The 72,089-nt window shown below is 41.0% G+C and overlaps 1 protein-coding gene and 1 long non-coding RNA gene across 2 annotated transcripts in view; both read right to left on the bottom strand.

The window, feature by feature from the left end:
• The window catches only part of LOC120433330, a 3,079-nt gene extending 821 nt beyond the window's left edge, over window positions 1–2,258 (bottom strand). Inside the window, exons 1-4 of the mRNA XM_039599439.1 lie at window positions 2,136–2,258; window positions 1,786–1,889; window positions 657–1,398; window positions 119–337 (exon numbers count right to left, since the gene is read on the bottom strand). Of these exons, the coding sequence (XP_039455373.1) occupies window positions 119–337; window positions 657–1,398; window positions 1,786–1,882 (1,058 nt within the window). The 5' untranslated portion in view covers window positions 1,883–1,889; window positions 2,136–2,258. The remainder of the gene's footprint in view (window positions 1–118; window positions 338–656; window positions 1,399–1,785; window positions 1,890–2,135) is intronic.
• Window positions 2,259–54,976: 52,718 nt separating this feature from the next.
• LOC120433078 lies at window positions 54,977–55,543 on the bottom strand. The gene is made up of 3 exons (XR_005608302.1): window positions 55,386–55,543; window positions 55,124–55,313; window positions 54,977–55,044 (listed from the first exon to the last, which is right to left on the bottom strand). It is a non-coding gene; the product is annotated as an uncharacterized LOC120433078 (long non-coding RNA).
• Between the last annotated feature and the right edge of the window lie 16,546 nt (window positions 55,544–72,089).

Below are 72,089 nucleotides of genomic sequence, written 5' to 3'. Positions count from 1 at the left end.
TATATGATCAAGTGCATAGATTAAAAGGTGCTAAAAAAAAAAATTCATTTATCTTATTTCTACTGAAATTACAGAACTTTGATTTTTCACATTTGTAATTGACAAGAGTGATACAAACCTATGAGGCAGGTAATACATCACATCCGGTTTACCAGATGGACAGCGTGACTGGCTAACTGGACGGATCAGGTGCGTGTTCCACTTTCTTTTGCATTCCTCCAGATCCCTCTGAAGCACAGCCATGAAAATGAAGCGCACCAAGCACATGTGTTCATGACTTCCATTAAATAGGTGCATTTCCTTCATGTCACTGAAAAGGTCCATCCAGAACTGTGTTCTAAAAGAGACAAAAACATACCATCAGTTCACAAATCACCAGCCTTCAAAGCCTCACTATTTCTTACGTTTATGAAATTGCTTCTTGAGTTGATGTAAAGTGCGTGCATTTTGGATTTCTATTCATCTTACTTTCTTTATTGACTATTACAGTTTATATTTTCTATCTTATACTTGTATGTAACATAATGGCTACACATTGAAGCTATAAAGGAAAGATAATGTGATACACAGCAAGGCTTCTGCATCACCGACTATATATTACAGCCACATTTTTATCTGGTTAATATAGTTGTTTCTTGAAAAATTTTAAAACCTACCGCTGTTTTCTGAAGTACGACCACCAGCTTTCAATTCTTTGATTTGTTGTTGAAGATCCATACATATGACTGGCAGCTCCCGCAAAAAAATCCTGATGAGATGACCGTAAGGCACATTGCATTGCTGCCATCGTCCCATTTTCAGTGCCGCAGTCTGTGCGAAGTCGCACTGGTATGACTCCAAACTCTGAAGCACACTGCACGTAGTGTTGAGCTATGACTTCTGGGTTGCTGTTAGTTGCTCCACAAACCAACCATAATACCTTCCGCGAATAGCCATCAATACAACCACTGATAGCCAAACCATATGGCTTTAATTTGTCATATCCATCAACATGCCAAGTGTGGTTTGGTCCAGGTGAATCGTAAACTCTTCTTACAAACTTTCTCCTTGAGCGTTTTTGGACTCCAGATGGGTCGAGCTCTGCCATCATCACCATGACATCATGCCTTTTCACAGAAAGATGGTGTTTCTGACGCAGTGTCTGCCACATTGAACGGTATCCATAATGTTGACCAGGTCCCTTCAGCTCTTCTATTATTGCAGCACGAATCAAGGCCTGAGCTGAGTAATGTTTTTTGCGGGACAGTGATAAACTTCTTAATTTACATTTAAGTGTGGTCAGACTGATCTTCTGTTTATGTTTTAAGGCCAAAATGTCCAATATTTCATTATAGGAGTAACCGTCTCTGAAATATTTCTGAATGAGGTCTTCGATGGAAATGTTTTCCTGAATTGATCCTGATTAAAAAAAATAAGATGGGAAATGGTAAAAGAGATCATCAGACAAGAAATGTGCAGTTTTAAATAACAATGACATTTTAAAACCACTGTATTGTCTCATTATTAAACTAAATTAATATGTTGCTTCTTTGGGCCTCAGTAAATTCAAGACAAATAAGGTCTACAACTATAACCCTAACCCGGACGACTAAGAATCTTCACAGATTCACACCTTACTGGTTTAAATGATTGCAAAATCACGTGTATGCAATTTATATAACATAAAACAATATAGTAAATAAGACTGCATTCAACTGTAAATAAACTGTAAACAGCCAAATTGCAGCTTGGTGAACTGGTTGAGACAACCCTTTTTTTTTAATATGTTATTTGTGAAATACTTACCGTTGTCGACAAACGCCAAAAACTCAATGTGTTTGCCACATGAACCACAGAACTTGACAACTTCTCCCACGTTATGGCCACAATATGGACAAAACATTCTTACCCTGAAACAAACAGCATTTTTCTTTTAAAATGGAGTATTAAAACGGCAAAGGGCAGACCTAAGCTAAAGTGTATATACACAGACACATTTCCAACACAACAGCTACGTTGCTAGCGTAAAAATGAACTTCCAAAACACAACTACCCAGATAACTTAAATTACACAATTGAGAGCACATGTGTATTGGTTGTTGATTATAAACAAACACTAATATATATTTAAATAATTGAAAAAAAGGATCATTTACCTTTTACTGCCACACACCAAATCCGGTCATTAGGAACTTCCTGGCTTATGTAGCAACTAGGTCACAAAAACTCAACACTGCCCCTAGCGTCCTGGAGCACTTCCGTTGTGCTTTGGAGTTTGCAAGTGCTTTGGAGTTTGCAAGTGCTTTGGAGTTTGCAAGTGTTTTGGAATTTGCAAGTGCTTTGGAGTTTGCAAGTGTTTTGGAATTTGCAAGTGCTTTGGAGTTTGCAAGTGTTTTGGAATTTGCAAGTGCTTTGGAGTTTGCAAGTGCTTTGGAGTTTGCAAGTGTTTTGGAATTTGCAAGTGCTTTGGAGTTTGCAAGTGTTTTGAATTTGCAAGTGCTTTGGAGTTTGCAAGTGCTTTGGAGTTTGCAAGTGTTTTGGAATTTGCAAGTGCTTTGGAGTTTGCAAGTGTTTTGGAATTTGCAAGTGCTTTGGAGTTTGCGTGTGTTTTGGAGTTTGTACGTGCTTTGCCTCTAGGGGCCACCGTACTGAGGGACATTTCAGACACTGAGATTCACCCTATAGCTGTCAGCGATCATGCTCCTGTATCTTTAGCACTAATGCACAAGAATAATACTACGCCAAGTAAAAACTGGAGATTTAATACATCACTGCTTAAAGATGAAGACTTCATTACATATTTTAAAAAAGAGTGGACTTCATATGTAGACTTTAATGACACTCCCGGAACATCAGCTTCTGTTCTATGGGAAGCAGGGAAAGCTGTGATGAGAGGTAAAATAATTTCTTTCTCATCACGTAAAAAGAAAAAAGAAAATAAAAATATTCAGGAATTAGAAAAAACCATCAAATCACTAGAAGAAGCCTACGCGTCCCACCAAGATCAGGAAACATTGAACAAAACACGCAAAACAAAACTAGAATTAAATGAGATAATTGATAAAAAAAAAACAAAATTCTTAGTACAAAGACTACGCTTACAAAATTATGAACATAGTAATAAATCCGGTCAATTTCTAGCAAACCAGCTAAAAATAAATAACGAAAAAACAACTATATGTGCTGTTCAAGATTCATCTGGGAACACAATATATGACCCTGAAAGAATAAACAACATTTTTAGGGATTTCTATAAAACGTTGTATTCACCACAAATAAACCCATCTAAAAAGGAAATTGATCAGTTTTTAGACAACATAACTCTCCCAAAATTATTAGACTCTCAAGCAATGGCACTGGATTCACCACTGACATCAGGTGAACTCCAGGAAGCCCTGATAAGTATGCCCAATAATAAGGCTCCAGGTCCAGATGGCTTTCCTGCAGAATTCTACAAAGAATTCTGGACGATTCTAGCACCAGTTTTTTACAGAACGTTGTTGGAAATGGCAGACTTCCATCAAATATGAATTCTGCAAACATTAATCTCCTGCTAAAACCAGGCAAAGACCCTGTATATCCCTCAAGCTATCCTCCAATATCCCTTATAAATGTAGACCTTAAAATAATCTGCAAAGCTCTCTCGAAGAGACTAGAGAAAATAACACCCTCTTAATTCATCCTGACTAAACTGGTTTCATAAAAGGTAGACACTCATCAACAAATACACGTAGATTACTTAATTTGATAGACTACTCATACAGTAAAAACATTGAAACTACAATATTTTCTTTAGATGCAGAAAAAGCGTTTGACAGAGTTAACTGGAAATTTCTATTTGCAACTTTACACAAATTTGGTTTTGGATCTTCTTTCATCAACTGGTTAAAAATATTATATAATTCCCCAACAGCTTGTGTCAGAACAAATGACCAGACATCCTCCAGCTTCTGTCTCCTCAGGGGCACCAGGCAGGGATGCCCACTCTCCCCTTCACTGTTTGCAATGTTTATTGAACCACTAGCAGCAGCAATTAGACAGAATTCAGTAATTAAGGGCATAAAATGCAAGAACGTGGACCATAAAATCAGCCTTTATGCGGATGATGTGTTACTCTTTCTCCAAAATTCACAAACCAATATCTCTGGGGTGATTGAATTGATAAACTCTTTTGCAAGAATATCAGATTACTCAATTAACTGGTCAAAATCTACAGTCCTTCCGATTAATTGCTCCTTCCATAATTCCTCTTCTACTCCACTGCAATCGGGAAATATAAAATATTTACGTATTAATGTTTCTCCCAAGCTTGCAGATCTAACTAAATTAAACCATATCCCACTTTTAAAGAAAGTAGAAGGTGATCTGGCTAGGTGGAAATGTCTACCCATATCACTCATGGGAAGGGTTGCCGCTATAAAAATGATGGTATTACCAAAAATAAATTATTTACTCTCAATGATCCCAACTAAACCGCCACAAGATTGGTTCAGATCTCTAGATTCATATATGTCCAAATTCCTTTGGAAAAATAAGCCCCCATGTATAAGCTTAAAAACACTACAAAAGACCAAGGATAAAGGAGGATTAGAACTTCCTAACTTTCAGCACTACTTCTTAGCCAACAGGCTTCAGTTTATCTCAGGATGGCTAAAACATACCCTCTTAGATGAACCTTGGCTAGATGTAGAACATGCACTTTGCAATAATCTAGAGATTTCAGATCTACCATTTATCAGCTCAAACATCCAACGACATGAATGCTTCAAAAGCGTCAACATTAGCTCTTCTCTGACAGCATGGTGGGAGTTTCCGAAGTTGACAGTCTTCATTAATCCCATGCAAACGTACACCTATCTGGAACAACCCTGACATATTACAAAACAATAATATGATAAACTTTTCAGATTGGAGTGGTAAAGGAATCAAATATTTAGAACATATACTAGAAGGAACAGAATTTATTTCATTTGACAGACTAGTTACACAATATGGGATCAACAAGAAAAGATTTTAGAATATCAACAAATTAAATCCATAGTAAAAAGAAATTTAAACCGGGTCAAGTTGAACTACAAACACCACCAAGTGTGGTTCAATTTCTTACTCTTAAAACCCCCAAATTACTTTCCAAAATTTACAGAATGCTTTCTAAAACAGATGAATCAATATCACTTCCTACTGCAAAATGGGAAGCGGATTTATCAGTTAACTTAGACCAAAACTTCTGGTCTCAGATGTGCTTAAAAACCTTTCATCTAATTAGAAATCCCAGTCTTCAATTAATTCAATACAAAATACTACATAGAGTGCACTATACAGGTCATCGGATGTTCAAGATGGGCTTTACATCTACCAACAACTGCTCACACTGCCAAACCAATTCACCGGACAATTATATCCATGCTCTTTGGTTCTGTCCACCAGTTCAGAAGTTTTGGCTGAGATATGTGAAGACTTATTGAAGTGTCTGAAATGTAACATTCCAACTTCCCCTTTAGTGTGTTTGTTGGGCAGCTTAGATAATGTCACTTAAGAAAAGAATATAGCCTCCTAGGACCTGGCGTCCACATATGTGGACATCACATTTTGGGTTGTCTAGACCTAAAAACACTAATTTTCCTCTACAAGGGCTTGATATCCACTTACAAGGACATTCTACTGCCACTGTTCTATCAAAATTTAAAATGAATATCCTCATATGTGGATCTCATTTTTGTCAGAAACAAAAATAAGGTAAAAAAAAAAAATCTGGCAATTCTTTGTTTTTACATTCATGAGGTCCCAATCAGCCCAAATATCAAAGAGAAATTAAAAATGCATGCCATGGAAGAGTTCGGGTCTTAGGAGGTTAACCCATATGGTTTTCACTGCCCTATGCATAGCCAAGAAAACAGTCCTCATGAACTGGAAAAATAAAAATAATCTTAATTCTAACCAACATTGAAATTATCTATTAGATTACATTAGTCTTGATACAGCCTCTGCCACCACATCAGATCAATTGCTCTGGGCTCCTTTGATCAGCTCCATCACCTAGTGGGGGTGGGGGGTCATAGTTTGTTCCCACCTTCACTGTTGTGATTGGTGTGGGGGTAGGGACAGGCTTAGGGTGTCGGGGGGTTCCCCGGGAGCATCTTCCTTGGGGGGCTCAACCCGGGGTAGCGGTCATGGCCAATTAAGGGCTCTGTTGGCTCTTAGGTGACGGTTTCCTCATGGCTGCGTGCAGCGGGGCTAGGGGAGGGTCTGTGCTGACGGACGTGGGTTACTGACCTAGTAGCCTGGCTGCCCCTGGGTGGGTCCGAGATGGGCGTGAGGTTCTGGGGGCGCTCCGTCTCTGGGCTGGGGCCCTGGCCGGGCCTCGGGGGCTTGGGTCCTGGTTGGTGTGTTGCCAGGGTTGTGGGCGGGTGGGTGTATGGGGGCCCAGCCCTGGCGCAGGGTGCCGCCAGTGCATCGAGCCACCTGGGGGGCTCTTCAACTGGTGGGGGAGGTTGTCACATCTTGCAGGAGCTTTCCTCTCTTCAGGAACACTCTCTGCAGGAGGGGAAGATACAGGAGAGGTGGAGGAAGATCTCAGCCTGGGCGTCTATTGTCTTGTGTAGTCTGGAAGATGAGTGGATGATGGGGTGGGTGCAGTTTTCTCTGTGGTGGGGTCGGGTGGGCTGTCCCGGGCTCTGTGGGGCTGGGCGGCGCTGCTGCACTGGGCCCCGGTCCGGATGGGCCTTCCTGCTCCACCACAATCACCCACACATGCAGGGCCTTGGGGTAAGGGTGTGTCACCAGGGTGCAGAGGAGGCATCCCCCCCCTCTGTCCCATTCTGGCTGCCTCTGCCTCAATTTTATCTCACAACTTAGACATTCACATTACTCACACTCTCATAACACATACATATAGGATCTTGGGGGTGGGCACGCTACACAGACTCCAAATTACCATCAGGGTGTACACCTCACCCCTGGCGTCGTTGCCCACCTCTCAATTTTAAATACACGTAGACATTGAGGGCTAGCAGGAGGGGCTATGCGCTTACCTGCTGCTCTCTGGCAGGTAGCTCCATGTCCTCCTGGGTTTTAAATGCACCTTAGAACACACATACATCAACACTACATATGAGCGGGTGGAGGGAGGTTTGGAGTCTTCTCACACCCCCGTTCTCTGCGGTCTGCTGGAGCGGGGGGGCTAGGAGGAGGAGTTGGCCGTCCGACTGGGGTCTGGAATGTGGGGCCTCCCTGCTGCTGCGGAGTCGGGGCAGTCTGCTTCTCTCCACCGCAGGGAAAAGGGTAACACCACCTGGGTCTGGGTGCAGTTTCCCCCTCCAGGGGCAAGGGTATCTAGACCCGGTTCTTAGAGTACGCTTGGGGAGTGTGATTGTGTGTACAGCGTCTCTTTATGTCTGTCTCCACGTTGGTTGAGTGTGGAGTATTTGCTTATGAGAGCATGAGGGTGGGAATGGATGTTTGTATCTGTGTGTGCCTGTATGTCTCTGTCTATATGTCAGGTTGGGTATCAGACGCCACCTCTCTGGGGACATCTCAGGCCCTCCAAGGTTTGGAGGCCTATCTCCCCCCACCACTTCCCCTGCCGGTGGCGGACGCCCTCAGACATCGGTGCATTGGTGGTTCTTTGTGTCCGGGGATGGGCGTCCAGGTACACACCGGCTCACTCCTTGGTGGCTGCTTGCCGGGGCCTGGAGCCTGGGGTTCGCTCGGGCCACTTCGGGGGTGGGGTGCCCTCGGCCTGGGGCTCGGTCACTCAGGCACAGCTGGCTGCCGGCGGAGCTCACGGGCACGTCACTGCAACCCCCCCTGGCTTCTGCTCCGCGGCTGCTGAGTGACCCCTCATCTGGGACTCTCCTCAGCTCTTTCTGGGATAGTGGCGCGGCTGCCCCTCTGTTGGTCTTCCTTGCTCTCTTGTGTTCTGGGGGCCTCTGGATGTCTGGAGTTTTGATCTCCTCCATACCTGCTTCATGCCCTGGAGGACAGGGCAGTGGCCCCCCACACCCTCTAGCAGATCATTACATGAAGGAACCTTTTAAAAAAAAGCGCGTCCATGCTCACAGGTGTACACACAGGTGATCACACACACAAACTACACCCTTTTTGGCTCCTACCTCAAAGCACACTGTGCGCTGTCAATCTTACGTGCTGCACAATAATGTTTAATATTTAGTATTTACTGTCATATTCTCATATATCATTGTGATGTTGTTTATTCTATTACTCTCGTTTTCTTCTGCCTTTCTCAACAGGTGATTCAGGTGATCGATATATGTATTTTTTGTCTGCTTATTCTGTTGGTTTTGTTTTTTGCCCTTTTCCCCGTCCCTCTTCTCAGCTGTTTTTCTTTTCCTCTTTCTTTCTCCCTTTCTTTCCCCAGTCAAATTCAGCAATTGAAAATAAAATAAACAATAAAAGGTGAATCAAATAGACCATTAAGGCAAGGTTGGGATGGTCCATTTGGTAAAGTAAATCCGTTGGGCATCTTTCTTCGCCTTTAGACAATAATTCTGTTGGGAAAAGAGCCAAACGGGACAGGCAAAAAAAAAAAAAAAAAAAAAAGATTAAAAATTATTCTGAAAGATTGCACGTGGTAAAAAAGAATGCATCTCAACCAGTTCACTGAAGAAGTCTCATGAGACGAGTTGCTTACAAGACATGAACACAGCTCTAGCCACCATCCCAATATCACTAAAAAGAATGAGATCACATATGCCTCTTCCCCAGTAATCTTAGAAACAATGCATACTCAGAAACAGTATGAGCTCCCAGAACAAGAACCAGTCAACTTGACAAAAGCAGGTGTCCGACCACTATTCTCTGGAATTAAGTGCTGGACAGGGGCAAGAAGTGACATGATCCACACCTATGGAAGAAGAAACTAATGGCACTCCATGAATGACTGGCAGCACAAATAGAGCAACTGGTAATAGGAGGTACTCACCCAGATTGGCTCACAGTGTTACTGGAGCGCAAGTATCTGGTTAGGCACCATGTTTCTAGGAGTTTTAGGGCAAGGTACAATAAAAGATTTTTTCTAAATTTAGAATCAGGAAATGTCTTTAAGACATTTCTGAAGTTTAACTAATTGGTTAAACTGCAGGATTGGTAAAAAATGGTTTAAAAATAATATGGTCAACAGTATTAAATGCTGCACTGAGGTCTAGCAAGACAAGTACAGAGATTAGTCCAATGTTAGAGGCCTTAAAAACCTTATTTGTGACTTTTTCCAATGTTGTTTCTGTACTGTGGTGAGTTCTGTAGCTGCAGCTTCCAATTAATCATATTTAAGATTGAAGCATTAATTAACGGTATGACTCAAACAGTCTTGTAGGAATGGCGTCTAAAAGAAATGTGATGGTTTGGAGAAAGTGATAACAGAAGTTAACTCATAAAGATGAATCAGAGAAAGACTCAGAATAAAGTAGCTATGTGGGAAACTGACATTTCAAAGTGACAAGTATTATTCGCTTTTTCCTCTACTTATTTCCAGTTAAGTCCTTTCTAGATTTTGATCCAAAAACACACATTATAAATATGTATAAAGAGTAGAGAGTCTGCTTGTATACCTGTCTGCATTATCTCAGGTGCATTTTGCTGCAGGAGCACATCCTGCTGCAAACTGCAGCAGCAGCAGAAGCTGCATAGACTGACCCACTTTTAGAACTGAGTGGGAGTGCAGTGTTTGCTTCTCATCTGGATGGGAAGAAGGGGCGCTGAGTGCTGGATAAAGGAACAAATGTGGTCTGTAGTTCACCAACATCCCCTCAGGTCACATCCACACACATGTGCACCCACATCTGAGCTCGGCATGGAAAACGTCGGGGTGTCAGATAGTCTGACAGACGCACTGCTGGGCCCAGCAGTGTACTCTCTGAAGGCCTGTCACTGTCATAGCTCTTCTCACCGTTACTGTGCTAATCACTTAGCCTGTCCACCACCTAGCACTCCACTATGCTGTTCATCAGCTTTCCATCCCTCTACATTCTTTTCTACTTTGTTTTCCTTTTTCAGCAAGACATCAAATAGTTTTATCCACAAATGTGAATCATGATAATTAATGGCACACGATGTTTCTCATTTAAAATCTAATCTAAAAGAGGTGGACACAAATTATCCAACCTAATTGAAAAGCTAAAAGCAATAAAACAGCCTTCCTCTACCTTAATGTGATTCTTGAATGGGTGTGGAATGAAGTACTGTGCTTGGAGGTGGGTAGTATCAGTGGTGGTGAGGTAGCTTCAATAACTTTGGTACTGCTTTCTTACACTAAGTTCTGAAACACCGTCAGTGGGCACATTTTCAGGGAGCAAAATTACAAGAGAGCTATTTGCATTAAAATTAAAATTGCTGTCCATATTTCTGCTGAGGATGGCTTAAAAAACTGGATAATGCACATCTGTCTCAATAATTCATAATTCTTTATGATCCCTTTTACTGCCACTTTTCAGCTACGAGAGGGACTGAGCTTATGAGGCATTCAGAACACAAGAGAAATATTTGAAATTATTTTTATTTTACCCAAAAGGATGAAAAAACTATTTACAAAAGGTAAAAATAAAGTATGTTAGGGGCAGCAAGATAGTGCACTGGTTAGCAGTATCAAATCAAAGCAAGAAGGTCGAAGGAGGTCGGGAGATATGAATGTGAGCATGAATGATTATCTGTCTCTGTGTGTTGGCCAAGTGATAGACTGGTGACCTGTCCATAGTGTATCCTTCTTCTTGACCTATGACAAGAATAGACTCCAGCTAAGATAAGAAAAGAGGTTAGCTTAAGCTTAGTGTGATCAAATATATCACAGTAACTGTAACATCACAAACTAACGATTCAAACTGTATGTATATTTGTATGTGTTAACCAAAACTGGTTCACAAAACTGGCCCACTAACAAGAAAAGAGGGGAAGCTTTGGCTGACCAGAGCAAGATAGAAACACAAGGGTAAGGCAAGGTAAATGGATTAGTTCTTATATTGCACATTTCTATTCTACTTGAACACTCTTTAAAACTTGCCTCATTTTATATAAGCTCTTTTTTTTCTAAGCCTAAATGCAGTCTAATGTTCACACTCTACTGACCTCATCAGAGAGCAACTGGGGGAACAGTATATTGCCCAAAGATACTTTGGCACGCACACTGGAGCAGCCAGGAATCGAACCTCAAACCTTCCAATTAGTACATGAAGTTCATGTACTTCAAACACCCCCCCTCCCCGCCCCAACCTCAGGTACATAACAACAACAAAAAAAAACCCACTAACTAGAAAGAAACAAAAGCATCCTTTTAGTTAAAACAAACTAAACATTGTTAAAGATAAGCTTTTGTGGATAGTATTTCTCTTCATAACAACTTTTTATCATTATTTTTACTTTTTAAAATTTATATAGTAATTTGTTTAGTAAGGAGCCTTGCAAGGGATCACTGTTTAATGTGGAAGAAGTGATAAAAAAGGTGGTGCTGAAAAGCTAAAAAAGAAAAAGAAACAAAAAATCAATGCAGAAAAATGTGTCAAATTAACCAACATGTTAGCTGTCAAGGCTGCTGATGCTGCACCGTCAACAGTAGTACCAACAACAAATAGTTACAACTCCTCATAGTCACAGCAGGCTGCAGCTTCAATAGCAATAATCAAAGAAAATTCAATACATTTATTCATTTATTTGATCAATCATGGTTGGTTGTCTGGACCAAAAACGTCAAGCCCAAGGCCATTTTTTGTCCTAGTACAACCCTCGAAACAACCATAGCTCACCTGTGGGAGAGATTCATAGATTTTTATTTTGAGCTTGGCCTGAATTATGAAGACACTGAAACAATGTTTTGCAGTGGAAATGGTTTTTATATAAGTGACAGACATCAGAAGAGCATTCTTGGTGTAAGGAGACACACTCATGGAAGGTGTACACTGACATGGTGGTTTTGGTTGAATTCAGTGACAACCAGCTGCAGTACCCTGGACAGCTTCACGGGTTCAGATGGAAGTATGATAAATGCAGGGGAAAAAAATCTTTCTCAGGATCTGGCAAAACTTTTCCAGGATTGCTCCAAAGTACTTCTTTTTTTCCCCAATGTCCATTGTAAGGATCTGTAATTTAGGAATGGGAAGGAACGTGAAATATTTTAATTGAATTATCTGACTAATATTGTGGCTTCTGTTGTGGCCAATACCATTAAAGAATTGTATCTAGCGAAATTCTAGTATTTTTTCAGCACTAATATGTATGTATGTATGTATATTTGTATATGTTTGTGTGTGTAGCCAGAGACAGAGTAATAGAGTTGTGATGACTCCACACCACTCCACACCTGCCACAGGCAGATGTGGATGGAAAGAGGGGGGGAAAAAAGCCACTGTGAAGTCTCCCACAGGGCCCAGGGCTGTCCACGGGCAAGAGTGCAGCTGACAGATAAAGCATTTGACAGTGACACATTGCTATGCGATGACAACAAAAATGACTAGAATTTTAAAACACACTTTGTCTATTCCCACTATTATCCCCTCCCTCTCGCGCTTATCCTCACCAGCTCCTTTGAGTCACTTTGCTCTCACTTGATTTTACATGAATAAGTGGAGAAGAAAGGAAATCACATAAGGATGGAATAATTCACACAGACAGACCCTTAATGTCAGTGCCTTTATTTCCTCTCACAGACATAATTTGCCTGATTTTCTTTCAGGGAAAACTACTTTTCACTCATTCACCCTTCATAAATTCTCCAATTATTGATCATTACATTATCCAAATGCTCTTTATTGAGGTTATATTCCACTCTTTGAAATAATCTCACCACTAGACATGACTAGAAGTAAAGTAACACTGCAAATTAAAGACTCACATTACCTGGGTTCTTCTATTTAAGACAACAGTCACAATGAGGGTTGGGAAGGTTACTTCCAAAGTGTCATCTGCTACACAGCACTGAGTATCTGCTTCAAATGATGCTTGGTAATGGAATAGAGAGAAGAACTAGACTAAATACTAGTGCAATCTCCCTGTCTCTTTTAGATAGCCTGCCTTTCCAAAAACATATAATTGTGAATTTAATGAAACATGAAATTCTAATTTACAGGCCTTATTTTGTTGCATATTAACAAACTGCAACCACAATTAACTATGGGTAAACTTGCACTGGAACTTACCAAATTAAGACATTTTATATCATCACTAGGCAAAGACACAGTACCAAACAACGACACTGAACCAACAATTTACAAGTGCAAATAAATTCTATAGTATGTGTATATTATATATATTATGTATATTAACTTATGCGGTGTTATAAGGAATTTGCTCACATTAAAAAACAGGAACTTCTAAGTTTACCATTACTGGAGACATTTGCAGGTAACAGTCCCCATTCCCAGTCTAACTGAAAATGTTGATCATCCTCATACCCTACCCTTAACACTGGGCTCTGTTTGCTCTGTTTGAGTAACTAGTAGACTGATTGTCAGAACGTCTCTACTATACAAAAGATCACTTATTATTATTACTTGCAATCCACTAAAGGTGTATGATTTTAGAACTTTTTCAGGTTGTAGAAGTTAGATTCAACTCTGGGTGAAATTGTCTCAATGTGGAGTCTATGGGTCAAACAAATGGGACCAGGAGGAGGGACACTAATGAGTTAAGTGGACGGTTGGCATTTTGGAGTCCAGTATCTATTTGTTGTCGGTGAAGGTTCTCTGTCATCCAGGTCATCGTAGTCTAAGGAGTCTGGATTTCTTTAACTTTCTTGAAGATGTTTCACCTCTCATCTGTAAAGCTTCTTCAGTTCTAAAAGTGCCACAGACCGGTTTATGTCCGACAATATTTTCACGGACCAGCCTTTAAGGTGTCGCGGATAAATACAACAAAATACAACCAGTACCGGTACCAAAAAAAAGAAGATTAATTCATAACACACAGGAAAAGACCCAGGGAAACCGAGTTAATGATAAAAACGCTAAAAAAAATAATGATTAAAACCCCTGAAAACCATAAATTTCACAACCGAGCCTCAACTCTCATGGCCCAGTACCAAACCGGTACTGGTCCGTGGCCTGGGGGTTGGGAACCACTGTGATAGATCATACTGTGTGTTATGATCCTTTTTGATTCTGTAAATGAATATCATGTTGCATTCACACAGAGATTACACTAGCAATCATGAACTCATCCAGGAAGTCTTTTCAGCGGTGTGAGGGTGCTGGGGAGCATCTCCCTCACTAAATGAGGTACGCACTCACAGTGGGCGTTTCTCAATATGCGTACTTGTGCGTACTTGCGTTCTCGTGTACTCGTGATACGTCATCAGTCGGAGACCAAGTACTGTTCCATTTCGAAGTACGCATCAAGCCGAGAACGCGAAAAAGTCCCAGATGTGTTCTCGCTCCGCCCGTTTTATTGAGCATGCATCGGTGTGGACTTGGTACAGCTAAATATCCCAGAATGCATTTCGTCCAAAACTCAAAAGCGGACTCCCGGCACATCGTTTTCAACCACCCCCCCCGCTCGCGGTCTTCTCACTACTCAGGTTAAAGAAACCCCAGCAGCTGTCTATAGTATTGAGTGTCCACTAAAATAGAAATAAAAGCGTTCTAACATCTTACCTGCTTGTTTTTATTAAGGTATGTACACGTATGTACATGTACACTATTTTTATTAATAGAGGTTTCACTACTGAGGTTAAAAATGATATATAAGTCACTTAGATCACTTCTAAATGTTAATGTTTGGTTTATTTCAGTGTTTTATTTGTTCCTGAGTAAACCGGTTTGGCTGTGATTAAAGTTAAGCTTCATAACATGTTACTCACAGTTAAATTAAGAGGGGACGGCAGTAAGAACTCCGGACCTGTGACATCATCACGTACGCTGGTGTTCCAATTGTACATATCGCGAGTCCGTGCTCGCGTTCTCGGCGGGTACGTACTCCCGTGCGTTCTCGGCGAGTACGTACTCACCGAGAACGCGAGTACGTACTCGCGTACTTGAGAATTGAGAAACGGCCACTGTCTGATAGGAAGTTTTGATTTTGTTATGCTTTTGTTTGAAGTCCATTAACCTCTCTCTCTTTCTCTCTCTCTCTCTCTCTCTCCCTTGAAGTCAACTTCCTGAAGGCCTTAGTCATGGAGTGCACACATGATTATGGCCTAATGATGTTCACCTGAAAGGAGTTTTCCAATCACCCACTGATAGTGGGTTGAACCATCTGATGAGAGCTGAGGGGGTAGTGGGTTGAATTTTCAGTTTGATTTGATTTAGTTAGTTGGGGTATTGTTTAGCTGGGGGTGTTTTGTAATCAGATGTTTGTGAGGTGTGTCAAAATAACTGCAATGTTTCACTGTATAGGTTTTTGTAGTTGGGCTGTGTCGGGGTGGGAAGACCTTTTTACATTTTATTGGTGATGGTATGACCAGCATCTATTTAAGGAGGGGTTTGTTGAGAGGCTCAGGTTAGTTACTTCTAGATGTGTTGCTGGTGAGCATGACAAAACCTCTGTACCACAAAAAAGAGAAAATATATTCAAAGCTTTGAAAACAATTGAAGGCTTGTGTGGTTGCTTTTTCCATTTGGTCCCCTTCACATTGCCGTGCCACCGTTACAAGCGGTCACAGAGCAAGGGAGCCGAGACACGAAATGACTTATTTTTCCTGCCACAGAAGTTCACCCTCTCTGGCTAGTAGGAAAAAATGTTTGCCTTTGCTAAATGACTAAAATTACTAAATGATTTTCGTACTCATTTAGTACTGTACAATGATTTTAGTAGTCTTTGTACATTTGAGCATTATATGCTATTTTACAGATACAACATACAGTTACTTACCTTTGCTGGAATGGCTACTTGCTCTCTTCTTGGATTGACCTCGGGTGGTAAAGTCCTCCATTTCTCAAAATGATTTTTGGCAATACCCACAGGGTCTCCCTTTAATCTAGGAGCATAATAAGTTAAACCAGCTGAACAGTCAAAGAAAAGAGAATAGTATTTGGAAGTGTTAAACAAAAAACATTATAAAAGACATCAATCCTAATTTGGTGTTTGTGAGAGCAGCACAATGCCTTGTGGAGAGTTTTCCTTTAGCTCCAGCAGAATGTAAGTATCTGTGTGAAAAAGAGGTCAGTTGTTGGATAAAGTTTTAATTCCATTTCAGCCCTGTCAAATAAACTCTGTGTGACCAATCAGTCAACAGTTGCATGACAGAGTTAGTTCAACTTGGCATCAACAGAACACGAGTTTTCGGTGAAAAAGTTTCTCTTGCCAAAATGTAATCAGTTTGGAATTTATTTAATCCCGGATTCATAGGGCGAATAGTAATATGTCTTTTCCTTAATCATTGTGTCTCCAGCAGAGTTCAATAGCAAGCTGCATTCCTCCTCCCCACATCTCAGCCTGTGTGCACAGAAAAGCCTTTCATACCCTGTCACATCACTCTGACAACAGTATAAAATGCATGGAACATCTAAGTACAGCCCAGCAGTCCTACACAGTGTTGGTTCAGCCCCAACAATAATCCACCTCAGATCCTCCTAATTCTGTTAAAACAACAGATCAGGGCAGCCACGTCTGACGGGAAGATTTCAGAAGCTTATCTTCCACCTTTCCAGCAATAGAAAAAATATATTCTTCTCTATACGGGATTGTTTGATTATGTATGTCTGTTTGTGAACACTTGTGTATGGTGTCTGAAAGTACTGCATACATTCTGTTCAGTTTACATGCTTTTCTGTGGGAGTTTCTTTAAGGAATACTCTGTTTAGTCAGTACTCAGCTGCAGCTGACTCATACATATCTTTTGTTTTCTTTGTCAGGCAAATAATGTGACTGTGACATCAGACTTAGATACTGTCAAAGTGTAAAGTTATATTTCCGTAACTTTAAAAAAGAATTGTCTGTTCACATGTATACTGGACACAGAGCATGTTCGTATTCATTCCATTCATTTCTGATTATGTTTTTGATTGCTTTATCTAAAAAACAAACTGACTGATATTAGTTCTTTGGTACTGTGAACTAAACACTCAAAACATGTTTGCTACACCACATTAACCAATTCATTATTTTAGTATGCCTTTAAGTCCTTTTTTGAACTGTCATACACACTTAAACTTTGGTTGATGCATCAGGAGCAATTTGGGGATATTTCGCGTAAGAATTCTCTTGGATATGAACAGGAGAAACCAAGGATCAAATCACTGACCTTCTGATTAGAGTGAACAACACACTCCATCAACAGCTGTGAAAAACTGAAGTGTCTTTTCCAGCTACTTGTTAATTCCTTTCTAATAGTAATTTCATCCATTAGATGAGCTGGGTGATGAATTCTGGGTTAGTCCAGCCGCTTGTTGGCAAAATAACATTATTACAGTGTTAACATGTAACATATTTAACAGGGCAAATAGAGTTATTCGAACTCAGGTATCAGACTCAAATATAAGTACAAGGGAGAAGGCCTTGAGATTAAACCAAGCCTAGTCATTAATTGATGATATATAGAATATGAGTTTGTGACAGTATCATAACAGTCGAGTCCAAATTCATGGGCTGCATCCTCCTCAGGACCTGGCCTTTGCGGTCTACGTGGGCCGGGTCCTCAGAAGGTCGGGTAGGCCGGAAGTAAATGGCTGTGAAATTGGATAGTCTAGCCTTCAGATTAGCGTCACCCCTGTCTCGGTGGAGTTTAATAAACTCGGCTGTCTGCTTCTTGCTATCTAAAATATAACAGGACACTGGTGTAAATTCTCGACCAACTCAAACTTCTGTTTAATCAGTTTTCTGTTTGACGTTTATTCAGCTGTGTGAAAACCACCCGGGGGATTAATAACGTTTTATTTTATCTAATCTAATAACTTTAATCTCAGCCAAACCGATTTACTCACGAACAAATAAAACACTGAAAAAAGCCAAACAATAACGTTTTTAGGTTATCTAAGTGACTTATATATTACGTTTAACCTGAGTAGCAAAAGTTTGCGGTGATCTGAAAATGATGTGCCGGGAGTTTGCCGTTCTCGGCGGCTCTAGTGACCCTCGAGCTCCCGGCTAGCTATCGAGCTGGTGGTAACAGACGTCTCCAAAAACGTCGGAGCACTTTTGCAAATATGTGATATCTTGATAAACCGAGCAGATATTTGAAGTTTACACAGCTACATTCTCGCCTGAAAATATGTTAAAAGTTAATTTTGTGACCCAGAAAGAGTAATAAGAGTAATATTAAAAACTTAGTAGCGCCCGCCATTGTTGAAAACTGGAATTGGCTGAGCCGTGCTATGAATTCTGGGATATGGTGGGCCACGAAGGACACACCCGACCCATCCTTCAAATTCGGGGAAAAGGAGGACGCATTTGTCGGCTGCATTCAGAGGAGTCTACGAATTTGGACAGCCTTCATTGCGTCGCTATGACGTAATCGGCCTACAAATGCGGACTCAGGAGGATGCAGCCCATGAATTTGGACACCCCCAACATGTATGTTTGCTTGAAAATGTTAAAAAGGTCAGAGGTCATGACTATGTTTTAGCTCTCATGGTTCTTTTCAAAATCAGATAGTATAACTATTACTTTGTACTAGAGATGGACCGATCCGATATTACATATCGGTATCGGTCCGATACTGACCTAAATTACCGGATCGGATATCAGAGAGAAATAAAAAATGTAATCCGATCCATTAAATATCACAAAAGCACCTCACAAAACATAGTGTAACCCAGCTCATGACCTTACCTCGTCGGAGCAGTATGCGTCTCGTGATAGAGCGGCTGTAGCGTGCGAGACCTGTTGGCGGTCTGGTTGAGCATTTGGAGCCTCGCTACGTGCTTCCAAAGCGGCATTTCATCTCGGAAAAAACTATCCCAGAGAAGTAAAGCAAGTGTGTAAGTTTACACTCTGAATGTTTGTAAAGCATTCCCACGTTAAGCTTAACAACCGATATATGGAGCGACTGCCTTTTCTCTCTCCCTCCCTCTCTTGTTGCTACTTCAATCATGAAACTGATCAACGATCAGCTGTTCGGCTTTTCTGTTGCGACTCCGTCTCTCTTGTTTGTTTATCGCTCACTTTGCACCTGAATCTTACAACCAAAGTTTTCATTTGATGTAAAATGTATTGAAATCCATTATTGTATATAGTAACTATTAAGTCAAATTTATAACCTAGAAAGCTACAGTACTTTTTCCTTTGCAATTCTGTTGAAGAAAGATGTTCAATCTATTTAATTATTGTAATTATTGCTTTTGCCCCCTGGTAGGGTTTCCCATGGCAAATTGGTCCTGGGTGAGGGACCAGACAAAGAGCGATTCAGAAGACCCTTATGAAGAGAACATCGAGGGAACAGTTTACCCTGCCCGGGATAGGGTTACCGGGGCCTCGCCCTGGAGCCAGGCCCGGGGAGGGTGCCCGAAGGCGAGCGTCTGGTGGCCGGGCCTTAGTCCATGGGGCCCGGCCGGGCACAGCCCGAAGAGGAGACATGGGCCCATCCTCTCGCAGGCCCACCACCAGCAGGAGGCGCCATAGGGGTCGGGTGCATTGTGTGCCGGGCGGCAGCCAGGAGCAGAGGCCCTGGCGGACTGATCCCCGGCTGCCAAGACTGGCAATAGGGACATGGAATGTCACCTCTCTGGTGGGGAAGGAGCCTGAGTTAGTGCGTGAGGTTGAGAAGTACCAGCTAGATATAGTCGGGCTCACCTCTACGCATGGCTCGGGCTCTGGAACCAGTCTCCTGGAGAGGGGCTGGACTCTGTCTCAGTCTGGAGTTGCCCCTGGTGAGAGGCGGCGGGCTGGGGTGGGTATTCTAATATCCCCTCGGCTTGCTGCCGGTACGTTGGGGTTTTTCCCGGTGGATGAGAGGGTTTGTTCCCTGCGCCTCAGGGTCGGGGAACGGGTCCTGACTGTCATCTGCGCTTATGCGCCGAGTGGCAGTTCAGACTACCCAGCCTTCTTAGAGTCCCTGGGGGGGGGTGCTGGAAGGTGCCCCACCTGGAGACTCTGTTGTCCTGCTGGGAGACTTCAATGCTCACGTGAGTAACGACAGCGAGACCTGGAGGGGCGTGATCGGGAGGAACGGCCTCCCTGATCTGAACCCGAGTGGTGTTTTGTTATTGGACTTCTGTGCAAATCACAGTTTGGCCATAACGAACACCTTGTTCGAACATAAGAGTGTCCATAAGTGCACGTGGCACCAGGATGCTCTAGGCCGCAGGTCGATGATCGATTTTGTAATCGTATCACCAGACCTGCGACCATATGTTCTGGACACTCGTGTAAAGAGAGGGGCTGAGCTGTCAACTGATCACCACCTGGTAGTGAGTTGGATCAGGTGGCAGGGGAGGACGCTGGACAGACCCGGTGCACCTAAACGTGTAGTGAGGGTGTGCTGGGAACATCTAGCAGAGGCCCCAGTCCGCGAGATCTTCAACGCACACCTCCGGCAGAGCTTCAACAGCATTCCGAGGGAGACTGGGGACATTGAGTCCGAATGGACCATGTTCAGCGTCTCCATCGCCGAAGCTGCTGCATTGAGCTGCGGTCGCAAGGTGGTTGGTGCCTGCCGTGGTGGTAATCCCCGAACCAAATGGTGGACACCAGAGGTGAAGGGAGCCACCAGGCTGAAGAAGGAGTCCTATCGGGCTTGGTTAGCCTGTGGGACTCCGGAGGCAGCCGACAGGTATCGACAGGCCAAGCGGAATGCGGCTCAGGCAGTGGCTGAAGCAAAAACTCGGGTGTGGGAGGAGTTCGGAGAAGCCATGGAAAAAGACTTTCGGACTGCCCGAAGAGATTCTGGCAAACCGTCAGGCGTCTCAGGAGGGGAAAGCGGTGCTCTACCTGCACTGTGTATAGTGCTGGAGGAGCGCTGCTGACGTCGACTGAGAAAATTGTCAGGCGGTGGAAGGAATACTTCGAGGACCTCCTTAATCCCACTGACACGTCTTCCGAGGAGGAAGCAGAGTCTGGGGATGAGGGAATGACCCGCCAATTTTCGGGGCGAGGTCACTGAGGCAGTTAAACAACTGCTTGGTGGCAGAGCCCTGGTGTTGATGAGGTCCGCCCGGAGTTCCTGAAGGCTCTGGACGTTGTGGGGCTGTCTTGGTTGACACGCCTCTGCAATGTTGCGTGGAGATCAGGGGCAGTACCCCTGGACTGGCAGACCGGGGTGGTGGTCCCCATCTTTAAGAAGGGAGACCTGAGGGTGTGTTCCAACTACAGGGGGATCACACTCCTCAGCCTCCCTGGGAAAGTCTATGCCAGGGTGCTGGAAAGGAGAGTTCGTCCGCTAGTCGAACCTCGGATACAGGAGGAACAATGCGGTTTTCGTCCTGGTCGCGGAACACTGGACCAGCTCTTTAGCCTCTCAAGGATACTTGAGGGTGCATGGGAGTTTGCCCAACCAGTCTACATGTGTTTTGTGTTTTGTGCTCCGCCAGGGCTGCCCTTTGTCACCGGTTCTGTTCATAATTTTTATGGACAGGAATTCTAGGCGCAGCCAAGTGGCGGAGGGCTTTCACTTGGTGGCCTCAGAATCTCATCTCTGCTTTTTTGCGGATGATGTGGTTCTGTTGGCTTCATCGGTGAAGGCCTCCAGCTCGCACTGGAACAGTTCGCAGCCGAGTGTGAAGCAGCGGGAATGAGGATCAGCACCTCCAAATCTGAGGCCATGGTTCTCAGCCGGAAAAGGGTGGAGTGCCCACTCCGGGTCGGGGAAGAGTTCCTGCCCCAAGTGGAGGAGTTCAAGTATCTCGGGGTCTTGTTCGCGAGTGATGGGAGAAGGGAGCTGGAGATCGACAGACAGATTGGTGCTGCGGCTGCAGTGATGCGGACGCTGCACCGGTCCGTCGTGGTGAAGAGGGAGCTGAGTGTAAAAGCGAAGCTCTCAATTTACCGGTCGATCTACGTCCCTACCCTCACCTATGGCCACGAGCTGTGGGTAGTGACCGAAAGAACGAGATCACGGATACAAGCGGCAGAAATGAGCTTCCTCCAAAGTGTGGCTGGCCTCTCCCTTAGAGATAGGGTGAGAAGTTCAGCCATCCGGGAGGGGCTCAGAGTAGAGCCGCTGCTCCTCCACATCGAAAGGAGCCAGTTGAGGTGGTTCGGGCATCTGACAAGGATGCCTCCTGGGTGAGGTGTTCCGGGCATGTCCCACCGGGAGGAGGCCCCGGGGCAGACCCAGGACACGCTGAAGAGATTACATCTCTCGGCCGGCCTGGGAGCGCCTCGGTGTTCCCCCGGATAAGCTGGAGGAGGTGGCTGGGGAGAGGGAGGTCTGGGCTTCCCTGCTTAGGCTACTGCCCCCGCGACCCGGCCTCGGATAAAGCGGATGAAGATGGATGGATGGATGGATAGAAAAATTATTGACTTCTGTGCATTTTTTTTTTTTTTTACACGTGCTTTAAATTAAAGTCGATTATGTCAATTAAGCATTATGAGGGTGCGGGGTGGTTCCCTTTTCTTTTCTTTTTTTGCTGGGAGTTGGCAACCCTATTAGTTACGATGTTTAATATTTCCACTAAGTACTCTTTAAAATACCAGAATAGGGAGGATGGTGTAGGTTTAAGTTTATTAGATTGATCAGTATTGCTGAACTATGAAATATTTTGGGTGCAGTGTATTTTTTGCATGCAAGTATAACAGAATAGCTTTTGTTTTGTTTTGTTTTTTAAACTTGAGTATGAACTTATACAAAATTCAGCAAGATATTTAAAAAAACATTTTATTGATTATGAAATACGCTATATCGGATTTATATCGGTATCGGCAGATATCCAAATTTATGATATCGGTATCGGTATCAGACATAAAAAAGAGGTATTGTGCCATCTCTACTTTGTACCTAATCAGTGGTTACCTGTAGATCTCTTTGATACTGAAGCAAGCAAGTCTGACAGTGCAGTGAACAGAATTAGTTCTGTCCTGCATCACCAGCGCGCGCACACACACACACACACACACACACACACACACACACACACACACACACACACACACACACACACTCATTTTCATATATTAGTGAAGACATGTCATTGACATAATGCTTTTCCTAGCTGCTTACCCTAACCATCAGAAATGAATGCCTAATCCTAACCCTAGCCCTCACCCTAAAGTCTACACAAACAAGAAACAACACAATACAAAAACTGACGAAAAAACAGGGCTCATCAGGAAGAGAAGAGCGCTTCACAGTGGACCACGGTCTGCCGAGGGAAGAACTCTTCCCAGAACTTTTTCCAGGGTCGGACAGGGCAACCCGTTGGGGGCACGGACAGTGCCCTTCCTGTCTCCGGCTGGAGACAGGCTCAGTCCTCACTTCCTAAACCTAACCATAACCTAATTGTAAACCTGACAATAAAACCACATTTTAAGCCTTGTTGCCTTCAAACACGGGCACTTTGTCCCCATAAGTGACAGATGGTCCCCACAAACATAGTAGCATGCCAATTTTCTGTCCTCAGAAAGATGTCCAAACATGTACACACACACACGCAGAGCTTATACTGCCCAGCTTAACCTGCACATGCTCTGTTGGTTTAACAGATTGCATTCATATTTTAACCCAAAGCTCCTACAATTTTGGCTCACCTCCTCTAGTGGAAGCATTCTTATTGTCTGCATTTAGTCACAGAGGATCCTGCATCCCCCCCATGCTTGCATCATGTCTTGCCTTCATAAGCTGGGGCCTCTGAGCTGAATAGCACCTGACTAGATATACTGTGGTTAGACAAAAAAGCTAGTCTTTTATCAGTGTTTGTCCTGAAATCCAGCACTGTTAAGAACCCTCCATCCTTACTTCTGAAAGTCAGATTATGTATCCTAAGGGGCCACTAAGTCTCTAAACCCCAATTACTATCCTACCATTTGATCTATGGGTTTATTTTTAATGACACATTAAAATGCAATTAGCATCTGTAACCAGAACAAATCGTGTGCATCCAATGAAGGTCTTTCAGAAAAAAAATTACATTCCTTTTCACTATATCTCCAGAAGTCTTTTTGGCACACTTGTCCCGCAGTATTTTAGCACTTACTTTGAATGAAACTGCTCTGCCTTTAATGGGAGTCTATTAAAGCAACATATACTGACTTCTTAAACAGTACAGTAGGGTAGAGAAGTTCTTTAGATAAAACTACCCCTACACCGAAAAGTAAGTCCGACTTGATTTCTCTTTAGCTTGCAAACATTCCTTGATGTTGTTCATGGCATTGCTTTGTTCAAAAAAACCTATCCACAACACTTGCATGCCAACATACTGTTTGAACATTTTAGTTTTAAAATGGTTATCATCCACTCTGACAAGGATGCAGTGAATTCTCCAACCCTTGACCTCAGGAACTGTCACTGGATTTAATACGCTTGAACACGTTATCAGTCAATACTGACACAGACGTAAATACAACATATAGTGTTCTTTAGAAAGCCAGCTTTAGATGCATCACAAAAGCAGAAATAGCAGCATGATCAGCAGCCTGCATTCCTGCATGCTGTACTGCATGCTGATTGAGCTACCAGTATTGTAATCTCATAAAAAATGGATTAACTTTACACAGGCCAGCAGACAGACCATCTTTGACAATCTTCCTCTTCTCAAGCTTAAGAGCAGTTTTATGGGTCTGTTGGTAAAGCTTTAATATCCAGACTAGTTAACTTTAGCTTGGTAACAAAAAATTTCGGGAACCGTCAACTTAGTTATGACTGATATTAAGGATTTCTTATGGCAGTCTATGAAACAGACATACTTCACAGATTAATTTTAATTGATGTTTAATTTTTATGTGTGATATTTTATGTGTGAATTTCTGCCATCACCTAACAGCATGTACATATGGCAGAGTCAAAATTAAACCCGATTCTACCAACCCCTGTCATGTCTGACAGGTGTTCTATCATTTCAGTTTTTTATGACTTTGTCATTTTGTCAGTGGTGTGTATGCTTATCTATGTGTATGCAAGCTAGGCAGTATAATTTGCCTGTGTGTGTGTGTATGCTCCAGATAGCATGTAAACAGCATGTTCATGCTATACATAAGAAGGAGAACTGACATCACTACCTTGCATGCACTAATCTGGGCAGCAATACCACTTCTGCTGCACTGAGCAGAACAAGCGCGAACAACCACTCTCAGAGACTTAAGAAGGTCCTAACGAGAGCTGTTTCTGTGCTAAAATACATTATAAACCCTGACTGAATGTCACTTTCCTGGATCGGTGACCCAGTGTTTTGAGTTTTGTATTATTATTGAGCATTGATTTCATCATGGTGTATTGTTACTAGTCTTTTGGTTTATGGTTCTGTATTTCTAGCTCTAGTAGTTCTTTGTTCTGTGATTTCTAGTCCTTAGGTTTTGTGTCTGTGTTCCCTTTGTTCAGTATCAAATCAATGCCTCTGTGCCTGTCATGTGTTTGCTGTTTTATTTTGATAGTCCCTGACTTGTGTGCAGTGTGTCTGGTTTTGTTTCCCTTGTCTCGTTAGGTCTGATTTGTCCCAGCTGTGTTTCCCTCCTATCTCCCAGTCCCTGATTGCTCCAGTGTTTATTAAAGCCCTGTGTTTTCCTTGCTTTTTGTCACGTCGTAACCTCATACCCAGCTGCCTGTTCTGTCTGCCTGTTAAGCCTTGTTATGGTCCCCAGTCTAGTTGGTTTGCAGGTCTTTTTGCTGTCCAATAACTAAAGTTGAGTCTTCAGTCCTGCAATTGGGTCTTCCATTCCTACCTGTTGCACACAGACCATGATACTGAAACTCTTTAAACAAACCATTCTTTTGCAAATCATCATTTCCTTGTTTGACAGCTACTCTTTCAAGCATTTTTGAAATAGGAGAAAGGTTAGAAATCAGTGTATGATTTGTTAAGATAGCTGGACTAAGTATGAGCTTTCTAAGTAATGGTGTAATTATTTCTACCTTAAAAGCATGTGGTATTAAACCCATTAATAAAGAGAGATTATTTGTATTAAAATTTGAAACATTTATTAATGGTGAACTTCTTTGAGCAGTCTTTTAGAAATGGTGTCTAAAAGGCAAATTGACATTTTGGAGGAAGAAATTTTTTGAACTTTCTTAACATAAAAAGAGAAGGAGTCAGTAAATATCAGCGGTTATTTAAGTTGCTATGCTTATGATAGCTCTGTGGGACAGTTGTGAATAATGTTTTCTCCAAGGGTTAAAAATGTATTTGTGAAGAAAATCATAAAGTCATTGCTAGTTAAGGTAAAAGGAATACTTGTGACTTTTTGTCAGCTTAACAACATTGCTGAAAACAAACTTGTGGTCATATTTCCTTTGATTAGTAATGAATAGCTTTTTAATAGAAGCTGCAGTACCCAGAGTCGTATGCATCTTTAATGCATATGACTCTGTTAACAAGATAATCATCCTATGTGAGAGTTTAAGTTGCTGTTCTGCACTGAAGATGACAACAGTGGATGAATTGCTTCTTTAACATAGGTACAGTACTTTCAGAAAGACATTTAATGTAATGAAATTTATTGTCCAGTGCTGTGTAATCCGTTATTGTAAAAGTGAATGTTATCAAAAAAGTATTAAACAAAAGGAGGTTTTCAGGAAATATTGTTAAATGTTCAGTTTCTGTGCAAGACAAGATGCAGCATGTAATCAAAGTCAAAGTCAGCTTTATCATCAAAAACCATATGTACAGCTCATACACAGGAATTTGAAATTGCAGTGCTCTCACGGCCCTGAGTGTACACGAAACAACATCAAGAGAAAAAGGGCAAGAACCTCGTGTGCAAGTAGGGTAGGGGAGTCACTGAAAGGGCGATGTTGGAGGTTCAGAGTTTTGTATGTCTGGGGGGGTGGGGGTTCAGAAGGAACAGGTGAATGCAGAGGGCTTTATTTTATGCAGAAGCAGATGCCGTAGTAACTTTACCGGCAGGACCCAGTGCAGGAGCCATACCACACATTGATGCAGCTGGTAAGGATACTCTCAACGGTGCATCTGTAGAAGTGCTCATAATGGGGGTTGAGGCTCTTGCTCTCCTCAGTTTGCAGAGGAAGTAGAGTAGTTGTTGGGCTTTATTGACCAGTGATGTTGTGTTTTTTGACCAGGAGATCTCTTCTGAGATGTGCACACCCAGGAACTTGGTGCTGCTTACCCTCTCAACAGCAGCACCATTGATGGTTAGTGGGGTATGCAGTGAGTGAATCCTCCTGAAGTCTATGATGATCTCCTTGGTCTTTTTCACATTCAGGGACAGGTTGTTGTTGCTGCACCACTAGACCAGATGGTTAACTTTACTCCTGTAGTAGGTCTCATCATAGTTGCTGATGTGACCTACCACAGTTGTGTCATCTGCAAATTTGATGAATTGGTTGGAGCTGTGTGATGGTGTGCAGTGATGGGTCAGCAGAGTGAAGAGAAGGGGGCTTAACACATATCCACGGGGAACCTCCATTTTCAGTGTTCTAATGCTGGTGCTGTCATCCTATCAGGAAATCCAGCAAGGTGCTGATCCCCAGCAGATCCAGTTTTGTGAATTAGTTGCTGGGGAATGATCTTGTTGAATTCTGATCTGAAGTCTATGAACAGCATGAGTCACTAGTATCCAGATGTGTGAGGGGTGAGTGAAGGGCAGTTGAAATTTGGTCGAGTGGTTTGACTGGTTGTCAAATTGAAATGGATCCAGTTTGGGGAGAAGAAATTTTTTGATTTGATGCATGACTAACCATTCAAAGCAGTTCATAATGATGGAGGTGAGTGTGACAGGACAGTATTCGTTAAAGCGGGAGGGTTGAGGACTTCTTTGGTACAGAAATGATGGTGGAGGCTTTGAGGCATGTGGGAACGACAGCCTGGCTCAGTGATGTATTAAAGATGTCTGTGAAGAGATCTGTAAGTTCTGCAGCACAGTCCTCGGAACGGACAGCAGTCTGTAGTGTGGGCTTGTTGTCTGTAATGGTTTGTTTCCCTTGCCACAGCCTCTGAGTAATCAAAATAATGAAGATGATCATTTACAATTTGAGAGAAGCCAGTTCATGTCTTTTTTCACATCTACATTGGAATCCTTATCTGAGCTCAAAATCAGCCAAAAAAGTCTGATAAATCAGACTGAAACTCTGAGTAAGGGCCAGAAAGATGATTACAAGAACTAAAACTGTCTTTTGACTCTTCCTATTAGGGTGAACAAGGAAAGGGATCAGGCTTTTAAATGAATTATAACAGTATGTAGGTCCTTGCTTGACTGAAAAGCTAGAATGAAAAACTGCACCCACTCATCCTCCTTGGTCTTTGCTTCTAGGATTCTGACAGGGAGTATGACTTAGGGGTGTTGATTCATTTAAACTAATGTATTCATCCTTCTCTAAGCAGGTTTCTGTACAGCATAATAAATCAATAGTTGATCAATTATTAAATAATTTACTAACAGGAACTTGCATAAGGATGCAGATACAAGCAATGGGAATGAGCTTCCCCCAGAGAGTGTCTATTTTCAGCGATAGATATAGGTTGAGGAGATTGGTCACTCGGGAGTTTGACTCAGAGCAGAATTGTTATTCCTCTTTATCAAAAGGAAGTGAAGTAGTATGTGTATGTGACCAGGGTGCCTCCTAGATGCCTTGTAGGTGAGGTGTTTCAGACATGTGCTATTGGATGGCCGAGGTAAACTCAAGATGTCTCAGGACTGATTGGTTTCATCATAAGGTTGTGGTATTTACTTGAAATTAATGAAAACTCAGTGATACCAGAATCAAATGATGGTACATCCCCACATATATCCTAGGGTGGCCATGGCTCAGGAGGTAGAGCAGGTGGTTTATTAATCAGAACGTTTGTGGGTCAATCCCTGGCTGCATGCCAAAGTAACCTTCGACAAGAACCTGAAGCTGAAGATGCTCCAGTGCAACTTCAGATTCTGTGAAGCTTATAGAAAGCACTTGGGTATAGAGAAGAAAGTGCTTGCGTCAATGTGTGTGAATGATGTATAAAGTGCTTTGGGTGCTCAATCAGAGTAGAAAAGTGCAATATAAGAATTAGTCTTTTTAAATAAGATTCATAAATAACAATTAATTTTGGATAAAACCTGCAAGTTGCATTAAAGTGTAGGTTTTTTATTTTTTTGTTTATATCCTTGGAAATCAAAAAATTTCCAAAGATTTTTTTTTTCACAACTATGCTGCATAATTCTGGGTAGCTGACACAGTATTTTGAGTTTGGTTTTGGAGTTGTTTTCTATTTCTTTGATATTACAAAATAGTAGTCTCAGTCTCTGTGTATAGTAATCTCTTGTGCCTCTGAGTCTGGTTATAGTTCTTAGTTCTTGTCTTGTTGATTGTTCCCCTCTCTGTCCCTCTGTCTCTCTCTCCATCTCTCTGTCTCTGTATCGCTTTCTCTTTGTGTCTCTCTCGCTCCCCCCCCCCCCTCTCCTTCAGCTCTGTCATGTCTCTGTGTCTATGTCTCTGTGTTAGTGATTTCCTGTTTTATTTCAGGAGTCCTTTTCCTGTGTGCTACATGTTCAGTTTTGCTTCCCCTTGTCATTTAGTGAATTCGGTTCAGTTGTGTTCCCATGTGCCTCCACCTTCCTGTGATTTTTTTTTTTTTGTCTCAGGCTCCCCTAATTATGGAAATAATTCTGCCATCATTCACTTTAGTGTCTTTAGTTATTTCGTTTTTCCCCCCTCATCCTAAAGATTTCCTTCCTCACCTGCACTGACATCTTTTTGGGCCTCATATTTGAAATTACACTTTGAACACTTTGAATCATCTTTATGTCCATTTCATATATCATAAAATGACAAGAGAAGCCTCACCTTTCCTTAAAACTGCTTGTCAGTCAACTAACCAATTAATTTTGAGCCTCTAAAAATGGAGGACTGTAAAAAATAGCCAATAGCTAAGTTTTTGGAACCCCTTTGAAGTAAAGCTGAAATGCCATGGTCTTGACAGGCCACTGATTTGTTTCTCTTTCTCCTCCCTCTCTCTCTTTCCCCTTCTTTCTTTTTGTTTTTCTTGGGTGGAGAGTTGGGCTAGATCTGTGTTTACTCTTCTGTTTCAAGCCTCCAGCTGTCACACCTGTTACCACTTATTCATCAACTAAAGTATTTAAGGACTGGCTTGAGCACCTACTCTCCACGAGATTGTTGTTGTCCTCGTGTTGGTAATCAGGTCTTTTGGGTATTTAACTTTTCGTACCTGTTCATTGACTTATCTAATTCTGTGTTTTGTCTGCATTTAGTGAAACACCATGTTTAAAAGAAGACTGAATCAATCCTGCAAATCACTTACAAAGAATGAAGCCATTCATCCAACTATAACCACTCGCCCGAGTCTTATTACCCACAATAGAAAAAGTTCCTCTTTACCAGCACTTTTTTTTTTTTTTTATCTTGTCCTGACTGGCAGCTTTTGCAATCAGAATTGTGACCTGATTGCATGGTGCTGAAGAACACATTTTACTTTATAAGGAATAGAGATGGACCGATCCGATATTACGTATCGGTATCGGTCCGATACTGACCTAAATTACTGGATCGGATATCGGCGAGAAATAAAAAATGTAATCCGATCCATTAAATATCAAAAAAGCAGCTCACAAAACTTGCGACACGGTGTAACTCAGCTCATAACCGTAGCACGTTGCAGCAGTATGCGTCATGTGATAGAGCGGCTGTGTGTATTTGTAGCCTCGCTACCAAACCAGCATTTCATCTCCGAGGAAGTTATCCCAGAGAGAAGTAAAGCAAGTGTGCAAGTTCATCTCTGAATGTTTGTAAAGCATTCCCGCATTAAGCTTAACAACCAGTATATGGAGCGACTGTCTCTCTCTCTCTCTCTCTCTCTCTCTCTCTCTCTCTCTCTCTCCTGCCGGTACTTCAATCATGAAACTGATTAATGATCAGCTGATTGGCTTTTTTGTCTGAGTCCGTCTCTCTTCTTTGTTTTTGGCCCACTTTGCACCAGAAAGAGGAAACCAGCGGCTGAACAACAGCAGCACGTTTAACCTTAATAAGCTGTTGTTAGAATTTATTTAATATTACTTTCTACACCAGGATCCTTTTCTACATAGCTGACGGCTGGTAACTGTGCAGGGGCGGATCTAGCAAAGTGTAGCCAGGGGGGCCGATAGGGCATGAACAGGGAAAAGGGGGCACAAAGACATACTTTTCTTTCTTATTCTCATTTAAAATGTCTAGCTTTTAATAAATAATTATCTGAATCTTACACCCAAAGTTTTAATCTGATGTAAAATGTATAGAAGTCCATTACTGTATATAGTAACTGTTATGTCTAATATACCCTAGTAAGCTATAGTACTTTTCCTTTGGGAAGGTACCATCTGTGCAGTCTGCAATTCTGTTGAAGAAAGATGTTGAATCTATTTAATTATTCTTGAAAAATAATTTATTTCTGTGCATTTTTTTTCGCCCTGCATCAAATTAAAGTTGATTACATCGATTAAGCATCATGAGGTGGAGGGTGGGGGGTGGTTCCCTATTTTTTTTTTGCTGGGAATTTGCAACCCTATTAGTTAGGTTGCTTAATATTTCTGCTAAGTACTCTTTAAAATACCAGAATAGGGAGGATGGAGCAGGTTTAAGTTTATTAGATTGATCAGTGTTGCTGAACTATGAAATATTTTGGGCGCAGTGTATTTTTTACATACAGGTATAACAGAATAGCTTTAGTGTTGTTGTTTATTTAAACTTGAGTATGAACTTATACAAAATGCAGCAAGATATTAAAAAAACAGTTTTATTGATTAAAAAAACACACTATATCGGATTCATATCGGTATCGGCAGATATCCAAATTTATGATATCGGTATCGGTATCGGACATAAAAAAGTGGTATCGTGCCATCTCTAATAAGGAACAGCTGTATAGAATCTCTATAGGCTCCTCTTGTTCATGTCAGTCTTTTATCTGTTTATTTATTCATTTCTTTTTTTGTTATTTCAGATATTACATTATATGTGGTATGGTATGACGATACCTAAGGCAAGACAGGTGATAGAAAATAAACAGAAATGCACAATGTATCACCAACTGCTGCACCTGTAAGAGACAAAAAACCCTAAAACAATACAAACATACAGCACCAGAAAATGCACAAATACATATATCATCCACCTTCTAATAGAGTGTGTGTGAGAGAGAGAGAGTGAGAGAGAGTGTGTTTGAGAATGCCTGTGTCTTTGTCACAAATGTACATGATAATGAGGGTGGTAATGATAGTCTGCAGCAATGCCCCCAGCAATGCCCCCAGAAGCCTGGAGAACAGAGGTGGAACCAGGATAACCATGCCATCCACAGCCGAAGAATACCAGAGACCTGAGGCCACACATCTCTGTGACATCCATGAGCCCATCCCAGCAGGAGAAGGGGGGATGCCCCAGATGGGGTGCTCACGGCCAAAGGTTGCGAGTCCCAGAGGACAAGAGGTAAATGGGCAGTCGACCCTGCCACCCTGGTACAAGTCGAGAGCAGGGTCCAAGGGCCCTAGATCCCCGTCCATGCATCCCTGGACCAACAAGGACCCACATCCCAGGGAGGGGCAGAAGCATCCAGCGGGGAGCGGTGACCATGTCCTACAGGAGCCAAGGCCCAGCAACCCTCAGACCCATACCCAGCCATGCACACAAACATACACACAGACACACAATCACATGGGCGCACACACATACGCATACAGACACCCACCACTCTTTCACTCTCACCCAACCAATAGTGACACACAGAAAGACAAATACACATGTGCATACATTGACCGCCCCTTCTCCTGTGGTGTCAGCAAGCAGATGTCGCCCCGAACAAGAAAACCGGAATGAAGCCAAAGCATACCACAAACCACCTGTAGACCCCCGTTCCAGGCAGGGTGTAGGGGTGTAGGAAAATATCCCCTTCCCTCCACTCAGTGTTGAAGGTGCCACGTTGGGTTGGTGTGTTGTGAACTGTGAGTGTACTGGATGAGTGTGAGTATGACCCCACCCCCCCACCCCATTCCCGAGGACCCTCAATGTCTAACCTACAGATAAAATTGAGGGGCAGATAGCACTGAGGGGTTGAATGAGACCACTGTCGCAGTCCCACCCACCAGCCAAAAGAGGGGAGGGGAGGGTCGTTGCGCAGAACAGCCAGTAAAACCGCCTGAATGCCCTAACAGACTGTGACCTATGCAATCCACAATCTCCTCCCCACCAAGCTCCCACATGTGTGAGTGATGTGTCATATGAAGGACTGGGGAGAAGGCAGGGATGGAACAGGTAAGGCCAGGAGGTATAGGACTACCCCCAGAATAGGCGCCCCCATTCCCCACACCCTGCCATGGGGCGCTAAAAGGTCGGCCCAGGGCCTGCAATGTCAATACCACAAAATACCAGTAAGTCGAGGGCAGCACCCACCGCCCCACCACAAAGAGTACACTGGAGTGTGCAGATGAGTTCCAAGTCCCTTGACAATGTGAGGGGTGGCTGTAGCTCAGATGGTAGAGCAGATCTCCTACTAATGCTGGTTCGATCCCCGTCTACTCCAGTCTGCATGCCAAATATCCTTGGGCAAGATACTAGCCCCAAATTGCTCTCCAAAGCATCAATCGGAGTATGAATGCATGTGAAGATTAGATAGAAAGCACTTACATAGAAAGATCATATTAAAAAAGTGCTTGTACAAATGGGTGAAAGAGGCAAGTTGAATGCTCAGAAGGAAAAGAAAAGCACTATATAAGAACCATTTATCATTTACAAGACTAACTGGTCCAAGACAAGCTGCACCCACCAATGGTTGCTCCTTCTTCTGGACCCGACTGGCCTAAATGTACTCATGAGCCCCGGAGGTGTAGCCCGGACATCCCAACTTGGGCTGACACATCCTACCCACTGACAGCAAGGTGGCCATGGGGGCACAGACCACCCCCATACAAATAGGGACACAGCCAGAGGCCAGGCAACACTGGGCACCAGGGTCTCAGGCCCAGCACCCAGACCTGCCCAGAAGAGGTCAGGCCTCCGTCACCACAAGCACCCCAGGCCCCACATCTCAAGACCATCAGGCAGCACCTACCTCAGTCCTCCACCTCCACCAAGGTAAATGCACAGGCACACCAAAACAGCAATTGCAGCTCTCCAGCCCTCTGGAAGCCACCAGATACCCACAGCCCAGATGATGGATTTGATGATGGATTTCAGTTGCTGATATTCAAGAAATTTACCTTTGCTGATTCTATATTTTGATAAAAGTTTTTCAGATAAAATACATTTTCCGTCTTGTATAACATGCTCTAGATTTAGCTGAATACTGGAGCAGATTAGAGGCAGATCTTGTGTAATAAGCTTGGTTTTATCTATTTTGAAACATATAGCAATTTATTAGATAAGAAGTAGTGATAAAAATCTGGCGGTTCTAGACCAGCATTGTGTTTTAGTTTTTGTAGAATTTTTAGACTTATCTGTGATGGTTTATTTTCCATAAAAAATTCAAAATGTTGGAGTCCAGTGATCTAGTGATCTAAAGCAAGTAAGAGAGGGTTTGTTAAGGATCAGTGAAAGTAAGTAGTTTATTTACAGTAGAATCATCATTTTCATCACTTACTTGCCTAAACACCCGTTTGCTCCGTACTCTCTTGTTCTGCTTCCAGAATGCCTCAGCCTGTCAAAACGAAAAGCAAAGTAAGAACTCCAGCAAATGCAAATTAAAATATTGACTTACTCAGAATTCCCCAGTATTTCACTAAATTCCCTGGCAGAAACCCTCCTTTCTGGTCCACCTACCTGTGCATACATTCACGACTGAACTTCAGCTCAGCGAAAGAACCATATGTTTTTGCAATTAGTCATCAGTGAACTTGCTATCTATTTCTGGGGCTGCTTGTGACCCTTACTTGGACTAGTAATTATGACAGAAAATCTGCATTTCAATTATATATTTATTGTTGACTGAAATTAATTGCAGTAGTGCAAAGAAGCAAAATTACAAAGATATCTTGTACAGCAAATAAAAGTCCTGACTTTATGGGGTAAAATCAAGGAGATAGTGGGTCCAAGTTAGGCATCAACCAAAGGCCATCCATCTATCTATGTAGTGGTTATAACAACTGCATCCCTATAGTTGATCTTTTTACCAAAAGCACAATTTTTGTCATCTATCAGTTCTATCTAGAAAAGTTTCACTCACCCTGAACTGTACTTTAGTGCTGTGCGATTTTGGTATCAATCTGAACCAAGTAAATTTATAGTATTATTGCTAATACCAATACCGATACTTTTAAACTATAAAGGGAGCTTATGTAGGGGAAAGCAGCGCGTCACGAGTTTTGAGCTTAATCATTGTACATTTGCCAAATTATGATTATATTTTAATTAATACCAAAACACTGTTGTGATTTTAACTACCCACAATAATTAGTTAACACACTTTAAGTTAACACAGTTTTTTTTATATTGATACTGTGTTTTTTAGAGACCTGGAATGTAAGTGTTCCTGTCTTTAAGGAACTTTGGGTCATCTTATTTTGTTTAAATATGCTATAAGCTAAAAAGAATTGGTGTGAAGGAAAAAAATGTCTTGATGCATGTGCAATCATCCAGGTAAGGAAATCCCCCAAAAAGCGCCAGGTGATTCAGGAGATAAGAAGGAAAACTGGGAAACCAAACAACCTCTGGCTAAGCGGATGGCACAGCACAGAAGAGCTAACTCGTCAGGCCAGGACTCTGAAGTCAGTTCACTCCTATAGGCCAGTGGACACTCTTTCAATGTTGAGCATGTACACATCCTGAACAGGGAGAAATACTGTTTTGAGTGGGGATTCAAGGAGGACATTAACATGAAAAGGGAAAAACCATCTCTGAATCGAGGAGGCCTAAGGGTACAACTTCGACCATCTTAGAATGCTGTGATGGCAGCCATTCCCCAACTCTCTGTGAATGGTACTCATGGCCATTGATCAATGGCTGTTGATTAAAGCTCATGACAATTTGCAATATTAATGAAGAAACTGAATTTAGAGCCCATTGTTCTTGAGTGGTGCTAGTTTCAGTCATTATGCAAATGTACTGTTTAAAAGGTTGGGGAAACCTGCAGCGGCTGAGACTGAAGACGTCACTGGGATGAGTGATGAAATGTTTCTCCCACTAAAAACGCTACTTTGAGATGAACAAAATCAACTTTTGGTTTTTTTAAAAAATTTTTTTAACACATTTCAGTGGCATAAATTAATTACCCTGCAACAGACTCACGACCTGTCAAGAGTTGCTCCTCTCTTGCCATAAGACAGCTGGGATAGGCTCCAGTCTAGTGCACTACTCACTGATTGCCTACTGTGGTGAATTTAGAGTAATGCAGGGTGCTGGACTGGTGCACAGGTTATCACAGGTGACACGTTAGGTTATCAAGTGCAGCAGATATGAATTTGAATTTAAGCTAATGATGCTTAGATTAATTTAATTCCACAGTTTAACTAACTTCATATTATCTAGTCTAAACAGTATACTGTCACTGTAGAGGACAGAAATCAGCCAAAATAGCTCTGCCTAAATCTTGTTGAATTCAGCTGTGTAAATCCACCAAGAGCAGAGCACTAAGTAAGCAGAGCAGCAGTAGCAGGATCACAGGTCCAGTGATCACAAAGAACATCTACTGGGTTTCAACAAAAATTCTTGTGAGTTGTGATTTTCCCCATGCTGAACAACTAAAACTGATCTTAAGCTTCCTTCACCTGCTAAATTCCATTTTAACCCCAGACTGCACTCATTTTTCTGTTAAGGTGTGGAGACATCAGAAAAAGTGTTTATTCCCATGTACTAATAATATTGTATTATTGTATTTATTTAGCATGAAGTAAAGTTTAAGGAGTTTGGAAAAAAGCAATTAGACTTCTAGTTTCTTGAATATGTTACACCTCTTATCCAAGAACCTTGTTCAGTTTTAAAACTAAAATGAAAGTGGTGGAGAGGCCCAGGTATTTAATCCTTAGTGGGAGTTGTCCTTTAAGAGGTTCATTGACCCACTTCTGATCTTGTGGCTCATTAAATGAGCCAAGTTGTGAAAAAAGCAGAGGTTTCGAGTGAAACTATTGGGAGACCTTGCTTCACCCTGTCATTTGACCCAATTAGATCATTGCAAGCTGTGAGTAGGGTTGGGGGGCATGGGAAGCAATCTCAAAACTGCAATGTTGATGGTAGATAGTTGGTGTCATAAGCCACCTTCTCTGTTCAAAGATGGCCGTTCACAGTGGACATAGATGGTTTTAAAAGAGGAGTAAAAGAGGCAATCTGTCTTCTTTGTCCAAAATGTGAACAATGAGCATCCTCGATAGTGTTATCTTTGACCTTTAGATGTAGATGTACAGCTGAGTCTTGTCCTGTTGAGGTGTCTCATCTATATTATGTTGTTTATGGAGTGGCTGTTTGGTTTCTCCAGTGTACTGGTCTAAGCACTGTACAGCACCGCATACACTACGCTGTTTAGTTTGTGTTTGTCTGTGTCCTTGGGATTAACAAACACACAACAACTCCCACTAACGATTAAATACCTGGGACTGTCCTCTATTTGGTTTTAGATCTGAAGAAGCTTCTCAGAGGAGAGGCTTAACATGTTCAAGAAACCTAAAGAAGTCCAGTTGCTTTCCTTCCAAGCTCCTTAGACTACCATGACCTGGATGACTGAAAATACACAGAAAATGGGCTTGAATGGACTGGGTTAAACTGCGACATATGAAAGGTGAAGTGAATGCAAAGAGTGGAAGGGAGTTTGACTTTAACTGCTGTGGGACTGAGTATTGTGTGTATTTCATAAGGTCCGATGAGAGTTTGCGGTTGAGAGCCCTAAGAGGGATGTCCCTGGCTGCCAGCCATACCTTTTGTCCAGGAGGCTAGTCAGGTACGGGAGAGCAATGATGGTCAGCATACCTCTTATTTTGGGCAGACTTAGTAAGTAACAGAGCTTGCAACGGGTAGTGTGCGATATGAGAAATGGGGTTTTTCTTACTTGTGTCATGCAGGAGAACAGCCATGGAGGGGAGGGAGGGCTCCATGGGAGTCGGCAGGTGAGGAGTGACTAACATCTGTGCATGGAAGCAGCAGTGCATGAAGCAGGCACCAGCAACGGAGGAAACCAGGTGAGTACGGAGATGAGGTGATGAATGAGCCAAGATGCCGGTTACTAGAAGAATACAACACAGGATTACTTGAGGAATAGCAGGTTACTGAGCTGATTTACCGCCATAGGTAGACAGATGATCTGGCAAAGAGGGATGGTCAGTCCGTGGAGATGCTCCTAAAACTGCTACGTTTAGTTGATGGGATGAGTTGCAGGTGGAAAGACGCCTGCACAAGCCTCAGAATCACTGCACACAGACGGGTCATGCACGTGGGTGTCAGTGAGTCAGTAATCGAGAGTACCCGATAGCACCCACGTGCATGACATTGTGCTACTTATTCTTATTCTAAGATGTCTGTAATTTTGCCACTTTGGGATGTAGCTCAAGTTCAGCTGAGCTGCCCACCCACCTTTTTAAGCTGGCACAGTTTGCAGAAAGCTTTTAGGCTTCAAACCTGCTTGTGTGATACATATTACCTAGTGTCAGTGTACCCTTAAAGTCACCTGTACACTCAGTTGAACCAGCAATAAAAGTGGCTTCTCCAACTATTATAGATAAAGCCTAACAGAGGCTCACCCTTACAGTAGCAGTTGAACCACTGAGTGCCTGCTCTTTGCTTGGTTGAGCATATGATTTGATGGCAACACAAGGTAATTTTAGTTAGGGCTGGTGTCTGGCGTTATCTGCCAGATGACCCAGTGAATTTCTGACCACAAAACATATTGCAGAGCCTAATGATAGCTCAATATATTTTTTTACACACATGAATACAGGGCTTTCTTAACCTCCTAGGATCTGGCTTCCACATATGTGAACATCACATTTCAGTTGTCTAGACTACAATACTAAATTTTGCTCTATACGGGCCTAATATCTCTTATGAGGACATTATAGTGCCACGGTTCTTTTGAAATTTAAAACAAATGTCCTCATATGTGGATATCCGGCCCTTGTAGAGCAAAATCAGGTAAAAAGATAATTCTTTGCTATTTGGGCTGATTGGGACCTGATGAATGTAGAAACAAAGAGAAATTAAAAATGCATGCCATGAAAGAGTTCGGGTCTTATGATCATTACACAACCTTTAGCAGATTTTCCTCTGTCTATTGCATACAGTGTATAGAGAATGGATTTATCCCAAACAGATGCTCCACTACCGTCTCCTGGCACATCCCTCAGCTAAATTGTTCTTGAGCCTTGGCCCTTAACATTTGATAGAACCGCTCTGTCTGGTCAGCGACTTACTATTAAACTATGATTGTGGGAGGCATCTTCTTTGTATGAAAGTTACATTCACAGTAGGCACAAACAAAATTATTGTTGCCTGTCTTGTTTTGGGGCCCACTTTTTTGTGGAATTTGTGCAAAAGTTAACGAATGTTCAGTTTGGACATGTGAATAGATACTATAAATAAAGTGTGCCCTGTAAACTCACTGAGCATTGACTTTGAAATGTGTGGGTGTAGTAGAGTCTTCTTCATGTCAGAGAGAAAAAAAGAAATATGTGCTGAAATATTTTATATAAAGCAGAAGATTATGGTGGTTATGTTAATCAAGTAAGTGGCAACAGCAGAATTGTCTGGATGAAGATGTAGGCAATGCTTCCACATAGGCTGTGGTCATAGCTGGACTGGCCATCGGGCATACCGGGCATTTGCCCGGTGGGCCGCTGGCGATTTTTTGTTTTTATGGGCCGCTGGATTTTTTTATTTTTTTTTTAGGAAGGGTATATATAATGAAAGGTGTTGGATTGGCCAATTGGTCATGATTGACTCTGGGCTGGACCAATTACAGCCGAGGAGGCCGGATGCACCCTCCCCCTTGTTTAGCAATCTTATAGACGAACTGAAGAAAAGGGAGAACAAAAAAAGGAAAGGAGGTGTTTATGAAAATATCACTAAATCTGTCATTTATTAATTTTAATATTAATTAATGATCATGTCTCACCTCTAGTGTTCTTGGTCTTAATTTAAGGTTTCTACCATGTGTTGTAGATAGTTCAGGAGGTTAACTCGACCAAGCAGTCTTTTTGTTTCCGCTATGTACTGTTTAAAATCCAGAATAGGGAGGATGGTGTAGGTTTAAGTTTATTAGATTGATACATATATACCAACAAGGCAGTGTACATCAAAGCAGTTGTTTTCATGCAAAGGCTTTATGGTTTTTCCTATAGCGATTGACAGATCACGTGACTTTCGCGCATTGCATGCCGGGAACTCGTGGCAAAACAATCCAAGTACCGCATCAAATGCAAGCATTTGCAGCACCGCAAAACGTTCATTCTCCGGTTCCAATACTTTCTTGGTTTTTCTTTGCCGCACAAAAAAGGAATGTACAAAACTAAGGAGAACAATGCCGGTCCATACAAAGACAGACTCGACGAAAAGGCAAAGAAAAGATACGAGGAAAAAATCAAAGGAGTGAAAGGGTCAGACTCTTACAAGCACACAGAGTGGACAAAAGACGTTAGCGTGCTGCCCAACTTTCACCAGGCTCAGATTTATAATTATACGGTTCTTGGAGTGAGTGCATACACTCATGAAGTTTTTAGTAACTTCAGGTCACTGCAACAAGCCCAGGTACAGTGTACCGACGGATGGGTACAGGACCTTGAAATGCACCGTACCGTGTAGAACGAAAGACTATCGTACAAACAAAGGTAAGTTTACCAGTCTCACAAATCGTCTTCATGAATACACAACCGTTTATTAATATAACCTTTGAGCTCAACGGTAATTAATTAGTAGTGGAAATAATTTCTGGTACGCATTACAGAAATGTAGCAGTGACAATAATATTGTATGTTGTAATTGCACTGGATAATTAGTGATACAAAACAACTGTTTTATCCTGTGAATAAAAGTATATGTTTTTGTCAATGTACCATGGTAATAACAGAAGTGAAACGCAATATTGTGTCAGGACAATTCACTATTTATGCACAATAAATAAAGGAGCATAGCGCGACAATTTCTGTTCAGCGCCAGACTTGCTTGTAACCTATATCACCAATTGTGTTAAGAAAAATGACGTATTAACTACTACAAAACACTGTCCTTTGTGGGAATGCTTGGAGCAGACTAACATGTGAGCTGGAGTGTTCTGAGACGTTATATTTGGTACATCCAGACCATCCGTCGGCTCTTACTTCGGAAACATGGCTTAAAAAATGTCTCTTCAACGACGTAATCGGATAAAAAAAAACGATCTCTTTACCCGTCGGCTTCCCGTGGCTGTCATGCGACTGGCTATTGCAGTTAATAATACAACAGCTTCTTGCCATTTTTTGGGTTTCTTTTTATCGCTGTGTAACTGAGTTCAATTGAAAGCCTGCGTGCGCTAGTACCTCTTGCCACAAGTTCCCAGAATGACGTCACATTTTCAATCTCTATCCTGGTGGGCCGGTCTCTAGTCAAAATGCCCGGGCCGATTTTTTGTCCCAGTCCAGCCCTGGCTGTGGTAGTGTGTGATGATAGGTTGAGTGAGTGAGTGACCTGACCCACGATAAGACAGCAGTGTCAGCAGAAATGACATGAATACAATTGATCCTGTTTCTACCACTGGAGAGACCTTGAATATAAAATCTGACAATGGGTGAACAGCTTCTTCCAGGCAAGGTCATATCTGTTCTCAGCCATAGACAATTTTTAAAAAGACAGTCACTAGTGATGTGGGGGCTACAGAAGAATGAAATCCATCCATCCGTTTTCTTCCATATATCCACAGTAACAGGGTGGGTGGAGCAGGCTGCCATTGGGCAAGAGGTGGGGGTACACCCTGGATAGGTTGCTAGTGTGTCGCAAAGCTAACAAAGAGACAAAGACACTACCCAGAGAGAATCTACTTAGACACAGAGAAAACATGCAAACGTCACACAGAAAGGTCACAATGCTTCCCACTTGGTAATTATGAAAACCCCCTATGTGTGTGTGTGTTAAGCAAATAATACGGCTTCAGCATGAATCATAATGACCTGTTAATTTTCACATATGGAATCACAGTTTTGCAGCATGTACACAGAGATTATTAACAGACTATATTGTTCTTTCAAATGCTACTAAAAATAATAATACTAAAAACTAATACTAAATAATACTAAATATTGTAAAAAAAAAAAAAAAAAAAAGAAGTTTTGTCTACCCATCCATTCTACCAGAACTCCTTTCTTCTTTACATTTTTAACTTATTTCATAAGTCACTACTAGGATCAATAAGTTCCTTTGAATGCTACCATTTGTGATTTGGTGAGCATTTGCTAGATGACTGGAGGTTTCCTATCGAAGAACATTTGTTGCAAGAACCCCACGCACTTGGTGGCAGTGCAACAAGAAGAAACTTGGAAACCAGGCTCAGGAAGGGGCAGCCATCTGTTGCGGTGAAGAAACTTCCTCTATTACAAGTAACTAATACTGACCGTGAGGCACTCCACAGCACTTACACAACAAGTACCTTACATCATGAATACTTATAAAGGCAGTGTTATTTTTAGGTAAGAGGTAAAGCTGTACCCCGGCTTCTGGTTAATATTGTGAAATATTGTAGTAACATTTGTTATCTCATGCCAGTGTCAAGGTTCTAACAATGATAGGAAATCTTGAGCGATATTTGAGATATTTTTGGAGTATTTTGTTGTTTATCTACCATCAGCCTTTAGGAGAGAAAATCATATAAAAACTAATATTTGGAGGAGTCTGTGGCCAGAGACTCCTATCAATCATACAAATTACCCCTCACCTTGCAATATTTATGATAATGTAACCAATGACACAGTGTTAATTGCTTCCATCCCTCACCTCTTCTGAATGTGTGACATACAGATCAAGAGGAAGCCTGTTTCCTTTTGCTGCTGTGAACACTTAATCCATCTTCTCCTACCCTTTGTCTGTGATGAATGCTACATATATGGGGCATGATTTAGTTGTTTTCATCTAACTGCAATTTCAGTTCAGCTTTCCATGTGAATTCTTGATAAACAGATGCAAATAGTTTAGGTCTTTATTTGTTCATATACAACTGGATTTTCCAGAGGCTTTTTAGGGGATGTAGCACTTAATTGATTATATTTTTTCATACATTTCTTACACATTTCCTTATGGTAATCAGCTGGATATTTATGCACATACCTTAGTGTTGTTAATATTAGAGAAAACTCAGATGACTAAGTGTTTTTAAAAAAATTGTTTGTGGTAAATAATCAGAAGTAATGAAGTACAAACTCTTTGTTACTGTACTAGAATACAGTAGTAATTTTCATTTCTCTGTATTTTACTTAAGTAGTTATTTTCCTGACAACTTTTTACTCCCTGCTGATTACTTTTGGTTTTATCCTTTTTGAGGGGAGTTATTATTTCACATTACTGCAGGCCTTCAAAAATCTAATCGATTGGAACGTAAACCTTAACACATGAAAGGCAGTCTTATTTGAGTATTAATCATCAGGGGATGTCGCAGAAAAAGAAAAGAAAGAGGAAAAACTGTGTGCAATAATCAGGGTGTTATTTTGCTGTTGTTTCTTTGTTTGTTTTGGCACAATACAGGAATGAGTGCAGATGTCAAAGTTGCGGTCATGGTGCTTCAGCCATCTAGCTATAGCCATAAATGAGGAGCAAGCATAAAGGGAGTAACATTTTTTGTGTGGCGGTATATTATGCAATGTTTTGATCAGCTCAACAAACATCAGCAAACACACACAGCTGTTTGCGTGCAGTGTGTGATACTAGTAAAGGTCCAGCTGCTGTATTTTACAGAGAGAGGTAAGAAAGAGAACTCACTTCACTCATGGATGGAGAAAGATAAGAAAGACAGGACAGGAGAGGAAGAAGAGAGGTTAGATTTAAAGGTAAGGACTGCTCAGTGATATTTGATAAACTGGAAATTTAAAGTTGTAAATGTAAATTTGCAGCTTTTTATGTAATTTTTTTCATACTGTGTAATGTGCTGCAAAACAAACTAAGGTGCAAACTAATATTTAAAGGTTGCATGAAAATACTCTGCAGGTTAGTGCAGAATGCACATGTTAGTTTGCTGGTACTGTGATGGATTTAAATTGAAGAACAGTTTGTGACAGTGTGTTTAGTTTCACTTCCAATGTTGCGTCATGTTTGTTTGTGTCAGCTATGTTTCCCCAGTGTTTCTATTTTCCTCATTATCCTCCTGTGTATTTAAGTCCTCTGTATCTTTCTGTCCTTTTTCGGGTCGTCTGTGTCTCCATGTCAGGTCACGTCAGGTCACAGAATTTTGTTACAACTGTTCATGTTCAATGTTATGCTCATGTTTGGATTGTTTTTTGTCTATTTTTTGCATGTGCCTGTTCAGTTTCAAGTTCATGTCCCATGTCATAGTTTCAATAGTTTGTTTAGTTTATTCCCAGTTTAGGTTTTAGTTTAGTTCCACCCTTTTTCTCCTTGCTTTGTGTTTTGTTTTTTGGTATTTGGCCAAAATAAAGGGTTCACTTTTCATTACACTTCATTTCCTGTTCTCCTGTGACTGCTTTTGGGTCCACTCCATAAACACAAAGGTGATCCCCACCGTGACACAACCAGGACAACTCATGAAACAAATGGTTACATCTTCTGGAATTCAGTTGTGTTTTCAACAGGAAATACAAATTTTGATTTGTTTCCTCAAATGAGCTACTACAACTGATTTAGAGGTCCACCATGTGCTGAGTGCCACTTTAACCTCTTACCTACTCAGTTTTCTGTTTCAAGCCAAAGTCACCCTCTATAATGTAGGCAACTGGAAAATAGAGCTATTTTCTTTATTTTCCTTCCTTTTCTCTGCTTGTGTTCTACTGCAGTCTTTCTCAAAGTGTGGTACGCGTACCTCTCTGGTGGTACGCGGGAAATCTCCAATTTTTTTTAAGATTAAATAATATACTATTGTGGAGGTATGCAAAGACAACATGAGAGTTCCCGAGGCTCTTCTGGGAGCTGGAGTCAACCAGAAAACGCGTCCCCTAGCGTGAGTCCACTATAAAGAGTAGCCTTTACTTATTGCCAGCCGTCGTGGCCGTATGGAGCGCTGGTGGGTTCGTTTCCCTTCAAAGACGGCACGTCAGTGTCACGCTGATGGTAAAATCGCAGCCCTTTTCCGTGCTACCACCGTGCCACGATCCCAGCCACCATCGATGAGTTGGAGGCCCCCGGGAGAATTGGTGGGGGTGCGGGAGATGCCGTCGGTGGTCGGAAACTGTCACCTGGATGCCGAAGCTCCTGGTAGCTAGGAGAATGCGATCCGCTTCTTCTGCAAGTCAGTGGTAATCCTTCGCAGCCAGCAGCGGGGAGTTGGCGAGTCCAGCTCGCACCGCTGTCATCGTTCCTAGCAAGGACAGTGTGCTCTCCATGAGCTCGATTGCGGTACCATCACCCAGACCTGGGAGAGAGAGGAGTTTCTCCGCCGCTCTGCATCGGATCGTATTTCGTGTTGTCGGCCGAAATGCCACGAAGAGCAAACTGAGTTTCGACGTGCATGAACCATGAAGGAGGGTCGTGAAGCCAAAAATCCGGCAGCTTAACCGCCACAACAAAAGTTAAAACGTACAGCTCTGCTATCACTTCCAACATAAATGAAGACAGAAAACTAAACAGCAGTGACGTTTGTAGGGTTACTGAAGTTGGGCTAGCTGGTATATAATGATGTGCTATGTGGTGGCTAGCTACACAGCTATGGTTAGCATAATATAAACACAGTGGAGCTGGAGGATGAACGCTAACTTTTTTTCCACTCAGTGAGGGTTCCCGATGGTTAGGAACAAATGTAACTGCATGGCAGGATGCCGTTAACGGACCAAACTACAGTTAGGAGAACAACTGCAATATAAGGTTAGTCATTAATATACTGCTGCATTGGCTGGGCTGTAGTTACATTGTAAGGTTTTAAAAACTGAGCTTTAAAATTAATAGTGATGATAAAAACCAAGAGAGGTCGACAGTGATCACTGACTTTTTTAGGGGCTTGTTGAGATTAAATAGAACAAAATATAAAGCATTAAAACATGTTAAAAACACAACAGCATTAATAAATGCCAAACAGTTTGGACCCGGAAGCAGGGCTCATCAGGTCATCACTTAAAGATGGGATATTCCACGTGCTGTGAATGTTTTAATGCTGTACAGTTGTTATTATTATCACTTGTCACATCCTGTTTATGACAGTTAAAATAAATAACATTCATATAAGAAATAAAATTGTCTCATGTAAACTGTATGTGGTGTTAAATAGACCTATACTACTGTACTTTAATGTCCGTCATGAGGGTGGTACTTCAAGAGCTATATATTTTATGAGGTGGTACTCATTGTGAAAAGTTTGAGAACCACTGTTCTACTGAACTGATTCCATTTATTAGAACTGAGTACATTTAACAGAAACAAAATTTATACTAAAATAAAATTTGTATTCCCATCTACTATAGTAAATAATACGCATGAATCTGTACCTTATACTGGTGGAGGGGTTTGTGTGTCCCAGAGATCCTAGGGCTATGTTGTCAACGGGCTTTTGCCCCCTGTTAGGGTCTCCCATGGCAAATTGGTCATTGGTGAGGGACCAGACAAAGAGAGAATTCAAAAAACCCCTACGAACAGAAGATCGAGGGATCAGTTCACCGTGCCCACGATAGGGTTACCAGGGCCCTGCCCTGGAGCCAGGCCTGGGGAGGGTGCCTGAGGGCAAGCATCTGGTGGCTGGGCCTTAGTACATGGGGCCCGGCTGGGCTCTAAGGAGGGTCCACCCTCCTGTAGGCTGACCAACCGCAGGAGGTGCCATAGGAGTCGAGTGCAGTGTGTATTGGGCAGCGGCTTGTGTCTGTGTTTGTCATGTTAGACCTCAGTGCAGCATTCAATACTGTCAACCATAATTTTTTATTACAGCGATTAAAGCATCCTTTAGGTATTAAACGTACTGCGCTGCAATGGTTTGAATCATATCTATCTAATACACCACAGTTTATACATGTAAAGGGAGGGTCCTCTTCACACACTAAGGTTAATTATTTACATGAATACATGCTTCCCTTAGTCAGTAGGATGGGAAGGCATAGCAAACATTTGCACTGGTATGCAGATGACACACAATTTTATCTGTCCATGAAGCCAGATAACACACTCCTGAGTGAAAAGACCTGGATGACCTCTAATTTTCTACTTCTAAATTCAGATAAAACTGAGGTTATTGTACTCGGCCCAGAAAATCTTAGAAATATGGTATCTAACCAGATTCTTACTCTGGATGGCATTACCTTGTAACACTGTGAGGAACCTTGGATTCATTTTTGGCCAGGATATGTCCTTCAATGCACATATTAAACAAATATGTAGGACTGCTTTCTTGCATTTGTGCAATATCTCTAAAATTAGAAATATCCTGTCTCAGAGTGATGTTGAAAAACTTCATGCATTTATTACTTCGAGGCTGGACTACTGTAATTTATTATTATCAAGATGTCCTAAAAACTCCCTGAAAAGACTAAAGTTAATTCAAAATGCTGCAGCAAGAGTACTGACAGGGAATAGAAAGAGAGAGCATATTTCTCCTATATTGGCTTCCCTTCATTGGCTCCATGTTAAATCCAGAATTCAAAATTTTGTTACTCACATACAAGTCTTAAATAATCAGGCCCCATATTATCTTAATGACCTTATAGTACCATATCACCGCATTAAAGCACTTCGCTCTCTCAGTCCAGGCTTACTTGTTGTTCCTAGAGTATTTAAAAGTAGAATGGGAGGGAGAGCCTTCAGTTTTCAGGCCCCTCTTCTGTGGAACCAGCTTCCAGTTTGGATTTGGGAGACAGACACTATCTTCACTTTTAAGATTAGGTTTAAAATAGTGCTGTCAGTGTTAATCTCGTTAAAATGACGTTAACGGCATAACTGCATTAACGTGGCAAATCTCCATTAGTGAGTTAATGCGGATCGCCCCGTGGAAGGGGCTGGATGGCGCTAACGCGTTAACGAGCTAACCGCGTTGACGCCGTGCAGCCCTCGCACGGGAGATTTGCCGTGTTAGTATGGTTATCATGTTAACGTCATTTTAACGAGATTAACGCTGACATCACTAGATCAAAACTTTCCTTTTTGCTAAAGTATATAGTTATAGCTGGATCAGGTGAACCTGAATCCTCCCTTAGTTATGCTGCAGTTGGTGTAGGCTACTGGGGGATTCCCATGATGCATTGAGTATTTCTTCTTCGGTCACCTTTCTCACTCACTATGCGTTAATAGACCTCTCTGCACTGAATCATACTTGTTATTAGTCTCTGGCTCTCTTCCACAGCATGCCTTTTGTCCTGTGTTCTTTCTATCCTCCCCACCGGTTTCTGCAGATGGCTGCACCTCCCTCAGCCTGGGTTTGCTGGAGATTTCTTACAGTTAAAAGGGAGTTTTTCCTTCCCACTGTCGCTAAGGTTCTTGCTCATTGGGGGGTCATATGATTGGTGGGTTTTTTCTCTATATGTATTATTGTAGGGCCTACCTTACAATATGAAGCACCTTGAGGCGACTGTTGTGTTGATTTTGTGCTGTAACTGAATTAAAGCTGTGGCCACAAGGTGGTTGGTGCCTGTCGTGGTGGTAACCCCCAAACCAAATGGATACCAGAGGCTCGGTTAGCCAGTGGAACTTTAGAGGCAGCCTATAGGTACCAGCAGGCCAATTGGAACGCGGCTTGGGCAGTTGCTAAAGCAAAAACTTGGGTGTGCGAGGAGTTAAGAGAGGCCATGGAAAAAGACTTTTCAAAGATATTCTGGGAAACCATCAGGTGACGCAGGAGGGGAAAGCGGTGTTCTACCTACACTGTGTATAGTGAGGGTGGAGCGCTGCTGACTTTAAGAACATTATTAGACAGTGGAAGGAATATCAGAATCAAAATACTTTATTATTTAATGGGGAAATACTTGAATACTTCAAGAACTTCCTATGGCACGTCTTCTGTGGAGGAAGCATAGCCTGGGGACGACAGGAACGACTCTTTCTGTCTTTCTCTGCAGACTCAGACTCAGCATGAACAGTTTATAAAAGATTCCACAAAGCTGGGGGGCACAGGCCTTGAGGACGTGGGGACTCACCCGACATTTGCATTATCAGTTTAATATGATGGGAATCAATTTAATATGAGTTGTTTGTGAAGCTCTGTGAAATATTTATATAATATATGAGCTGAAACAGGAATAAACATTTCTAGTCGCATAAATTACATACTAAGGAGTACTACTTTGATAATGAATTAAGCAATAATAACTTACTAATAACTTACTAATGGTTAATAGTCTGTCATTATTATAAAATGTTACTGAAAAATCAGCTGATTTTGAGGGTGTCTCTTTTATTGCACATTTGACTGATTTTACAGACTTTACCTGCAGCTGTAGGATATTTCTTCTTATCTTACAGTCACTTGATGTAGATAGTTATGAAACTTGAAAAAAAAGTTCAACAACAATAATAATTCATAATAATAATAATAATTAGGCAGTAACATTGACTGAGTCAGTCCTGGAATATGAAAGAAAGAAACTAAGCTTTTGCTAACTGTAGGCAACTCACTAAACATCACCAGAAAAGAACTTTCATTTTCAAGCATGATCATTTTATCAAGAATTTAGTTAACATTTCTCATATATCATAGCTGGGTGATGTAATCTAAAGTTCCACAAACTTTTTCACATGCTGCAGAATAAGAGACTCATTTTGGAAAGCATCTATATGCTTGCTGCTTCTTAGTCTCATAAATTTAGTTTCCTTGCAAATGTGCACCGCAGCTGACAGCTGCAATGATGGCTGAAACTGAATGAGCAATTGTCAGCAAATATATCTTGTTAACAATTATGTTTGAATATTGATATAAAGGTTAATTTGCTAATCAGTGAATGCAGTAAATATAGCTGTTATAAATTATGACAGTGGAAAACAAAAGAATCTTGACAGGATACAAATGGGTATGTTTTAGTGGTGTGAAAAAGTGTTTGACCCCCACCTGATTTCCCAGTGAAATACTTACATGAATCAAGAATTCACTTAAATAGATAATGTCTGACATAGTGAAGCTGGCTAAAAGATCTCAAAAAGCATGGCACAATCTATAGAAAATGCTGAGAAACGATGTTACTGATGTCTATCAGTCTGAAAGGGTTACAAAGCCATTTCAGAGGCTTTGGGACTCGAGTGAATCATGGTGAGACACTATGGAGAAAACATGGAACAGTGATGAACTTTCCCAGGAGTGACCGGTCTACCAAAATTACTCCAAGAGCACATCAACGACTCATCATGAAGGTTACAACAGACTCCATAACAACATTAAAGAACCGCAGGCTTCACATGTCTAAGTTAAGGTCAGAGTTCATGATTCAACACCAAGAAAGAGACTGGGCAAAAATGGCATCCATTTTAGAATTCAAGAAGAAAATCAGTGCTGACCAAAAAGAACACAACAGCTCGTCTCACAGGGACTGGTATAAGATAATTATTTTTAATATTTATACTTAAAAAATAAGAAGGCATGCTACTGTTATATGTGCTGACATGGTTTCGTATTGACTTGCTTTCTTTCCCTGAAAGCAGCATATGTTGATCAAAATGTGTATATATTCTTCAGCATTGTTGCTGCCTTTAAATACCAGTGTTTCCATTAGAGAATCATCTACTTTTAATGCAATGCTGCCTTAGGAACAGAAGATCACAGTTTAATAATAATAATCATAATTGCCATAATAATTATAATAATAATAATAATAATATTTTAACAGTGAATAAAAGATATCCAAGTATAGATCATTGGGGAACATCTTTACAAATGTTCTGAAACCTTGGGAAACTCTGGATTTCATACATGACTCTTTACTTTGAATTTATGAGGGACTCTAACTTGATAGTACATTTCTTATTTTGTAGCACCTAACAATAAAAACACTTAAAATTTGTACCATTTGTTCCAAAACATATGTTTTGGACATTTTCCCCCCACATTACATAGTTATGACATCACAACAACTGCGATGATGATCCTGGACCAACATCATTATGATATGATATTATGCAAGTAAATCTCCAACATGGGGATATCAGATACATCACCAAAAAAGAGGTGGTGTATCTGGGTCTCTGATCCAGAATTTTGTGCATTATTTTGTATTTTTGAGTCTCTTATGTTAAGGTTGTGGTTCCTTTGTTATTCTTATTTAGGGTTTATTATTATCTGTCTAATGAGTTTTGGTGTTTTGTTTCTTGTCTAGTTTGTTATGCGTTTTAGGTCTGTGTCTTCCTTATTGTCAAGCTTCTATTGTCATTTCTATGTCTCATGTTTCCTGTTTTATTTTGGAGGAGTCTACTGTGCCGTTGTCATTGTATTTAGTTTCTCTTCCCAGTACCTTCCTTAGGTTCATGTGTATCAGCTGTTTCCTGATGTGTTTTCTCTTCCCCCTAATCACCCCTTGTGTGTATTTAGTCTGTGTGTTTCTGTTCACTCATTATTAGGTCGTCTGTTATACTCGTCACAGTTTTCAGAGTCAGTCATAGTTTTTTCTCATAGTGTTCATAGTCTTTAATAGATTGTTCATATTTTCATGTTTGCAACTACCTTCAGCCTGAATAAAGGCTCGCTTTGTGTTGAAACCAGCTATACTTATCTGCATCTAGTTTTGGGTCTTGTGCCAAACACACTGGTGAATCCCGCCGTGACAGTTTGTTCTGTTTTATTCTCAAAAATTGTGCTTTTCTGCACAATTTTTGTGAAATAAAATTGTAATATGGCAAGACTCAGACACAGATCATGAATTTAAAAGCTTTCTCAGGATTGTAAATGTTTTAAACTTCTTTCAGATCGGGACTTCTACGGTTAAAAAATTATTTTCTTTACTAAACATGTGTAGTTGTTAGTCTGAAAGTTGTGAATATTTCTGACACATGCTTTTGGGCAATGGTCACTGATGTCTTCAGGGAAGACTGCAGTAGTGAATTATTAGTTTTAAAATGAGATCTATTAAGGTGGATTTAAAAGCAATGTGTTTGTGTGGTCTAATACGGCTAGAAATCAATTGACGTAAGTTAAGCTCTAAGCAGAGTTATTTCAGTGTGGCTGAGCTTTTAGAAATCTAATTTAGCCTCAACCAACCAACCTAATAACTAACAGATGAGGAAATTAATATAGCATTTGTATCCAGTGCATCACAGTTTGTAGGAGGAGGATGATAAATTGCAATTACAGTAAAGTGATCATTACCTCCAGGACTGACATCAATAACAATATATTCACATTTTTGTGGTAGACATGCTGCAGTGACTAAAGAAGCCTGAAATGAATCTTTATTATAGATCAGCACTCCACATGCACAAGTTGCAATAATAATGTGCAATAATATCAATGTGCAATAAACATACACTGATTCTTCTTTTTATTACTTAAGTTACTGTGTTGTGTTGTAAGTACTGCCGACGTGGGACAGTTTTTCAATTTCATTGTACTATGTATGACTGTGCAATGACAATAAAGAGTAAATCTAATAATCCAAGACTGTTTTTGAAATTGTGCAGAGGTCAATTCAGAAGGGATGATTGCAGTGAAGGTATCAGTTGTCTCAGGAGGCTGTGTATTAATCTCTACTGGATTATCTGAAATGGAATCATTTGGTCTATAATATGATTGAGGCAGGCAAGCAAATGGTCTGTTATTAACAGTGATTTTATCTGTATACTTTACATGTGTATATGTGTGTGTTCTATGCTGAACACTATTAAGAAAACCTATATTAGAGAGAGTTAATATAGGACTAGTCTATTTCTTGAAGAGGTGGCACTAGTTTTAGTTGGAGCAGTATTGTTGTGTGATGTGGGTGAGTGTAATCAAATCAGGCAAATCTGGAGAAGAAAAGAGGGCAGTGATTAGTGTATGGACACGGCAAGAGGAGGACAAGGGTTATGTGAGGTAAGAGAATTGGAGAGCTTACTTGTCACAAGTTTGTTTACAGGCTCGGACGGGGGTGTGACGAGCTGGTGGCTGTGGTGAGATAAGCGCGGACAGGGAGATGGATGTCCAGAGGGAGATGAACTCCGAGAGGTGATCTAGCAGCCAAGGAAGCGAGGCAAGCTGGAGGAAGGAAGAAAGGCCAAAAAAGATCTTCATCAATACTTTGTTGGTTGTAGAATCTGACACAGTGAACACGTTACCTCTGTGGGTGAGACAATACTCCGACACGAGACGTCCTTAAATAGTCCCGGCTGATGACACCTGATACGCTACAGGTGTGTCGGAGAGCCCTGACGCCCCTCCCGCCTGCTCCGAAAACGTGAAATGACAGCACAACAATAACACACACCATCCTAACTACTAATAGTTCCTGGAATATATTGTAAATCCGTCATGACTTTGAAATTGACTGAATATTTGCCTCATCAGTGATGAATGTGGAAGAATTAAACTCTTTGGAGTTTTTTAACATGTGTGTATTAATTGTGTATTTTAATGCCTCTATTATTTCAGTGCAGTGTTTTAGTTGGCTTTATCCTCTCAAGGATACTTGAGGGTGCATGGGAGTTTGCCCAACCAGTCTACATGTGTTTTGTGGACTTGGAGAAGGCATTCGACCGTGTCCCTCGGGGTGTCCTGTGGGAGGTGTTGCGGGAGTATGGGGTGTCTGGCCCATTGCTACGCGCCATTCGATCCCTATACAACCGTTGCAAGAGTTTGGTTCGCATTGCCGGCAATAAGTTGGACTCGTTCCCGGTGGGTGATAGGCTCCGCCAGGGCTGCCCTTTGTCACCGGTTCTGTTCATAATTTTTATGGACAGGAATTCTAGGCGCAGCCAAGTGGTGGAGGGCTTTCACTTTGGTGGCCTCAGAATCTCATCTCTGCTTTTTGCGGATGATGTGGTTCTGTTGGCTTCATCAGGTGAGGGCCTCCAGCTTGCCTTGGAGCGGTTCGCAGCCGAGTGTGAAGCAGCGGGAATGAGGATCAGCACCTCCAAATCTGAGGCCATGGTTCTCAGCCGGAAAAGGGTGGAGTGCCCACTCCGAGTCGGGGATGAGTTCCTGCCCCAAGTGGAGGAGTTCAAGTATCTCGGGGTCTTGTTCGCGAGTGATGGGAGAAGGGAGCCGGAGATCGACAGACGGATTGGTGCTGCGGCTGCAGTGATGCGGACGCTGCACCGGTCCGTCGTGGTGAAGAGGGAGCTAAGTGTAAAAGCGAAGCTCTCAATTTACCGGTCGATCACGCCCCTACCCTCACCTATGGCCCACGAGCTGTGGGTAGTGACCGAAAAGAACGAGATCGCGGATACAAGCGGCAGAAATGAGCTTTCCGAAGGGTGGCTGGCCTCTCCCTTAGAGATAGGGTGAGAAGTTCGGCCATCCGGGAGGGGCTCAGAGTAGAGCCGCTGCTCCTCCACATCGAAAGGAGCCAGTTGAGGTGGTTCGGGCATCTGACAAGGATGCCTCCTGGGCGCCTCCTGGGTGAGGTGTTCGGGCATGTCCCACCGGGAGGAGGCCCCGGGCAGACCCAGGACACGCTGGAGAGATTATATCTCTCGGCTGGCCTGGGAACGCATTTGGTGTTCCCCAGATAAGCTGGAGGAGGTGGCTGGGGAGAGGGAGGTCTGGGCTTCTCTGCTTAGACTGCTGCCCCCGCGACCCGGCCTCGGATAAAGCGGATGAAGATGGATGGATGGATGGATGTTTTAGTTGGCTCCGAGTGTTTGGTATGACCATCCTAAATATGAATACCTGGAAGAATCACATTACACACCTGCATGTCCACTCTCCACTGTCTCCATTCTCTCTCCTGTGGAAACTTACTGTCATAGCTCAGAGGCCCGTGACGTGGAATGGACTCAGGCGCAGAACCAAAGACCGGAAGCTCGAAGTGATTTGCGAAAACAAAAACTTTTATTTACACGTGTTCCTAACATAAATATTTAAGACAGAAAACAAGATTAAACTTAGTGCAAAAGCGTGGTGTCTGTAAGGTGCGGGGCTAGGGCAAGCATGGAACAGTCAGGTCACTAAACTGCTGAAACTGGAGTGGGGCTGGTGGAAGCTGTGGCAGACCAGGGCACTGAAATGTAGGAGAGGAAAATCAGAACAGTCCAAGGTGTTGTGAGTGTTTCTCCATTTGACAAGCCGGGATGGCTTACGTGTTCGCAGGCGGGGATTAGCTGAAGGTGGAGGCGAGGCGAGGTCCAGGCGAGTGCTGAGTCCAATACAGGTATGCAGGGAGGCAGGCAGGTGTGAATGGCAGTTTGTCTGAAAAGGATTAAGCAGCAGTTGACCGGAATCCAGGAACGAGGCTATGGCAGGTTTTGGAATGATGAGTCCAGGTACCGACTAGGAGACAGGAAGAGAGGGGTGAGTAATGCACACTGAAAAATACACAGGAACATAAGGCTGTGAACTAACTGAGGTTAGCAGACGATCTGGCGAACACTCATAGTGTGCGCTGCTCCTAAATACTGCCAGAATAATTGCCTGCAGTTGAGGAACGGGGAGGGGCAGGAAGGGCTCCACCCAGAGGAGGAGAGCTGATGCTGAGGAAAGTTACTCAGGCCCGCCCAGACCATGACACTTGCTGCCGTCCCTGGACCTAACACCATTCAACTCTAAGTACGACTGTTTCCAGTTCTCATGATTTGCTCCACAACCCACTGGTTCCTTGATAGTAAATACCGTCTCCATCTCTCTTGCTCTACAGAGTATCTGTGAATGTGCCACAAGAGGCCCTTGGCCCCACTTTCCCAAACATTACATTTTCATTTATACCCTTGTACTTGTCTTTAAATAAACAAGCTAAGCACGAATCCACTTGCCTGAGTCTGCTTCTCGGGTCCATATTAGGTTGCATTATAACGGGTGGCAGGATAACATCCTTGCAGAGAGGATACTGTTACCGTCTCTGGGTGCAGATGTTAAGATAGCTAGGGTGCAGCTGAGTGACAAGCCAGTGGGGTGAATTCATGGTCATCATGGAGTTTTTTTTTAAGCTGGATTCACAGTTGATGTTAATAGTGACATCACCACCTGCCACTGTGCTTCCTTTTACCTACTACAGTCCAATTATCAGCAGGCTCAACGTAGGATGTAGAACTGGCTGGGGCCTTAAGTTTTGTTCCTCGGACGATCCGAGACCTGGGCAGCCTCTGAAATTTCAGTGGTAATTGAACTGGATCACCGGATAGTATTTTAACCATCCATCGTGACTGGAGTTGAGTGATTGTCGGGTGAGCAGGTCTTGTTTGTCCTGTCTTGGACATCACATCAGGAGAAACCTGTGACACAAAGATGTTTACTCTGTATACCAGCAAGACCAGAAAACTCCATTACCAGCGTGTTTTTTTTGTTTGAGTCTCCAGCAAAGGATGTCATTCATCAACTTGGACAATGTAATATGGCAAGACTCGCACATAGATCATGAAACAAAGTAAAAAATGAACACTCAAGGAATAAAAAGCTTTCATCCCGTGAAAATCCTGACAAAATTTCTGACAAAAGAATATGATGTAAAATAGTGATAAATTGTATTCAGTAAAAAAAACACAGGCAATAGAGTGTTTCTAAGAAAAGTTTGCAGGCAGGAAATGCAGTGTAGTCAGCTTTGTTCTCTGCTTTACATACATTATATACTTTTGGAATTTGGAAACCTCCCTCTCTCTGTGGTGATCTTTTAATAGCAGTGAGATGCTCCTTTTATTTAAACATCACATTGGATTAAGATATTAATTGATCCCCATAGTTATCAAATGTTCCACCAGGTGCCCTTTTTTTCATTGTTATTTTTCAAAACACAGTAACAATCATCAGTTTCAAGAGGTGTTCTTTGTAATATTTTCCAATTAAATCTGGGCTTTGAGTGATTTGCAAATCACTATTTTCAGTTTTTATTTCCATTTTGCACACTGACCTGACATTTTTGGAAACGAATGGGTACTATTCTACATTGCTTATCACTTTCTGCACTCGCACTGGACATAGCTCTAAATATGTCTTAAGTAACCCCCACTATACCACATGTTTGTTGCCCAAGCCTGAGTTACACGAGCTGCCTGTTTATCTAGTCATAAGACTGAGGATGACCCCTTTAGCTTTATCTGCCATACTTTATGTGTAAGCACATTCAGGAAGCTAGTTTACATTCAATATACCACATCAAGGTCATTAGGAGACATGTAGACTATATATCATAGCTGTTTGCTGTGAGCACTTACTCTGAGGTAGAGGGAAGCACTCACAGACTCCTCCTCCTTTTAAGCAGGAGACTTCTCAGCTGCTATACTATATCAAGATTATTTACAATATTAATTCACCTTTGTGAAACAAGGGGTCAGTGGCTCACCCCTTGTTGCAATGCTAGTAATATAACCTCATTAGGAAGCCTCATTGGGTCTGTCTTGGAGACATATGGGCCCTTAGTCTAATGCCACCCCTCTCCATCAAACTCCATCCTCTAAATGTGCATCATCTTTTTCCAATCATGTATTATAGTCAGAGGTGGCAAAAGTACAGACTTTTTTTTTTTAAAGTAGAAGTACAGATACCCATGTTAAAAAATACTCCAAAAAAACGCTGAAGTACTGAAGCAACTTTTTTACTCAACTAAAAGTGAAAAAGTAAAGAAGAAGAAAATAAAGAGAAAAATAAGAAAGTAAGAAGTAGCTTGTTGAAGGACAATTGTGCTAACCATTTTGGTTTTTACAAAGGTAACTGAACCTTGCGTTATATTAATAGAATAATAAAGTAATATTAGAATTTAGATTCAAATATTTGACTACGATGACCTGGATGACTGAGAACCTTCACAGACATTCAAATATTTGTATTATGTACCAATTCTAATGAATGTACTCAGTTTGAATCTGTTGGGACACAAGCAGTGAAAGAGAATTTTAAAAAAGTTTTGTTGTCTACATTGTAGAGGTTAACTTCGCCTCCATGCCTAAATAGTAAAATAGTACAGTCAAAGGTTACATTGGGATTCAGCAGGTGAGGGAACCCTAAGATCTGTGTAGTGTCTCAGCATGGGGAAATGGAAACCTGGCTGATTTCCATTTGCTACACTGATACTATACTGTACATTATCTTTATACTACACAGTATATAATTGGTATAAAGGTGAAATTTAGTGAATGAATCTAACAGTCATCATCTTAGATGTAAATTAGTCTACTACAGTTAATGTAAACCAACATTGACCATGGGCACAGCCACTGTTCACCAGTCCAACACGGTGCCTTACAATAAATTTACCACAGTACAGCAAGCTTATCCCAAATAAACTACTGAGTATTTTCATGCTGTTAATATAAGTTAATATAGCTGAGTGTATTTTACAGGAATTCCTGATATGTTATAAAATTATGACATTACATGTAAGCTTTAAATTTGCAGTTTATCAAACGTCACTGAGCAGTCTTTACTTTTAAATCTAACATCGTTTTTCCTCTCCTGTCTTTTATTACATCTTTCTCCATCTAAAGTTAGCTCTCTTTCTTTTCTCTACCTGTGAAATAAGCAGCTGGACCTTCAGCTAGCAACACACTGTGCAACAAACTGCACACAAACAGGTTGTGTGTTTGCTGAGATGACAGAAATGTTGAATTTGAAATTATCTGCCACTTAAAAAAACTGAAGTACTCTGAACACAACTTAGGGACATCTGCACTAGTACCAGCCCACTTTACCTCCCAAGTATAAAAGCTATAAATAACACAACCATTTTTTAAAATGTTTTTTTTAAATAACAAAGCTAAAGTGTTGTCTATAGTGCATATTCAGCCAGAAGATTGGCTGAAAACATATATTTTAGTTTTACATTTAAAGATTTTAAATTCTCTATCTGCTCTTAAATCCTCCAATAGACTGACCAAGAGTGCTGGGAATTTCCATTTCACAGTAACATCCTTTAGGGTGGCACTGTCACTTGGTGTTCAATCTCTCTGGGGTAGAATATCACTTCCTGCTCCTGTTCCAACACACGGTGGTGTTTTTGTTTAGCTTATCTGCATAGTAGTGATGTGTGATACCACTAATTTTCCTTTCCGATCCAATACCAAGTAAAATTCAGGGTGGTATTGATGATACTGTTCCGATACCGAAAAACTTATTGTTTTATTGTATTTCAAATTACAGCTTCATAATGATTACAAGACATCAGGCCACTTGTTCTTATTGTTTAATTATAAAGAATTATCATATAGAAACAAAAAAGTTGTTGTTTAATTGATGCTATTTGAACACGTAGTATATCTTGTCATTTAATATATATATACTTGCCTGGACATTTCAACAAAAGCATTTAACTTTCACATTTTTCCTCATTCACAGTAGTGCTACAAATTTTGGTATCGATCCAATACCAAGTAAATACAGGGCCAGTATTGCTTATTCAGGCAGCTAATTGGGGGAGAGTAGTGTGCAATGACTTATGGGATGAAATCTCAATTTGAAAATTCTGAACACATTTTAATCACCACTATATCACTGATTGTTACTTTCCACGATAAGTAATTAACACAATAAAACACACGTTTCAGCTTTTCATATGTTTTGAAACTGGGTTTTTGTAGATCTGAAATGTAAATGTTTCTTTCTCTAAAGCACAAAAAAGGTTCACACATTTTTCATAGTGTATGTCTGAGGTTTGATTTTTGGCGCTGTATAAATAAAATTGCAATTGAATTGAATCTGAACCTGAAAAGCTACATGCCAGTTGGTAATCACTGTATTAACAAAATTGATTAAGCTGTAGCTGACAGTTCTTTTACAGCTTTTACTTCCTGTTAGGGCTACTGCATTTTCATGGATAACAAGGGTCTTCAAAGCCCAGGAAACATAATACTCTCTAATTGCATTGTTGCTGAAATCCTGTTACAAACATGTGAATCCATGCTTAGAATCAACACACAATATATTTTCTTTAGCTCTTCTGCTGTGTTAAAACTGACTTTAAATTATATACATAAAGACTAAAGACAACATCTACACATATGCACATTTCACAGCACATGACAACCATTTATCTGTCCCCCACCCAAAAAAAAAAAAAAAATCCACCTAGTGAATCTAACTTCACAAACATATGTAATCCGAATATGGCTGCATAGTATGCAGATGATTAGGTTATTGAACTTGGCTCCATGCTAGAGAATAAAAACAGGCGATATACTACATTAAGTGAAGACCGAAACATAAGACAGGCTTTTGGTTTTTGATTGAACTTTTGAACACATTCATAAACTAAATCCAAAATTACTGAAAAACAAATAGAGTCACCATAAAGCACAACCAAGCTTTTAACAAAAACTATATCTTAAAAATATATAGATAAAGATATATCTGTAAAACTTAATGTTGTTTGTTCTGTGGCCAAAAATCTGAGTTTTACTTAATGCTCCTAAATTGAGTAAGTTGCAATACATGCTGAGACCAGTTTTTTTTTGTTTGTTTTTTGTTAAAGCCTAACTAATGTAGGCCCGTTAGTGGGCTTCCTTCACTAACAGCTGTTAGTGAAGGAGAGGAAAGATAGAAAACAACAGATAACAGCTACAACTAACATAACGTCGACACAAGTGGTCCAGCAGAGTCCACACCAATTGTAGAAGAATGCTTGACACTGAGACTTGTTTTGGACTCTGGTTTGGGTTTTCTGTGGTGATGGGCAAAGCGAGGCTTAGTGAAATACTAAAATGTTTGACACAATTGTGCCAGAACTGTATTGAGGTTTGGACAAAAATTTGAAACCCATCTCTACAGTGACACCTACTAGCTACTTTGCCTATCGCCATAAAAATGTTCATGCTATTCTGTAAAAACAATGGTGCACACAAGTGTTTTGCAAGCTACCTCCCTTGCCTTGGGGGAAAAAACGCTCAAAGTTTGGATGTGTTTGTTTAACTTTTAAGCTATCTTGGAGTTAGTAACATCAGGTTTGTTCTGACTGTCAAAGAAAACTAGAAGCTGCTGTGGTGTTTGTGTGTGGGCCTATATGGCCAGGGCCCATCCACTTGACACACAACTCCAGTCTGAAGGTCTGTGAGAAGTGATTTCCAGTGAGAAGTGTAGGTTTTACTTAAAATTAATTTAAAATATACAGTATATATTTAAATAAACAAAACGGAATGTATCTTCTCTCTATATATGGCAGTATTTATTTAATTACACATGGTATCTCAGTGTTTAATGAATGGCCTGTTGATCTTTACAGTCCACAGCAAAAATGATACTGAGTGTAATGTGCAAGTGTAGTGCAAGAACATTAACTCATTCATTATAAGCCCAATTTACTCTGGTCTGTTCAAAATGGGAATCTTGGCACCAGGTAAGCCACATGCCAAAATTGGGGTGAAATGTGTCAAAACCTCAATTAACCATGGTCACTTTGAACCACACTTTGGAGCAGTGTTTCGAAACATCTACACTTTGTACACTTGACACAGTTTTGAAGTGTTGAAATGTCAGTATTAAGTGTCCCAACTGTAGTTTTCTGCACTAAACAACACTGCATATATTTTTTCACTCATTCACTCATTTACACTACTGATTGTACTGATTACACACACCATGGTTAAGTTAAGTTCTCTCTTGTTTCTCCATGTAAAATAAACAGTTTTTGTTTTAATTGGCATTTGTGTTCGTCTCCCTTTTTGCCATGACTGTGTGGTCTGCTTTGTGACATCTAAATCTGCATTGGTTGTTTGTTTATTTGTTTGTTTTTGTGTCCAGTTGTTTCCAGGGTATTAGGCTTTCTGACAGGAATACAATGTGGAATATTTTCTCTGTAATCTGTGTCCAGGTTACAATTGAATTTTTTGATTTTGTTTGGTTAATGTAGCAGAAAGGACTTGATGCACACAGTGTTGCCAGACAAGAAAATGTTTATTTGTAGTGTTTCTTTGATCTCTCTGCTTTTGCAGCTTTCGAGATCCCTTATTTCAGTGAGGTCCTCGGCATCCCATCCAGATAGGGGAGGTAGGATTATATTTTGAAGATTGATTGATTGGTTGGTTGGTTGGTTGGTTGGTTGGTTGATTGATTGATTGATTGATTGATTGATTGATTGATTGATTGATTGATTGATTGATTGATTGATTGATTGATTGATTGATATAGTGCCTCAAGGCACTTTATATTGACCCTACAATAATACAGCAGAGAAAACCCAACAATCATATGACCCCCTATGAGCAAGCACTTTGGTGACACTGGGAAGGAAAAACTGCCTTTTAACTAGAAGAAACCTCCTGCAGAACCAGAACCAGGCTCAGAGAGGGGTGGCCAAGTTTTAATCCTCATCTTACAAGTAGAGATAGTGTCTGTCTCCCGAATCCAAACTGGAAGCTGGTTCCACAGAAGAGGGGCCTGAAAACTGAAGGCTCTCCCTCCCATTCTACTTTTAAATACTCTAGGAACAACAAGTAAGCCTGGACTGAGAGAGCGAAGTGCTTTAATGCGGTGATATGGTACTATAAGGTCATTAAGATAATATGGGGCCTGATTATTTAAGACTTGTATGTGAGTAACAAAATTTTGAATTCTGGATTTAACATGGAGCCAATGAAGGGAAGCCAATATAGGAGAAATATGCTCTCTCTTTCTAGTCCCTGTCAGTACTCTTGCTGCAGTATTTTGGAGTAACTGAAGGCTTTTCTGGGAGTTTTTAGGACATCTTGATAATAATAAATTATAGTAGTCCAGCCTTGAAGTAATAAAAGCATGAAGTTTTTCAGCATCACTCTGAGACAGGATATTTCTCATTTTAGAGATATTGCACAAATGGAAGAGAGCAGTCCTACATATTTGTTTAATATGTGCATTGAAGGACATATCCTGGCCAAAAATGAATCCAAGGTTCCTCACAGTGTTACAAGGTAATGCCATCCAGAGTAAGATTCAGGTTAGATACCATATTTCTAAGATTTTCTGGGCCGAGTACAATAACCTCAGTTTTATCTGAATTTAGAAACAGAAAATTAGAGGCCATCCAGGTCTTTATGTCTTTCAGACATTCCTGCAGTTTAACCAATTGGTGTGTGTTATCTGGCTTCATGGATAGATAAAGTTGTGTGTCATCTGCATAGCAGTGAAAATCGATGCTATGCCTTCTGATGATACTGGAAGCATGTATAATGTAAACAGAATCGGTCCCAGCACAGAACCCTGTTAACTCCATAATTAACCTTAGTGTGTGAAGAGGACTCTCCATTTGTTCTCATTTTTGCTCCCCTTAGACTAAGTAAGAATACGTGCATACTAATTCCTGTAACGGTTGACAAAGTACTTTTCATTTATTGGTCAAAGAACCAGTAATGGCTTAAAACTAATGGTCCAACTCCAGTTTTTCAGATATGGTTGAAACATACTTATTTCACTTGTAAATTGCCACTAAGAATGGAGCCTTTAGGGTTTTAAGGCTCTGAACAGCTAAAATGGACAATGCAGAATGAAGCAGCAAAGTTCAGTTTGTTATGTCAGAGTCATTTTTCCAGGCATAAAGAAAGATGTTGGATAATTATTCACCTACAGGCGGCTGTTGAAATATTTTAGCAATACCTTCTCAGGGATTATTTGACCAGGTCTCAGATGTTCACTCATTACTTTTTTCTTGCGTTTCTGTGTATTCCATTCAGCCTGGCCTATTTCTCATGACAGTGCTGGTGAAGAGGCTTTTTCCAAAACCCATTCATCCCCACTTTAAGTTAAAATCAAACCCCACACCGAGCGCTCTTAATTACACTGAATATATCAACACAATAACTATTTAGCTTTTCCAGCTGTCAGTGTCTTACTGCCATTCAAGCTAATCTGTGGAACTTTTCCAGATATTGCTCCTTGGTACTACAAAAGTCAATTAGTCATTAAATCAGACCATTAATACAGACTGCTGCCATGCAAGCTGTTGGAAAAGAACAAAGATGAAAGCAGTCGACAAGGACTGGTGTACATGCTGACAATACATCTAGACTTAATGTTCAAATGGTCTCGCTACTAATTTGCTCTAATGTCTTTGCCTTAAGAGCCCCTCAGTATTGTTATTTTGTGGTGCTATTCCTATGCTAAAACACATTTGGTTTATTTCATGTGACTCCTTTTAGTGTTGCTTGAGTGACCTCCAACAAAAAGAAACTTTGGTTTCCACAGAAGAAATTAAAGTTTCCTTTGTTTCCAGCTTCATAAAGGCTCATTCTTAAAACACAAAACAAAAAGAAAACAGAGTAGCTCTTTTGTAATGGTTGTAGTGGTGGCCTCTTATGACTAAGGGAGCAGCTAAGACGAGGTTTTGAGCAGGAAATCAAGCTCACTGCTGCTCTCAGCAAACAGTGAGCTAATGGCAGTAGCACCATCACTCATTCTGCTCCACTGTGTCTTTGAAGAAACCATTGTATCTGCCAAATCCATCAACCTTTCCCACAAAGGCATTTGCCAGCCTGTGAAACTGATCATCTACCTAGGGGATTGCAGCCCACAGCTGGGGGAGCCATATTTTACTGCCTCCCTACTTAATGCAGGAAGGTGCCATAGGCCTGATTATAAAAAAGAACTCCATGAATCCACAGGGCTAGGCCACTCTCAATCAGCCAAAAGTGTCTTGAGACACTCTCAATGCAGACATTTGATTAATCTGACTCCAACTGCAACACTTAATCAGGATCAGGATTTCTTTAGGTGTTTTTCTTTTTTTTTTTTTTCAGTAGAAAAGTTGGATGCAAGCTTAGTGTTCTTTAAGGTAAGAAGTTCAGATTTGCAGTAGAATCACATTAACATTTTACTTCATAGAAACAAGTGTCATCAACTTGTGGTGTACTTATTATCAGTTATGAGAAAAGCATTAACTGTAGGGAAATTTACTCATGGGAAATGACTGTGTTACTGTAGATGGGTATACATAGGTTTTATTTACATAATCATTATCGTGACTCAAATGTATTCACCAATCAATTCTTTACCAAATTCAAAAAGAGAAAAAAAGTTGCCTTGCAACTGAAATAGTTTAAGAGAAATTAATGAACACATGGTCCTGAAACAGGAAACTTAGCAGCATAGTTGAAAAGGCATTACACTCCAGCCATGGATTTAGCTGGTAAAAGGTAAGTCTTACATCACCTACCTGATTATCAATCTAATCGAATCTAATCTAATTTCACGTAAAAATAAGAATAAATAAATAAAATAATTGGCTAATCTCAAAATACAAGGACTTTTTACCATATGATGCATACAGCATTGGTTGTGCAGACATTAACATATAGCAATTTTCTATTTATTAGAAAGAATTTCATAGCTTATGTGGTAACTAATAACTTCTTTTTGCAAGATTGTATTTGATGATGTGTCTCCAATGCTCATTATTCACTCGGTTTTTCATAATCTCAATTCAATTTATTTATACAGCGCCAAATAACAACAGTCACCTCAAGGTGCTTTATATTGTAAGGTAGACCCTACAATAATAAAAGCATAGTTGCTGCTCAGGTGGTCTTCAAGCTGTCACACAGGCTCGTTAATTACCTCCAAATTGCATTATATTTCTTCATGTAAATGTACGTGACGTAGGGGTGACATGGGCCGCAAGTGCCCCCCGGGCCGTGAGTTTGAGAACTCTTCTTTAAATAATGAAACCAGAAAGAAGATTCAAATGAGACAGTATGTTTGCTTGTCAGACTATTTTTTGACATCTGACACTGAGTACCTGAATAGCTCTTTATTCAGTATCACTTATATTGCCATTAAAAAGTATTCCTGATTTCTTAGTTTATTGCATATTTGTCACACAGATCATCAAACAATATATTATTTTAATATTTAATATTAGGCAATGGTAACCCGAGTAAATGCAAAATGCAGCTTTTAAATATTGATTTAATTTATTAAGGGGAAAAAAGTTATCCAAACCTTCCTGGCCATGTGACAAAAAAAAGGTAATTACCCAGTAAGGTGTATAGCTCACTGTGCCAAAATCATTGTCCTGCTGCAAAACTCAAATGTGCTTGAGTCTCAAGCACATTTGAGTTTTGCACAACCTATGTTCATATTGTTTTGATTTGTTCTTTTTTTATATTTTACTATGTGCACTACATGATGTTGTGCTATACTATGACACCGTGACAAGTCTGATTTCTCTATATAGGATTGCTCTTAGAGTTGTAAGATGTATTTTTCTTATCTGAAAAGTGCACAAAGTATTTGCAATTTGGTCTGATCAGCAAAATCACTTTCTACATAATACAAATGAACATAATGAAAATGGAGTGATCTTTTCCTAGTGCTAAGGTCATGAATAAACTTTGATGAAGCACTCACTTTTTTTAGGAAACAGGGCACCTTTCCCAGAAATTACCTCCATTTTTCTTCAAGAAAAGAGCAGCATATTAGGCATGAGAAGTCTATGTTGTTGCATCTGTAAATACCACATAATATTTCCCCAAAGGCTACACCTAAACTGTGAAAAGCAAAGCTTATGTTTTGCAAATGGTTTGTGATGTATTTTCGTTGTGGAGTCCAGCAGGTAAACCATAAGGCAGGCCTGCATTTTCATCCTCTAATCAATTTATACAGTTTAAGACCATTCATCACCATATCCACGTTTGACTTCTATATTAGATGCAAAATGTCAGATACTGTAATAATGATGAAGCAGAGCTCAGGAATATTGCAGAATTGCCAAATACAAAAGATTTCTTACAGTCTTATCTTTCTCTGGCTGTCTGCCAGTTTCCTCCATTTCTTTATGGCAGTATGTCAATGTATTGAGAAATGTAGATAAAGACATTTTGTACTCTGAAATATAAAGATTCAATATATCATGCATTATGGGGGTGACTATGATCTGAGTGGACCTCATCCCTCCCCCCCCATAAAGCACCAGGCTTAGCACAGCAGTGTCATTGGGGGTGTTAGTGACACAAAAGCTCACCACCCCACACCAATGTCACAGTCACCATGAACATATGGTTTCTTTGGTTAGTGCTATTCTTCATTTCTCAGTTTTTTTTGTTATTTGAATCTGTTTCTTGTTTTACATTATTTTGTGTCATTGGTAACTTACAAGAAAGATCCAAACTGGCTTCACCCAAGCTGTAGCTTGTCAGCCATTAAACTGTCCCTGAAAGTTTTAGACAGTGGAAACTAAAAAAATTAGAAAAGTGGGACCAGTGACCAAAGTGACTCCCATTTGATCACAGATTATGAATACGTCTTTTATCCGCTGAAGTATTCATCTTTAGATTTTCTTTTCTCCACATTTCTAAAAATGACCTAAACACTGAAGCTGAATCAGACTGTGTCGCTAACATTCATGGGGACTGAAAAATAGCCACACAGAAAAAAACAAAGAGGCATGCTAAAATCATATGAATTCCAGACTTGTACCTCACAGACACAGGCGAGCAGGCTTGGAGACAGCATGGTGAGCCACTACTGGACTTAACAAAATAAATACTAGAACTGCTGAAGATGTGATCAGAAGAAATCCATTCAATCTCCTTTAAAGAACTAGAATTTATGGAAGATTATGATACGAAACAGGGGATGTTTTCAGCAATGTTTGGAGAATTTTGCCTGTCTTATCATGTATGCACATACAAACGAGTTTGCAAGTGTGTCCACACTGTTTCTCATCCCATCTTACACACACAAATCAAAGTGCTTGATAAGTATGAACAGATTTTCTGTCTCTGACTTTTTGGACCAATTACAAGTATTTCTGTCTTGCCTCTGTTCATTTCTAAAATGTTTTGAGAGATCCAGCAGTTAATGTTATCAATACAGTTTATGATATCATCCGAGGAAAGAGATAAGTATATCTGTGTACCATCTGCATAAGTATGCTAAGTTATTATGATTCTTTATGACAGTATGTGGGAGCATGTTGATGTTATACCGTAGTAGACCAAGAATTGGCACTTGAGAAATCCCTGATTACATTTTTATTTGTGCAGATCTAAAACTGCTAATTGAAACATTCAAACCTTAGATATAATGCATTCATTCTAATCCATAAAGCCTTTGTATTATAATGTCATGGTCAACAGTGTTAAAATCAGCAGTGAGGTCAAAGACTAAAACTGAAACTCTCTGTGGCTCACTGTTGCATGACTTTAGTAAGAGCTGTTTCTGTGCTATGATTGGTTCTGAACCCTGACTGGTACATATCAGTTTATTTAGATGATTTATTAGTGATTTCCAAAACAAAGAGATACAGATTTAAATAGTTTGGTGGGGATGAGGGTTACAAGACTAACTGATAAGTAACGTCTTCCAGATATTTTGAAATTACAGGTGAGAATATGGACATTGTAATTTGATCATTATGTGAGGTTATGTGCTCGATTGATTTCTAGTAGACTACTTAGGCTAAGATATTACATCTAATATTAGAAACGTTGCTCTTGTTGAAAGATACAAATTCATTACACTTAGTTGCTCAGATTGAAATTCAGATTGTATGGTTTTGGAGAGATTAAATACTTTATGAATAGATAAAAACAAAAAAGCAGACTGGTTATTGTTGATCAGTTGGGAGATGTCTGGATGATTGGATTTTTGTACCAGTAAATGTACATGTTTATACATTTCAAAATGAATTAGTAGTTTATTTTTGTAGTGTCTTTTTGCCACCTTTACCTTTTTGCTGTTTCTCCAGAGTGCTTTTGGTGGACGGCGTACATTAATAGTTTTGACAGGAGCGATGATGTGATCAATAATTTCATCGCATGATGACAATAATGGTAGTGTACACTTTGAAACTCACGGCTAAATGTATTGGAGAGATCAGTTTCTATTGTTTTTGAGATGATGATTGTTTTGAGAGATGAAAAAACTATTTCTAAAATTATGCATTAATGATCAGACACAGCAACATCTAAAACATTTGTAACTGTGGCATTGAGGCCTATGGAAATAGTTAGATTGAAGCTGTAACCTTTTGTATTGTTGCGCTCAGTCACATGTCTTTTAACTCAAAACATTAAAATAAACTGTTTGGTGTCAACATTTTTGCTGTTGTCAATATGAATGTGGAAATCACCTAAAATGATAATACAGACTAATTTTGTTGGAACTTTGGAAAAAAGTTCACCAATTTCTTCCAGGAATCCATGTCTCAGTAGTAATACAGGGGAAAAATAGAATTAATTACTAATGTTAAATATTCAGAACTCATTTAGTTTTCAATAGTGTTTAAAACTACAGTTAGTGATGTTTGGATCAACTCTATGTTGCCAGTGTCATTAAGCCAGGCTTCACTAAAGTCCAATTTATTGTTAGCAATGATTTCATTGATAATACAAAAATCTTATTTGCTAAACATCTGACATTTAGGAGGCCAATTTTTAAATTGCAGGCAGTGATAGCGATATTAGTGGATGGATACAGGGTGGGGTTAATGAGTATAACAGCAGAAAGTCTCTGAGGTCTGCTTATTGGCTTCCTGTTGGTAACTGGTCTGTCCTTAATTGTTACTTTAATATGAGAAGGTGGTTTGGGAAAGTTAAATAATGGTGTGTTAGGAACTGTAGAGGATGAGGAGTTACAAGATGATAAGCTCCCATCATCTTTATATTTTTATCTTCATGACTTTATAATGCTAGTGGGGATCAATTCGGGCAAGGACCCAGGTGATGTCAGTAGTAGCGAGACTGGTCAGACCGAATGGACTGAGCTGAACTGATTTCACCTGCTGCAATGAGAGTACCAGAATGGAGAATGGCATAGGAGATGTTTGTAGAAAGAAGTTTTGTTCCAAGTTCATTTGGATCTGATTAGTTAACTGTGTTCCCATAACAGAATGAAATTGATGATGAAGGAGACACTGTGGGTAGCCCAGGCTGATGAGAGCCAGGTGTGCAGTAACAATAACCTCCTGAAACACCCAACACCATGGCAGAAGGGGAGGGATGGGACCAGACACGGAAATGTGACCCACAGGTCTATTTAGTGAGCAGAATAAGTGTTCAAAGTCTCTTTTGAGTAGCTCTGATTGGTGTTTCTGGACATCTTGAGCTCTTTTGTGATACCTGGCCACTTACCAAGGAGTCCAGGATGATTTTCTTCCCCGTCTCCTCTCCCCTTGGACAACAATCGAGGGTTTGGCAGGAGCTAGCAGGGAGCAGGCTTGTACTTTAGGCTTGGCTTTGAGCCTGGGCCACGGGCCCTCATCGTGGATTGAGGTTACCATGGCTGGCTGCGGGTGTAAGTTTGCCTTCGATCCAAGTCACAGGAGGCACAACCTCTGCTGGACTTTCTTCTAGACAGACTCTACATGTGAGCTCCACTTGAAATCCTGTGAAAAGGTGGATCCCAGGAATCTAGAGTGATCTAGAGTAGGTACTGTATTGTTGAGGATAGTGGGAGGGGGACAGTGGGAGGGCATCTCCACAATCTTAAGCGGGTTATGCTCCAGGTGATTCTTACTGCACCAGTGCACCAGTTGGTCCACCTCCTGTCTGTATGCAAACTCGTCATCGTTCTGTATCAGACTGCGGTGTCATCCGTGAACTTCAGGGATTTCATAGATGATTCTCCTGAGGTGCAGTCATTAGTGTAGAGCAGTGGTTCTTAACCTTGTTGAAGGTACCGAACCCCACCAGTTTCATATGCACATTCACCGAACCCCTCTTTAGTGAAAAATAAAATATGATTTTTTTCAAATTCAAGACATATATATGTTTTTTACTGGTGCACAAAATGAGCCATGCATGTCATGGCGGAGGCTCTGCCGAACCCCTGAGACCAACTCACCAAACCCCTAGGGTTCGATCAAACCCAGGTTAAGAACCACTGGTGTAGAGGAAGGGGAGCAGCAGGGAGAACACAGATGTCAGAGTGACAGGCCTGTAATCATTTAATCCTGTGATGGGGGCCAGTTGGTCAGCACAGACTTTCAGGCAGTAGGGACACCGACCATCAAGTCCTGCAGCCTCCTTAGTCTTCTGTCTCTGGAAGAGGAGACACACATCCTCCTCACAAATTTTTAGTGAAAGGGGTCAGAGGGGAGCGGGTTGGGGAGGCGTCTTTTACTGTAGGTGTGAGGTGAGAGTGAGCAGATGGGAGGTATGAATGTTGACCTTCACAAGACGTGGCGGTATGTTATATGGTAAATCAGAAAATAGGGTAACTAACTCATACTAACTCATACTAGCAAGCTCAGTGAAGTACATGGGTAAATAAACTGCAAAAAACCCCAAATAGTGCTGAGAAACAGACCTTTAATACATTCAAATTTCACTTACAAAAACAGAAGTGCTACTTAAATGGGCTATATTTCCTAGTAAGATATCATAGTTATTAGGGAGTTTCATTAAACTAGCTAACAAAACAATATGTCAATGTCAATAACTTGAATTTAAAAGAAGTGAAGCCTAGCAAAGACCTGCCACTTACTATGACTAGTGTCAGCACACCTGTTAATCAGTGTGGTCTTTACTTTTAAGACTTAACAGTACCTAAGTGTATGAGTTAAAAAAAATATCCACTGTTCTTCCACTGTAGACTTGTTATGAAACTTAGGTATTTAGACTAAAAATGTGTTGTCATGCTATGTTACTAGGGTTGGACATCTTAACAAGGGAGTCTGTGGGGATTTTATTTGCTTTTGGAAACAGCTTTAAGTCTCCAATAAAAAAGTTGCATTTTTTAGCACTTTCCTTTTGACCTAATTTTTCAGCCTTGGAGATTTGTTTGGTTAAGGTAGGAAGGTGGGTCTGAATGTAAACTTTTGAATTTACCTCTGCTTTTTAAATAGGGGACTATTAGTGGACTAATAAATTAATCAAGTAATGCTATGACTCCCAGTCTTGGAGTGGCTGTAGCTCAGGAGAAAGACTAGTCATCTACTAATCAGAAGGTTGGTGGTTTGAGCCCTGGCTGTTCTGAGTCTGCATACCAAATATCCTTGGGCAAGACACTAGCCCCAAGTTGCTCTCCAATGTATCTATTAGAGAGTGAATGTTAGATAGAAAGTACTTACCTAGAGAAAGCACAGAAAAAGGGTGTGAATGGATGACTTAGGCAAGTTGTATAAAGCAATCTGAGTGCTCAAAGTAGAAAAGCGCTTTGTAAGAACCAGTCCATTCACCATTTACTTGGAGACACCAGGTACTCTGCATGTAGATAGCT

This window comes from Oreochromis aureus, linkage group 15 (assembly GCF_013358895.1).
Source record: "Oreochromis aureus strain Israel breed Guangdong linkage group 15, ZZ_aureus, whole genome shotgun sequence".
Lineage (NCBI taxonomy): Eukaryota > Metazoa > Chordata > Actinopteri > Cichliformes > Cichlidae > Oreochromis > Oreochromis aureus.
The sequence above is the reverse complement of the archived record's forward strand: the minus strand, read 5'-3'. Positions and strand labels throughout refer to the sequence as shown.